The sequence below is a fragment of the Gigantopelta aegis genome, chromosome 4 (assembly GCF_016097555.1).
Source record: "Gigantopelta aegis isolate Gae_Host chromosome 4, Gae_host_genome, whole genome shotgun sequence".
In the NCBI taxonomy this organism is placed as follows: Eukaryota; Metazoa; Mollusca; class Gastropoda; order Neomphalida; family Peltospiridae; genus Gigantopelta; species Gigantopelta aegis.
Genome location: NC_054702.1, coordinates 66,534,850 through 66,602,349, shown reverse-complemented (window position 1 = coordinate 66,602,349; position 67,500 = coordinate 66,534,850). Strand labels below are relative to the sequence as shown.

General features: G+C 37.2%; 2 protein-coding genes and 1 long non-coding RNA gene across 4 annotated transcripts in view; 1 reads left to right on the top strand and 2 right to left on the bottom strand.

Moving 5' to 3' along the window:
- The window catches only part of LOC121370964, a 13,575-nt gene extending 7,368 nt beyond the window's left edge, over nucleotides 1–6,207 (bottom strand). For both annotated transcript variants that reach the window (XM_041496523.1, XM_041496522.1), the window contains exons 1-3: nucleotides 6,005–6,207; nucleotides 3,049–3,357; nucleotides 496–885 (exon numbers count right to left, since the gene is read on the bottom strand). In XM_041496523.1, coding sequence (XP_041352457.1) covers nucleotides 496–885; nucleotides 3,049–3,357; nucleotides 6,005–6,071 — 766 coding nt within the window. In that variant the 5' untranslated portion in view covers nucleotides 6,072–6,207. The remainder of the gene's footprint in view (nucleotides 1–495; nucleotides 886–3,048; nucleotides 3,358–6,004) is intronic.
- Nucleotides 6,208–12,587: 6,380 nt separating this feature from the next.
- Nucleotides 12,588–19,769, bottom strand: LOC121372191. Its single transcript, XM_041498474.1, has 6 exons — nucleotides 19,388–19,769; nucleotides 18,468–18,761; nucleotides 17,521–17,907; nucleotides 15,462–15,827; nucleotides 14,548–14,638; nucleotides 12,588–13,640 (listed from the first exon to the last, which is right to left on the bottom strand). Exons 1-6 carry the CDS (start codon nucleotides 19,476–19,478, stop codon nucleotides 12,794–12,796), a joined length of 2,076 nt encoding a protein of 691 aa, XP_041354408.1. The 5' UTR covers nucleotides 19,479–19,769; the 3' UTR covers nucleotides 12,588–12,793.
- Nucleotides 19,770–23,154: 3,385 nt separating this feature from the next.
- On the top strand, nucleotides 23,155–39,282 carry LOC121370963. The gene is made up of 6 exons (XR_005957760.1): nucleotides 23,155–23,357; nucleotides 26,606–26,630; nucleotides 30,307–30,360; nucleotides 31,429–31,503; nucleotides 35,130–35,245; nucleotides 37,360–39,282. It is a non-coding gene; the product is annotated as an uncharacterized LOC121370963 (long non-coding RNA).
- The last annotated feature ends 28,218 nt before the right edge of the window (nucleotides 39,283–67,500 follow it).

Below are 67,500 nucleotides of genomic sequence, written 5' to 3'. Positions count from 1 at the left end.
GTCGCCATCTTTGTTACGTAACAGAGACGTTGCTATTTACAGCCTTGGCTAATGAGACTGGCTATCTACATGGCGGTCATATTTTTATTATTTTTATTTTTGTATTATTTTTTGTATTATTATTATTTATTATTTATTTATTTATTTATAATTATTATTATTATTATTATTATTATTATTTATTTGTTGTTGTTGGTTTGTTTTTTGTTTGTTTTTTGTTGTGTGGGTTTTTTTTTTTGGTTTTTTTGTTTGTTTTTTGTTGTGTGGGGTTTTTTTTGGGTTTTTTGTGGGTTTTTTGGGGGGAGCCCAGTGTATGGCCCACGACACCCTATTTAAACTTTCCCGTGCGTGCAATGCACGGGTTACGTCTTGTTCATCAAGATTAACCTCGAACGCAAACCCTAACCTTAACACTAACATTGCGCTTGCGTTCGAGATTAATTTTTATGAACTAGAGTTACATCTAGTTTTAATATAACAACAAAGAAACCATACCTACTATCTCCATCCATACATTTTGCCCGGTGTAGTTGTTGTTGTCGTAAGATATTTGAATATAGCTCTGTGACTGAGTTACATTGCGGTTCTGCTGTATAAGAGACGCAAAGAGGCAGGACGAAAACTTGCATGTTCGTTTCTCTTCGTCTGTATCCCACAACGTTGCTGTAGTATTTTTCACAACCAGGCTGCTTTCACCTCTTAAAAAGTCAAAGCTTAAGTGCAGAATGTTGGACTTCATGGAGCGTCGCCGCGTTTTCGCAACACATTTACACCCATGGCTATGGCCGTACGAGTATGGGTAGCCGGGACTCTTCAGATATATGACCGGAGTCGACGAGTTTTGTCTTACACTGATGTCCGTACACATGTCGTAGATGGCAGATTCTGGAGAGAGAGAGATTTAAAAAATTAAAAAATTTAAAAGGTTCAAGCATGCTGTCCTGGACACACACACACACACACATACACTCTCTCTCTCTCTCTCTCTCTCTCTCTCTCTCTCTCTCTCTCTCTCTCTCTCTCTCTCTCTCTCTCTCTCTCTCTCTCTCTCTCTCTCTCTCTCTCTCTCTCTCTCTCTCTCTCTCTCTCTCTCTCTCTCTCTCTCACACACACACACACACTCACACAATTCATTGATCTAAGCTGGCATAACTGTGTTGATGACCAGTGGTAAACAAGAAAGATGGGTATACACCTTGCACCTCCCAGTAGTTTATTTTGTTTAACGACACCACTAGAGCACATTGATTTACTAAGCATCGGCTATTGGATCTCCTCCCAATAGAGATGTGTATTTATACTTACCGACTGGGTACTTCAAAGACCGCGGTATGTGCTATCCTGTCTATGAGTTGGTGCATATAAAAGATTCCTCCCTCAATATCTGTGACGCCATATAACCGTAAATAAAATGTGTTGAGTGCGTCGTTAAATAAAACATTTCCTTCCTTCCTTCCTTATACTTACCATACACACGTAGATATTATGTCCACATAAGAATGACATTTCATGTTACTGCAACCACTTGTACTTAACGTATAACAGTTTCGTGAAATGCGCCTTCAGATAGTGGTGCTTAGAGGAGTGCCCTCCTGGATCAAGGGGGATGGGTGGGGGTGGGGGTAAGGGAAGGACATCAAAGTAACTAATTATTCGACCAGGATCAGTAAAAAAACACCTACAATAAGATAATGACATACAGTGCCATATATACATTAATGTTAAAAGGACATTCCTGAGTTTGCTGCATTATAAAATATATTTTAGGAAATAAAATCAAATTTAACCTAGTACAAATATTAGAACGATCAAAAACACGTTTAACGTACAGACACTAATATTTTATGCAGAAGAATATATTTGATATGTAATTATAATCGTTAAAAAGTCTGTTAGTCGATAACATCTTAAAAAGTGCAGCAAACTCAGGAATGTCCCTTTAAGTGTACTAAAGTTAAAGATGCATTACCATAGTTGTAAATATCATATTTCGTGATCTTTACATTTAACTGTGATTAAAAATAACATTAATAAAAAGAAAACACATTCAAATTGATCGATATTTTAAATAATATTTACGTAATTAAATAACTCGATAATATAAAAATTGTAGACGCCAATGTGCTGGCACTCATTTCGCCAAGAATCCTTAGCTAGTTTAAGCAGAATTGACACATCATTTAAAATAACATTACACAAACAGTTATACTGATAGGTGTAGGAAGCACTCCTCTCTTCCCTTTCCTCGACTACGAAACTGGGGTGGCTACAATACAAGTATGCATTGCCCCATCTCAATTAAAAGTCGAATTAATAACAGCCCCTCTGATATTGAAACATCTTTTGCTTATGACTAAGGTTGTCATGAACCGATAATTATGTATTCCGTTGGTAGCCTACCTTGCACCTTTTGTCTTTTTTATAATGTTATGTTCGGAGTTTTTTTCAACTTTTTAATTTAGGTTCTGGGCCTAATTTCAGATAAAACAACAACAACAATAGCAACAACAGCAACAACATCAACAACAACACCGACAACAGTTACACACTACTTACTAGCGACACAATAACAACAACAGCAACAACAACAACAACATCAACAGTTACACACTACTTACTAACGGCACAACAACAACAACAACAACAGCAACAGCAACAGTTACACACAACTTACTAACGACACAACAACAATATCAACAACATCAACAGCAACAGTTACACACTACTTACTAACGACACAACATCAACAGTTACACACTACAACAACAACAACAATAACATCAACTACTTACTAACGACACTTGCACACTACTTACTAACGACATAACATCAACAGTTATATACTACGACAACAACAGCAATAACATCAACTACTTACTAACAACACTTGCACACTACTTACTAACAACACAACATCAACAGTTACGACACGACAACAACAGCAATAACATCAACACCAACAGTTACACACTACTTACTAACGACATAACAACAATAACAACAACATCAATAACATCAACAACAACAACAACGTCAACAATAACTTACTAGAGACACAGTCGTACATGACTTGAACTGATGCAACGTTACATTTCGTGAACGACTTTCTAGCCACTGTCTGTCGACAGTGCGTCCGTCCGTTACACGGCGACAGCACGACGGTGTCCATCCGGACTGGACCTATCACCTCTCGACACAGCGGCACTGACGTCGTCTTCGTACAGTTGTCATGCCCGGACTGGGAGCCAACAATTTCTACGAAGTGTATCACTCTTGCAAGTTTACACTGGAGTTTTACGTTGACATGTACGTCATAAGTATTGCCGAAACATACTGTCGACGAAAATTTCGCTTCACCTGTGTATATATGGAAAAGATGGTACAAAAACATACATTGAAGAAAAGTAATAATATAAAAACTAGAAGATAGTACATTAAAGGCTACTAAATACTGTAGTGTTTTTAAAACCCCCCACCCCAAAACCAAAAAAAAAAAATTAAAGAGAGAGAGAGAGAGAGAGAGAGAGAGAGAGAGAGAGAGAGAGAGAGAGAGAGAGAGAGAGAGAGAGAGAGAGAGAGAGAGAGAGAGAGAGAGAGAGAGAGAGAGAGAGCACACACACACCCCGAAAAAAAATCAAAAAAAATCAGCAATATTTAACATCACGAAGTGCAGGCACGGCGGACCGGGGGGGGGGGGGGCTGGTCTCTATAGAAACTTTGCTTTGCAACCTGGATCTCATCCCCCTCAGCCCCACCCCCAATCTCAGTTAGCCCCCTCAGTGTATACTTGCTCCCGCTGTGCCTGAAATGTAATTTTAAAAATGTACCTATTCTCCTACATTACGCCCCCACTCTCTGAAAATATAATTATCTATGCGGATGCCCATGTATTAATATGAAAAACGTTGTATCAAACGTAAATATTTTTACACAGCTTGGACGAGCAAACGTTTGAAACGCTTTTTTTTTTTTGTTCTTTTTGGAGTCGACAATCGGTAGAGCGCTCGCCTAAGGTGATAGCGTCAAAGGATCGAATCCCCTCAGCGCACTTGTGTTCCTGCCCAACTAATGACCCGCGACTGGAAAATCAAAGCCTGTGAAATATGCTTCCCTGTCTGTCGTAAAGTGCATACTAAAGATTCCTCGCTGCTAAGGAAACAAAATGTAGTGGGTTCCCACTAAATACTATGTGTCAGAATTATCTAATAATTGACATAAAAGAAAGATGTTTGACATATAAATAAAACAGCTTTATTCTCTGTGTAAATATGAACTTTAAAACAATATATATATTATATTTTTACAAATCCCACATAGAAACCTTTTTTCCCCAAAACAACACTTGTCTCTATTGTTTTATGTGCAGCCAAACCTAAATTATTAACAAAAGAAGAAAAAAAAGACACCCCCCCCCCCCCCCCCCCTCCTCAAAAAACCACAACCCCAAACAAACAAAGAAAACCTTTTAATGAAGATTGGAGCGGGGTATAGCGCGCGGTCTGTGCGACTTTGCCTTAAAGAGATTGACTTCATTTCATCTTTAATTTAATTTTGTTCTTATATCTACTCAGGGCCCACGAAGTGTGTTTGAAAATTGGGGGGGGAGGGGGGATATGTCAGCGCAATGGCCTGAAGGATGAAAATGTGAGGGCTTGAAGGGTCCAAGTCTATTGGAGTGGAGGGCTATCTGGGCTGTCAGTTCAGGACCGTGGGTTAGTGTTTAGTTGTTAGTGGTTAGTGGTTAGTGAGAGAGAAGAGGTGTAGTGGGCTTACACCTACCCATTAAGTCGTTAAAATTCGTTATGGGTGGGAACCGATATCGGGCTGCGAACCCAGTATCTACCAGCCTTATTCCGATGGTAGATACTTCCTCAATAAAATTTTGAAATTAAGGTGTTCAAATATGGCATTGTCAGCCTTCGATTCTGAGCACGATAAGTGGGAAACGTGTGTGTGTGTGTGTGTGTGTGTGTGTGTGTGTGTGTGTTGTGTTGTGTGTGTGTTGTGTGTGTATGTGTGTGTGTTGTGTGTGTGTCCGTGATTGTGTCTGCGTGTGTGTGCGTGTATGTGTGTGTGTGTGTCTCTCTCTCTCTCTCTCTCTCTCTCTCTCTCTCTGTGTGTGTGTGCGTGTGTGTGTGTGTGTGTGTGTGTGTGTGTGTGTGTGTGTGTCTGTCTGTATGTCTGTCTGTGCTCCCCGCAGTGCCCCCTCTGCCGCGGCCCCTGCCACTTATTGTTCAAATAGTCCGTAGTCAACACACACCTATAGTCCTTCCAACAGGAAACCTTTTTTCATACTATGGAATGTACAACAAGTTATTTATTTCAGAGACAATTGTTTTCTAAACTGCAAAAAAAAATAGTAAAAAAAAAATGTTAATTCCAAAACACTTTTACTTTTCTTCTTATGTCAAACCAAACTGAAATTATTTACAAAAAAAAAAAAATGTGTAGGATGGACGGTCTATAGATCAGCTATATCTGGCCACAGGTATCCCCAAACAGAAACCCCTATTACAAATACTACAGTTACTTATAGATAAAGAGTATTATAACGTTACTGCAACATATCTGACGTTATTGTTTGGGGATACTTGTGATCTGGGCTGTCTATCCAGTTGCCAAGCTATATTTGGTCGGTATTGTTAGTAATTGCTACTGGGCCATTTAAACATGTTCTGGGTTGATTACATCCTCCAACGTTTTAACTCGACTTCGCTTCCAGCGTTTTGTAAGTAAATAGATGTAACATCTAATGGGTCTCCAGCTACACTCTCATCCTGTTAGGCCTACACCTGGCAACTTGGGAATATTTCTCCACCCTACCTTACTTCCTATAGTAAAATTATAGGTAGCCTAAATTAATTTTAAAAGTAAAAGAGGGAAAATGTGTCTACATAATGCCTGAAAGTACTAAGATTGAAAAGCACTATCAATAATTGTTTGTTTTGTTATTGTTTTTGTTTATTTTTTAAAAGTCGATTGATTTATTCCATCATCTACTTACAAGAAATCGGTAAAACCACCTCCATAAGCCAAAGGAACACTACACAGAATCCACTACCGTAGTCCATCGTGAACTGGCTGTGAAATCTTCAATTACCAAACCCTGTTGCATATGCACAGATTCAGCGACATATTTATTTTAAACTACAATGACGTAATCAAGAGCGCCATCTTTGGCGCCATGACGTCAATAGACTGGCAAGGGATGTTCGATGCTATAGAGCGCTACTAAATTGTAAAACCATCGTAGGCTATGACGTCATTACATTTAGGATGCCATGGGCTGGTATGCATAAATCTCAACTAAAGATTCACAAATAATTGAGGTCTTCTACCAATAGGTAGCAGAATACAGGTAGCTCTTTTGTGTACCCGCAAAATGAGTTAGCTTGATGTTTTTGCATAGATTCACGGTGATTGGCTAATTAATAGAGATTATTGTCAGAGCTTGTGTGTCGTACTGATTTTACGAAACAAGTGTCAGGATTTTGGTATTCCCGAGCGAGAGCGAGTTTCGTAAAATCAGTACGACACACACACGAGTGTTATAATTTCTTTATTATCCATATTATTATTGTATTTTTATTTATTTTTTATGAATAAGAAGGCCCAAGGGTGGTTTCAAAATGTTTCAACCACAACTAGAAGGAGACGACGAAATGAGGTCATATTTCACGCGCACAGTCTGGGCTAGGATTGATGAAGCAACGTCATGTTATGACGTCGCTTCCCAAAATTACGTCATTACACTTGTTATTACATATGTGTGCTTCGTATGATTATTATTAACCCGGTTATATTGAACCATGTGAATAATAATTAGCAATATAAAATACATTCTTAACCTTAGTGGTGTAGCCTACAAGGAGTTATTAAAAAATATATAATTTGCTTTTTCACCAGGAAGTGCAGGATGTGGCCCTGTGGTAAAGAGTTAGCCTGATATGATGTAGGTCTAGGATCTATATCCGTCGGTGGGCTCATTTTGGGTTATTTCTATCTACAGCCAGTGTACAACGATTGGTTTATGAAATACCGTGGTACGTGCTATCTTGTTTTTGGGATGGTGCATATAAAAGATCCCTTGCTACTAATATAAACATATAGCGAGTTTCCTCCCTAAGTTTGTTAAAATTACCAAATGTTTGACATGCAATAGCCGATAATTAATAAATCAATGTGGTCTTATGGTATCGTTAAACAAAACAAAATTTAACTTTAACCTTCTGTCACTAACCACTAGCAACTATCCATTAAACCGGCCTCGGTGGCGTCGTGGCAGGCCATCGGTCTACAGGCTGGTAGGTACTGGGTTCGGATCCCAGTCGAGGCATGGGATTTTTAATCCAGATACCGACTCCAAACCCTGAGTGAGTGCTCCGCAAGGCTCAATGGGTAGGTGTAAACCACTTGCACCGACCAGTGATCCATAACTGGTTCAACAAAGGCCATGGTTTGTGCTATCCTGCCTGTGGGAAACGCAAATAAAAGATCCCTCGCTGCCTGTCGTAAAAAGAGTAGCCTATGTGGCGACAGCGGGTTTCCTCTAAAAACAGTGTCAGAATGACCATATGTTTGACGTCCAATAGCCGATGATAAGATAAAAAAATCAATGTGCTCTAGCGGCGTCGTTAAATAAAACAAACTTTACTTTTACTTTACTATCCATTAACTTCTATCCTGGATAAACAGCCGAAATGGTGGACGTGTATGCCCAGGACAACGTACTTGAACCGTACGAGAACATAACACGATAACGGGCCAGACGTATTCCAGTGGTAAAGCGCTCGCTTGATGCGCTGACGGTTTGGGATCGATCCCCGTCGGTGGGTCCATTGGGCTATTTCTCGTTCCAGCCAGTGCACCATGGTATATTAGTGGCTGTGGTTTGTGCTACCCTGTCTATGGGATGGTGCATATAAAAGATCCCTTGCTACTAATGGAAAAATGTAGCGGGTTTTCTCTCTAAGACTATATGTCAAAAATTACCAAATGTTTGACATCTAACAGCCGATGATGAATAAATCAATGTGCTCTAGTGGTGTCGGTTTACAAAACAAACGTTATCTTTAACTGTCTATCACTAACCACTAGCAACGATCCATTAATTTCTGTCCTGGATAGACAATCGAGATAGCGTACATGTGTGCCCAGGACAACGTACTTGAACCGTACGAGAACATAACACGATAACGGGCCAGACGTATTCCAGTGGTAAAGCGCTCGCTTGATGCGCTGACGGTTTGGGATCGATCCCCGTCGGTGGGTCCATTGGGCTATTTCTCGTTCCAGCCAGTGCACCATGGTATATTAGTGGCTGTGGTTTGTGCTATCCTGTCTATGGGATGGTGCATATAAAAGATCCCTTGCTACTAATGGAAAAATGTAGCGGGTTTTCTCTCTAAGACTATATGTCAAAAATTACCAAATGTTTGACATCTAACAGCCGATGATGAATAAATCAATGTGCTCTAGTGGTGTCGGTTTACAAAACAAACGTTATCTTTAACTGTCTATCACTAACCACTAGCAACGATCCATTAATTTCTGTCCTGGATAGACAATCGAGATAGCGTACATGTGTGCCCAGGACAACGTACTTGAACCGTACGAGGATAAAACACGTTAACATATTTTTTTTCAAAGCAGGTATTCACTACAATCGCTTGGTGAAACAGGATCCTTGTCTACACGGAAGATTAACGTCTGCTTTTGAAAGCAGCCAGCTTTATGTACAAGGATGTGAATTGAAACGAAATCTGTCAAGCAAGATAAATGGGTCTGTGCTTTTGTTTGCGAACTCAAAAGTATTGCATAGAAGTGAAAAGGGTATATGAAACTGATCTCCGTTTAGTGCGTGAGAAATTACTAACAAATCTCTCGTAAGCAGTCACCCATAACAAAATGGAGTAAAGTTTTTTTTATTTAACGACGCCACTAGAGCACATTGATTTTTGTATCTTATCATCGGCTATTGGACGTCAAACATATGGTCATTCTGACATTGTTTTTTTTTAGAGCAAACTCGCTGTCGCCACATAGGCTACTCTTTTACGACAGGCAGCAAGGGATCTTTTATTTGCGCTTCCCACAGGCAGGATAACACAAACCATGGCCTTTGTTGAACCAGTTATGGATCACTGGTCAGTGCAAGTGATTTACACCTACCCATTGAACCTTGCGGAGCACTTACGCAGGGTTTGGAGTCGGTATCTGGATTAAAAATCCCATGCCTCGACTTGGATCCGAACCCAGTACCTACCAGCCTGTAGACCGATGGCTTAACCACGACGCCACCGAGGCCGGTCCATAACAAAATGAAACCACCCCGGTTGTGATTCCACTGCATCCGTACAGACAGGGGCCCATTGGGCTATTTCTCGTTCCTGCCAGTGCACCGCGACTGGTATGCACTACCCTGTCTGTGGGATGGTGCATATAAAATATCCCTTGCTGCTAATCGAAAAAAAGTAGCCCATATTGCTACATTACAGACTGCTTTGTATATTTATTTTAGACAAACAATAAAATCAGTTTTCACTTGGTCTCGTTGGTGTTAGGATGTGTGGGAGTTTTCAGAGTTGTCCTCAACAACCCATGGTTTTACGAACGTGATTTTGCATACATGTCACAGTTTATCGGACCATTTTAGCGCATGGGTTAACTGGATCCGATGAACGGGTAACTTTACGGACATGTGTTGCAAGCTGAACGCTAGATTGGCTGTAGCTTTTATATTTTTTTTTTTTTTAATAACACCCCTGTATATTTTAAACTACGGCAGAAAATACTATAAAAATTAACAAACATGACAATAAGAAAATATTTACATTCCATATTTACATTTACAATGAAGGTGTCAAACGTCTTAATATAATGTAAATGCCAAACCTCATATTATGTGCACTTTCCTATAATGTGGTTGCGAAACATTATATTATGTCAACCTTCTGATAAGGTGGGTGCCAAACCTTATATTATGAACACTTTCTTATAATCTGGTTGCCAAACCTCATATTATGAGCACTTTCTTATAATCTGGTTGCCAAACCTCATATTATGTGCACTTACCTACAATGTGGTTTGCCAAACCTCATATTATGTCAACCTTCTGATAAGGTGGGTGCCAAACCTCATATTATGAGCACTTTCTTACAAATGGGTGGGGAATCTCATATTATATAATTATATGTCAATTTTTTGGTATAATTTGGGTGCCAAATCTCACAATATGTGCACTTTCTTATAATATGGGTGTCAAACTTCATATTATGTCCACCGTCTTATAATGTGAGTGCCAAACCTCATATTTGGTCCGTTTTCTTAAAAGTAGGTGCCAAATCTCATAGTATGTCCACTTTTACCACTCGGTTTAAATAATGTTTACAATAAACGCGGTACACCCTACCTGATTTAGAAATCATTTGTAGGTGTGTCACTTGGTTGTCTGTTGAAGTGCGATGGGTTCTCGGATCGATCGCTCTCGACGGAGGAGTTAAATTACCCCCCCCCCCCCCCCCCCCCCCCCCCCATCCAAACCAGTGCCCAACGACTGGTAATCACAAGCAATAGTATATGCGTTAATGTCAAGGAAAGTGCATGTAAACAATTCGGTGGGAAAGGAAATATTTTATTTAACGACGCACTCAACACATTTTATTTACGGTTATATGGCGTCAGACATATGGTTAAGGACCACCCAGATATTGAGAGAGGAAACCTGCTGTCGCCACTTCATGGGCTACTCTTTTCGATTAGCAGCAAGGGATCTTTTATATACACCATCCCACAAACAGGGTAGTACATACTACGGCCTTTGATATAAGTAACATATGTGGCGACAGTGAATTTCCTTTTTCACCATCTAGCTTGAAGGAAAACAAAAAGTTTTGGCTTGTTTAACGACACCATTAGAGCACATTGATCATTAATCATCGGCTACTGGATGTCAAACATTTGGTAATTTTGACATGTAGTCATCAGAGGAAACCCGCAGCAAGGTATCTTTTATATGCACTTTCCCTCAGACAGGATAGCCTTTGATATACCAGTCGTGGTGCACTGACCGGAACAAGAAATAGCCCAATGGGCCCAACGACGGGGATCGATCCCAAACCGACCGCACACCAAGCGAGCGCTTTACCACTGGGCTAGGTCCCGCCCCTATACTAGCTTGAAGGAAGAAAGAAATGTTTTATGTAACGACACACTCAACACATTTTTATTTACAGTTATGTAGATTCGGACATGTAATTAAGAACCAGGCAGACAATGAGAGAGGAAACCCGCTGCCGAAACTCCATGGGCTACTCTCTTCGTTTAGCAACAAGAGATCATTTATATGCACCATCTCGCAGAGAGAATAGTACATACACCTTTGTTACACCAGTTGTTGATAATTGGTTGAAACGAGAAATAGCCCAATGGGTCCACCGATGGGGATCGATCCTAGACCGACAGCGCATCAAGCGAACGCTTTACCACTGGACTACATTCTTCCCCCATCCCACAGAGAGAATAGTACATACCACGGGCTTTGTTACACCAGTTGTGGACCACTGGCTGAAACGAGAAACAGCACAAAATTCCGACGGGAATCCATCCAAGATCGATCATGCATCACAGAAACACTTTACCACTGGGGTATTCCCCAATGCTAATCTAGACTGTGTCATAATGTATTAAACACCAAACATCCGTAGTTTTAAAACGTGCCGAGTTGTCCATAAACATTCCATTCACGAACTGTCAAAACATTAACCAATTAAAAACAAATTTAATATGTAATCGATTTAGTAAAAAATACATACATACATGTATATTTAATACAAGAAAAATAATCTGTATTGTTGTTTATACATACTTATTTTCGTGCTTATATCCAAATCCAATTAAAGTTCAAGCACGGTGTCTTGGGCATACACCTCAGCTATCTGAGCTGTCTGTCCAGGACAAAGGGTTAGCGGTTAGTTTGTTAGTGGTTAGCGAGAGAGAAGTCGCTGGAGTAGCTTTACACCTACCCACCGAGTCGTTATAACTCGCTCTGGGTGGGAGCCGGTACCGGCCCTTAAGTCCAATGGTTTAACCACTACACCACCAAGGCCGAAATCTATATTGTGGTACATGTATAAATATATTAATCTGCATTTTATTTACACGTTTGTATGGTATTAAAGCTTTGCATAAATATTCCATTGACTTTGTCTTTTATAGTTATCCATACGAACAATCAAACAAAATAAACCAACGTTTCCCTCATTTTGGATTTACATTTCGCCAAGCCCCTAATCCAAGCATCTGTACAAAAATGAAACTTTTTTTGTGTAATATTATTCTAACACATATGATCTAGTCGTTCGTCTTTGTTGCAGTGAACTGGCCTAAGTCCAGTCAACCGCTTGTCGGTAACGTTCACGAGATTGTGTTTTATGTTACACAGTAAACCGAATTACCACTTCGAGGACCGATCAAATAGTTCGCAAAACGTTTGCTGGCTGAACACGAGGCTGGAGTGTCATTTAAAATGTAGGTGGTTTTGTTTGGGGTTTTTTTTTTTTTCTTTTCTTTTTTTTTCTTTTTTTTTGGGGGGGTGGGGGGTTATTGTTTGTTTTTTTTACTATTATTATATACAGAAATATTTCAGGAGTGACGCTGGGGCCTTACTATAGAATATACGATCAAACATATATCCTTGGGAGTTTTTGTTTTAATAGAAGGGTATTTATAGCTTCTAACCCTGGTCTATTTTTTAATGTTTTGTTTTTTTAGATGTCTCAAAGCCCATAGTTTATTAAATGTTATAAATCTCATTAACTTTCATCTGTTCATCTGGAACGCCTTTAATTTCCTTTCTGGTGGACATATTATAAAGTGCATTGTCTTCCATAAGTTCCTCTGGGACGCATTTAGGTTCATCTCTGGTTGGCGTAGTATAAAGCTCGTTGACTTTCATTTGCTCATCGGGAACGCAGTTAGGATATGTCTTCCTAGCTGAATTCTGGATAGCGTCGGCCGGTAAGGTGTATGGGTCGTCGTCAGTAGCGTGATGTCTTAAGGACTGGGCAGCTGTTTGTGAACTGGGCAGTTTGATACTGTCTGCCGGCGTGCTGTATGGGACGCTGTCTCTAACATCTGGTTCTGCTGTTTGTTTCAGGAACTTGTTACCAAGCGGTTTGCGTATTATTTCACCCACGTTTCGATCTCCCGTCCTTTTTTTAGGACCATCTTTTCTGTGTTCATTTGGAACAACTGTAGCATAGTCATTAGTTGTATCCAATTTGTTAATGGGATTTGCTGAATGCGCAGAAGTAGCATCTGGTCCTCCGGGCGAATGATCACTTGTTGCATCATTGGCATCTGCTGTTGGTAAAAATGACCGCAAGATACTGCTTTTAACGACTTGTTCTGTGGCCTCTTTCGGACAAGGAGAATAATTGTTATTTTCTGTCAGAGACGATTCCTTGTTCAGATCTGGTATGCCATCATCATTGTCCAGATTTACTTCAGCAGAATCGCCAACTTCAAATCCATTGTTATTACAGTTATTTGGAGTGTCATCCATTCCGAAGTAATTGCTATCGTGCTTCAGTGAAGATGTTTTATCTTCAAGGTTGTGCTTCTTCGTGGCTCTCTTCCTCCTGTAAAACAGTTCAGAATGAAAGTAATTAATTTAACACCAGCTTAATTAAAGGTACATATTCCTCTAAAATAAGTGTATGATATTTCTGGTTGATACTTGCAGGCTTTTACTTAAACAATAAATTCTTACATAGTTGTGATCTTGGTTGTCGTAATAGAAGCCCAACACAATGAACTGATGTAACCGAATGACGTGCGCCAGAATTTAGATGATAGTGAATTTATGTAAGTGCCTTATACCATTACATCCTACTGAACCCACGGGATGTGTCAAAATCCTGAACACTTTCACTGATCAAGACCATAAGCGTTTAGTTCACTACAGTAAGATCATTTGAACGTTGTGGGTTGCAGAGTGTCAGAAAAATGTATGCATTCAGATATATTGTTTAACTATTTTAAGCAAGAAACTATATTTCGGGTATAAATGAATTCAGTGTTGCAGGAAGACTAAGTATTTTAATACAGTTTATAAAAATAGAAGAAACAGAAATATTTATTATTATCGTATTAATTGTTATATTTTTATTTTATGTTTACATATTTTATTCAAACGACTAGAATTTTAACACACACCCCAAAAAAAAAAACCAAAAAAAAAAAAAAAAAAAAAAAAAACCCACAACAACAAAAAACAACAACAAAAAAACCCAAAACAACATAACAAACAAAACCAATCCAAAACAAAACAATATAGTAGAAGGAAATGTTTAGGACTTTTAATCATGATAACAAAATGAAGATTGCATATTTTGTCCACTACATCTGTATTACTATTAATCACACCGTGTTTTACTTATATTAGGAGATAACCATATGGAGTTTTTAGATTTGCGGGTGTTATTGTCTATTTGAGAGTTACACATTTACAATACTGTTTCAGTATGATATCGAGAATTCTCTCACCTGAAAATAATAACACCAACAATTAGAGCGCTGATTACGACCAGGCCGACCACCATCACCACCACTATTATTACGGTCGTGTCCATCTTGTCTGAAATAAATAAAACAAATTATAAAGTATTCACCATCATAATAATGTCAGTATTAGCTTTTTGTTGTTATTGTTATTGTGATTGTTGTTGTTATTGATGATGTTGTTTCTATTGTTGCTGCTGCTACTGTTACTGCTATTGTCGTTGTGTGTTATGTATTGTTGTTGCTGTTGTTGTTGTTGTTATTGGTAACTGGTATACAGTTTATGTTTAATATTAATAACATAATAACACGAAGAAGCTGCACATATCACATCTGACGAAACGAATAAATAAATGATGTAACGACACCCCAGCACATCAGAGCCGGTTTATCCTAGTAGCACATGTAGCACGTGCTACGGGCCCCGCCCTTCAGGGAGACCCGCGATGATGTGTACATTTATTTTCCCCAGAGGGTTGCAAAATATATATCCTATATACCTATACCCAATTTTTTGGGGGGACGCGTCCCCCTGGTCCCCCCCCCCCCTTGGATCCGCCCATGACACTTCGGAGCTACTCCATGTTTCAGCCTCGGTCCATGAAACGTAATTGCTAAATTTAATGACATCAGAATTACTAACATTAACGAAAGTCACCCACTGTGCTCCTTTGTTATTTAAAAAAAATGGCCCTTTAACTTTGTTGCCATTATACAACATTTATAAGGACAATATTAAAAGAAGCCATTTGGAAAGAATAAACATTTTCTCAATCATTACTTGTAAATATTAATATTAATAACACTCTGTTTATTTAAATTTAAATGTTGTAAAATTAAAATGGCTGCCATTGTTTGTGTGTTGTTTTTTCTTGGTGTGTTTGCTTGTTTGTACAAACCTGTTTCCTTCATGTTCGAACTTGACGACGGACTATCCGTTACAGCTGATCCTTCTACTGTTGATGACACTTCTGTTGCCTGTGTTCTTGATGATGATGATGATGATGATGATGTTGTTGTTGTTGTTGATGATGATGATGATGGTGGTGATGATGATGATGATGATGTTGATGATGATGATGGTGGTGGTGATGATGATGATGATGATGTTGTTGTTGATAATGGTGATGGTGATGATGATGATGATGATGATGATGATGATGATGATATCGATGTTTGTGTTGTGCTTGTTTGTGGAAGTGGTATTCTGTTCTTTTCGGATATGTTGGCATTACATTCAAGTGTCATTAACTTAAACGGGTGTCCTGGAAAATAAAACAAAACGTTTGTGTCTATACTTTTATGACCAGATTGCATACATGCAGGTATTTTATATATGCGTTGAGAAACAGGACACAAATTTTGATGTTCAATAAGGATTTCTGATTTCATAAAACACTGTTGGTTTAAACAATATTTATTAACCATTAAATATGCGGTTTTGGGATCGACCAACAGGCATGAACCTATATTAAGGCTTCTCCTTACATTTTTCCAATACAAAGACATACAGCCAACACTGTAAAAAAAAAAACAAAAAAAAAACAACCCATAGATGGATTAATATTTTATGGTTGATGGAACTGCAGAGAACATATTTGTGACAATAATTTGAAATTACATGCATGTCATTTTATTTTATGAGTGTTCGGCTAATTTCTAGAAGAACATTCATAATCTGAATTAATAATAAGAAACCACTTTGTAACTTATTTTGTTTATATTTTCTCCATACTGCACTCGGTGCAGTTTATGAGAATACAATTTATGTCTTGTCGTGAAACTGAACAAAATAATTAAAAGTTTTAGGACACTGTTACTACAATTTTAAATTGCTAGTATAAGACTAATATATATGAGGTTTAACATGACTGAATTTCCATTTTCTGTAATCAAGCGTTGTCTGGAAAGACGCAAGTGATAACAATTTACATCTTCCTTGTTTACGGTAAGCTTACAGCTGCTTGTCAAAACCAGATTCAAATATCAGTGGACTGAACTACCGTCAATATTTTGCGCCAAACACACTGGGCATATTGTACTGCAAAGATATAATTTAATTAATCTGAATTGATTTCTCTCTTACCAAGCCTGTACAGCATGGAAAGAATCGCACAAACGTAATCTTTTAATACTTGGTTATTTTTACAATAACTTCTTTTTTTATTACTCTCCAACTCCGCTAATGAATGTTTGTAGCATACCTGCTGTTCCTAACCAATACAATTCGTACAGAGTCGAAAATCGACCGTAACTGGAAGTATTGTGATTTCATAAAACGTTTTCATACTATTTATTCTTAGACTATTATGCAAGTCATGACGAGTGAAGACATGCGTTGAATAATCGTTATAAATATCCACTGAAATGAGTTGGCACAAAATTCGTTTTGTCAACTGTCGGGTTTTGTTCAGTATAATTGACCAGGGGCCCTATTTTCGAAGCCATCTTAGCGCTACGAAATCGTAAAACCGTCGTAGGTTGTGACGTCACTACAGCGCATGCCATAGTGACGTCATAGCTTACGATGATTTCACGATTTCGTAGGCTAAGATAGCTTCGAAAATATGGGCCCAGGGCCCTTATTTTCGTTACAACCTACGACGGTTTTACGATTTCGTAGCGCTAAGATGGTTTCGAAAATAGGGCCCCAGTATTATACATTCGTGAAATGTGATATTCACACGCTGTGTCAACGATATGTTAACAGAAATTAATATAAAATGTCTAGTTTGTGTAATATGCAAATGGTGATGTATGGGATGGTGCTGGTGGGTAGATGGAGGCATAAATAATTGTATTTACATTACGAATGGTAGATAATATCAAAAGTTAAATACATGTATAGTAGATTATACCTGATACTGTTTAGTAAAAAGTACATACTTATTTCCTTCTGCTACATAAAACGTTAGCTAAAAATAATTATTTTACTAAAACAGTAAATGTTAGACATACCTGTTATCTCTATCCACAGATTTTGTTGAGATTGGTTTTGGTTGTTATAAACTACTTGAACATGGTGACCTTGGCTGATGTTAAGATTTTGTTTTTTGAAAAAGTCACAAGATGGACAAGATATATTTTTTTCTTTTTCTGTGTCCCACAAAGTCATGTCAGCATTATATGCTATGAAACGTGGATATTCTCTTTTAGAATCATTGTACAAAAAACTTAAATCCAGAATTTGAAATTTCTTGAAATTTCCTTCTGTTTTCACAATACACGTACATTCTTTTTCAGCTGCAAGTGAGTTTGGAAATCCGGGGCTTTTCAGGTATATAACCGAACTAGATGTATTTCGTTCCAGAGATATATCAGTACATATGTCCAGCGTCGAGTTGTCTGAAAAACAAATTACGTAGCAAATTAAAGTTTAACTTATTCTCCAAAACAAGAAATAAGTAGGAGTAAAACATATGCCATCAGTAGCCTGACAAATAACGATTACCATTAACATGCATATATTTCCCCTGTCCGTGCTCTACAACTGGTAAACCAAAACCCGTTATAAGTACTACCATATTTGTGGAAAGGTGCATAGAAGAGATCCATCGCTCTTTATTGTTAGGAGTACTCTGTGTGGCGACAGCGGGTTCCTTTTATCTTTCTCTCGACCGAGTGCCGATGTAACCAAATATCAGACACAAAATGGCTGTAGTTTAAAATGCGCCGAGGTGTCGTTAAACAAACACTCCTTTCCTTATGTATATATGTTCTTGTTTGTTTTGATTGTTTGGTTGTTGTTTGCGTTTTTTGTTGTTTTTTGTTTTTTGTTTACTTTGCTCTGTGCTCCTATCTCACTTTCTTACTCAGAAAACCCCCATCATACATTAATTGCCTATTGCCTATTCTGGAAAGGATGTACATGTAATTCAGTGTAATATAATCAAAATCACACTTACCATTCACACAGTTGTACTTCATTTGCACTGCTGTTGCGTTCTTACACTTCCGAAAGTGCTGAGGAAGTACCTCATGTCCACACTGCATTTTTCCGTTACACTGAGTAGCCCAAAATTGGTTGTTTGAATTTATAACTTCGTTACATATTGAAGTGTTTACTGACACTGTACAGCTGTTATCTGTGTGATGTCCTCCTAAAATTTGTAGAACGCGTATCATTGTTCCCGACTCACAGGTGAGATTCAGTGTTACAAAATTATTGCTGTAGAAACATTTTGATATCTTCGTAAGACCTGAAAATTTAATGAAGAGAATTAACCTTAACATAAAGCTTTTAATATAATATAACTGCAACAGTTAAAATTGTATTTGTTGACACAATATTCAACTTTAATATTTTTGGTTCAATATATGTCGATTAATGATCAGATACACACACACACACGCACGCACGCGCGCGCGCACACACACACACACACACACACACACACCAAGCCCATCAATAGTGCAACATAGATATTTTTGTTTTGATGTTTGTAAATTGTCTTTTGTTGTTGGGTTTATAGCTGTTGGGATAAGTACCCCAAACACAGATACATTTTTCGTACAAGATTCGTGTTGCAGTGAAATAATACAGTTCGTCGGTGGTTGTAAATTAAAAAATGCTGTCAGTTATGTACAAAATGCCATAATTCCTAGACCAAACCTAATACAAATCATTGAATCCATCCACGTAGTTCAGGCAGAACAGTAGATAGTCGGGGGTGGGGGTGGGGGGGGGGGGGGGTGGAAACGTAAATAATTGTTGAAACATGTTCGTGCTTGATTTATGAGTACTATTATATTAATATAACAGAACATGACACAGGACAATAAGTAAAAGTCTGTTTATAAAATATACTCGACGTTACATACTTACCACAACTTGGTAATACTGTACACATAAAACAGAGAAACACTAAAAATAAACCCAGATTGGTTTTCTGTCGGTAGCCTCTAACGTATTCCATCGTTTGTTGGTTTAACGTTATCAAGTGTGGCTACCAGAACATGGCAAAACTGTTCCCTTGTCTACAAAGGTGTATTTTCTTCAACATGGCGAAACAACCCGGAACTAAAATATGGTCCTCTTTCGTAACTGTCGAGTTCAAATAGCCGATATACCCGTGTCAACCACGACAGTTTCATAACGTAAACAAAGGTATTCCATAACGAAAGCAGTGTTCCGCACAGTACACTGACCGTGGAGGTCACACACAAAACGTCAGAGATTCTTTAGAAATAAAATAATGACTCGCTGAAGGAAGGACCACATACACAACAGAGTACCTCGTGTCAAGAAGATAGGCTATAAATATACGTTAACAAAAGGTGATCTCCTTGGTGATACAGCAAAGGGGTTAAATACTTCCTTGGTCACAAAATAATGTCTGTAAAAATATGCATATGCCCCCCCCCCCCCCCCGCCCCCGAAAAAAATCCGGAAAGCATTGTAGAAACTTAAAGAAAATTATTTTCTTAACTGTTTAAGGAGTTTTAGACTATTACCTACTCAGTTGCCCTACCCCCCCCCCCCTAAACAAAAATCCTAGCTATGGCCCTGTATATGTAGTCAAATACAGCTATACATTCACACTTATAAACACATACAATTATACACACATATTTTAATTCCGAAACGTTGTAATAGTCTTCTTTAAAAACTGTCCGCAATCAAGAGCGACCCCTGCGCGTGTTGTAACCTCACCGTGGTGTAGGGGTGTAACATTCTCTTTCAGAATGGCCAATACAGCACAAATACCCTTGTTTTCTTCGGGATACAATTAAAATTTTGAATAAAAGTCAATATCTATCTGTGATATTTGTATTTTTGCGCGGTTCTTTACACTGTTTTTGTTTAAATCTTGAATTTTTATATTGATGTTGATCATCGCTTTATTTGTTTGCATTACCGTGGTTTGATACCCAATAGCCGATGTATTTTTCGTGCTGGGGTGTCGTTAAATATTCATTAATACATTAATTCATGCAATCAAGAGCGAGGTAAATAATATTAAACAAATTATCAAACGCAGACCCGAGTTAGATAATATATTTATTTACTTATTCATTCGCCGCTTAACGTCACAATCATATGCGACATCTTTATGACACGTGCGAAATACGATATTTATAGCATCATTATGAACAACTGGCAATATTTATTATAGAGAGGATAATAACCGAGTTACTGGTCATTTTCAATTGCATGCTAAACTAGTATATAATATATATATATATATATATATATATATATATATATATATATATATATATATATCCTGAGTGAAGTAATGTTCATGAGAGGAAGGAAGGAAGGAAATGTTTTATTTAACGTCACACTCAACACATTTTATTTACGGTTATATGGCGTCGGACATATGGCCACATAGGTACTGAGAGAGGAAACCCGCTGTCGCCACTTCATGGGCTACTCTTTTCGATTAATAGCAAGAGATCTTTTATATGCACCATCTCACAGATAGGATAGTACATATCACGGCCATTGTTACACCAGTTGTGGAGCACTGGCTGGAACGAGAAATAGTCCAATGGGTCCACCGACGGGTATCGATCCCAGACCGACCGCGCATCAAACGAGCTTTACCACTGGGCCACGTCTCGACCCGAGTGACATGTAAATGAATATTAAATATTATTAATTATTTCACGAATGACATAAACTTAATAGTAACTGTTTCCGGGTTCATTAATCTATTTCTGTTTTCTTAATTACCCAACTATTTTTAAATTATCTTTTTAAAAATGTTCTTTATATTTGATGTATATTATTTTTTTAAAAACCCTGTTAGAAACCCAGTTAACCCACTATTCGCAATATTACTATAACATTTTTATTTTGCACTTTTAAGGATCAAAAACAAAATTCTATTATTCAGTTGAAGATGTTGTAAAAGGACGAAGTAAAAACAAAACAAAACGAAACCAACAACAAAACCAACATTTAATATAATAATAATTTAAAGTATTAGAAATAGGCCAACTCAAGTAAACAACCATTTTAAATATTAGGAAATGACGTAGACGATTGCGAAAAATGGTGATATTATATATTTATTTATAGTACCAACATACTGACCATGATTAGTCTAACTGTTGTAATGAGTAAGCCATTGGACTAAAAGCTGGTAGGTGCTGGTTTCGCATCCCGGTACTGACTCCCTCCCAGCCCGGAGTCGGTTTTTAAAGGCTCACAGGGAAGCTGTAAGACCACTACACCATTTTCTCTCTCGTTAACAACTAGCCATTATTAATCACTGTTTTTGAACCTTAATGGGAAAGAAAGAAAGAAATCTTTTATTTAACGACGCACTCAGCACATTTTATTTACGGTTATATGACGTCAGACATGTGGTTAAGGACCACACAGATGTTGAGAGAGGAAACCCGCTGTCGCCACTTCATGGGCTACTCTTTTCGTAGCAGCAAGGGATCTTTTATATGCACCATCCCACAGACAGGATAGTACATACCACGATCTTTGATATTACCAGTCGTGGTGCACTGGCTGGAACGAGAAATAGCTCAATGGGGAACCTTAATGGGATAAATCGAGTTAACATTTATTAAAAAAAGGTAATTATAAGCGCTAACTAATTTAAGAATACGATATGCTAATTAAGTATCTGATACATTAAATAACATTTTTATGTCATCGGATATATAAATGCATATTCATATGTATGTAATTTTCTCAAAACAACAGCAAAACAACCAAAACAACAACAAACACAAAATCAGAAAGCTGGGGATGATGGTGGGATAGTATTAATGAGTTATTCTGTTCCACACAGACACGCACAAACACACTCTAATAATAATAATAATAAAATTTTTTATAATAAAATGTATTCTGTAAATATTATAATTTATATAAATAAATACATACATACATACATACATACATACATACATAAATATATGCATATCACAGTGGAGGATCCAGAAAATCCATTCAGGGGGGCCCCAATGACATGAGGCGGAATGCCAATGAAACTTGGGAGGATGTTTGGAGATGGATGGAAATTAATATATAATAAAATTATAACTGTCGCAAAATTTAGGGGACGCGCGGGCCCCCGGAGCCCCCTAGATCCGCCTATGTACCAGCCAACAAACTACTAAATGGTTACTGCTTATAGGACCTAAACAGTGTAGTTCACCACCATACTTTTAGCAAGGTGTTGGCGTATGCTGGGAGGGGGTTCGGGAGGTTCGAACGGACCCCACGCTGAGGCTAAAACAATTTTATAACAGTGCAATATAGTATTATTCATACAGGTGTCCAGGGAACGTAGACAAAAAGATCATAGGTTCATAACCGACCCTCCAGCCTCCCCTCCCCCCCACTTCCCCCCCCCCCACCCCACCCCCATCCCCACCCCCCACCCCGATTCCGTCCTTCCGTTTGTAAACCATATTGATGGCTGTACTCAGTTGGATTGAAATTATGTAATATTTTCTGTATTTTCCATTAGTATACAAATTGTGCACTGTCATGTTCACTAGACTCGGGTAATTACTACTATTGTTGTACCTGCGTACACCGCACGAATGCATCTTTTCTCCAATCATATTTGACTGGTTCCCTCTGTAATATGCATTTATCTCCAAGCGCAACGACCGATCGAGCGTATCGTCACGGCGCTGAGAACTATTTTTAGCATGTATCATTACTTGCAAGAATTAATGAGTCATTGACAACCTGGTGTTTCAGGGAAGCTGTCGATTAGTAGTCTGTGGTTAATCCGGTCCCCGGTCACAAAAAAACTTACATTTTAAACTCAAATTTCTAACATGGGACAAGTCAAAGTCCACGTTGTTTATTGGTAAGTAACCCATAATTATGAAATATTTAGTTGTCGTAATTTATTAGTTATAAACTCGAATTTTGCGTTCGGAAATATTTCCGCGTTTACCATGACCATGGAAGATAGTACATTCACCGTACTGAAACAGTTACTATACTAGTCACAACAAGTTAAGGGCCAGTATCAATGGTCAATATATATACATGTAGATTATTGACTATATTGCATAAGCGGGAGTTCAATACAGCATTTATGAAACCAGTCGGAGAATTATTTTCGTACACACCGGTTGGTGAGAACACCATGCTTTATTTTTGGTTGTACACATGGTTGTTAACACATGTAGTGTATTAAGCCCCAGTCACGCTTTCCCGGTGTATGACTACGGTGATCCACAGTGCTTGAAATTGGGGGGAACCGTGGGTAACCGAAGTGAGTCCGGCGACAAACCGTAGCAAACAGTACCCAGCTGGGGTGATCCGTGACGAAACGTAGATCGCCACAGTGGTTTTAAGTTGTTTAAAACTTCTGTGACTCAACCTAGCTCGCCGCCGATGAATGCCACCGTAGTGTAACCTTAGTTACTAGTACCACCGTACCTCACCGTAGGACCACCGTAGACCCTTCCTTGGCCATCTGTGGTTCACTGTGAGTGTCTACTCCTACGGTGACTTACATTGACTTATGGCAGCAGTAAGGCATCCCATCATAGTCTTACCGTGAGTAACTGTGACAAACCATAGCACCACCTTCATGGTCCTTGACAACACCATAGTGGTCGCAGGCAGCGCTATGGTGCACTGAAGCCTACCGTGGGTAACCGTAGTGGGGTCCAAGGCAATACTGTGGTCTTCTGTAGTGAAACCATGTGTTACCGTGGCTCACCATATAATAACCTTAGCACCCACTGTGGCAGACTGTCTTTTTGGACAAAATTGGAGCCAGAGCTACGGTGAGCTACGGTTCATAATACCGGGACCTACCGTGGGATACTGTGGTCATCACTGGGTCAGTGTGAATGACACTTTAACAATTTCAAGACATATGACTGGCCCCTCCTGGGTGATGACCAGGTCACCAGTGCCATAAAACCAATGAAAAACTACACAATGGAAATCGATTAGACTGACGTATAGTTAACCCGACATTCATGTGTCTGTGACTCATAAGTCAGCTACAAGTGCAAAGGGTTGTAAATAACGTTTAGTCAAAAAAGATGTTAAAATTTGCTTAAAACTTGGTTTTTGAGGATATGTAAGAAACAACTCGTTTAAAAACGTATCAAACTAATTTTCGCTCGTTAGATACATTTTAAAACAACTGGTTTGGAGATAAATGGTATCTAACGGCCACTGATGTATTATTCTTTATTTATTCCCTGAGCAAGAGCGATGCTTTTAAAACCATTACCAAACAGGTGAAGTCAGAGGTTGTGTCCACGACAGGTGTGCTTAAACAGTTCTCTGATGGAAGCATGCCAAAAATTACCCACTACCATAGTTTAATGAATTTTGTATGGCACTCCTGTGAATATTATAATTTATTTATTATCCACAAACTCTAAAAAAAAATTGAAATGTTAAATATGATTGTAATCACTTCAAAATCAACACAGTATTGTTAATACCCAGCACGGGGGGGGGGGGGGGGGGGGGCGATATTTTGCTTTATAATTGTGTAAAAGTGTGCCCCCCCATTTGGCACCTTCCTACGCCACTGCTCAGTCCATAAAGATAACGTGGGGAAAATATGACATAATTTATTTAACTGTTTATTATATTTATCCTTACCTGTAATATCCATACATGTGCATAATGTTTGGATGAGATTTAGTTGAAGTGTGTGATATCAAACTACATTTGTGCTAATCACTTCAGAACTTTGATTTAGGATATATCAAATTGAAATGTTATTTTACAATAGAATTTGTTACTCATGTTTTTTAATATGTAAAATATCAACCTCATCTAGTTAATGGTAGGGATTAAGTGTGTTGTAAAAGCATTTATAAGCAAAATCCAAAATTATTTGACCTTTTAAAACTGTTTTTGCTGACTAAGCAGGATACCTACCTGAGAACTGCATTGGTACAATATCAAACATCTTTTTTATATAACTCTTTTTATGTTTAAATGGGGTTGGGTGGTATAAATATTGTATTTTGCTTTGGATAACCATGTCACTAGGGTCAGGACGTAGTCCAGTGGTAAAGCGCTCGCTTGATGCACATTCGGTTTGGGATCGATCCCCATCGGTGGGCCCATTGGGATATTTCTCGTTCCAGCCAGTGCACCATGACTGGTATATCAAAGGCCGTGGTATGTGCTATCCTGTCTGTGGGATGGTGCATATAAAAGATCCCTCTCTCAGTATCTACACACACACACACACACACACAAACTCACACACGTACACACATGCACTCACAAACACACACTCTCATTCACAGGTACACTCTTGCTTGCATGGCCCTGGGGCATTCAGATCGTACTTGGAGTGAGTTATAAATAGTACTGGATGGAAAAAGCTGAATGCGTTATGCATCACTACACACAGTTAATACAGAATAATACATTTGACTTGTTCCATTCAGTATGTATTATTAATGAACTAACTGAACACCCAGAATCTCCAATAAGACCTTAATGTCTGTAGTTTGGTCCAATGCACACTCCACCCAACTCAGTTTTATAAATTGTGTAGCAATTTATTCAAACTAAGAAGACGTGTACCCATTTTTTACTTTAAACATTTTAAAACAAGAACTTTCCGAGTTAATTGGGTTATGGGCGGGACATAGCCCAGTGGTAAAGTGCTCGGCTGATGCAAGGTCAGTCTAGGATTGATCCCCATTAGTGGGCCCATTGGGTTATTTCTTGTTCAAATGTTTGACATCCAATAGCCAATGATTAATTAATCAATGTGCTCTAGTGGTATCATTAAACAAAACAAACTTGATTGTGTTACAGAAATAAATATATGTTTTAATATTAGAAGTACATCAATGAATTTTAAACGTACATGTAACTATTCAGGAAACATTAAAAAAAAATCGTGATTAGTGTATGAATTTAGTCAATTGAAAATTGATTAGCAAATAAATTATTTAAAGTTTTAAAATTGTGTAGCAATCTCTGAAATTTGCATAGCGAATCACGATGCGATACTGAACAAAATGTTCCCTGCTATTTTACAGTTGTTACATTGAATGATACAGGTACAAGGATACATAACAAGTTAATGAAAGTTGTTTCTTTATTTTTCAGTGGCGGATGAGGTTACGCCCCCAGGGTAAATATAAATTGTTTTTTATCATTATTATTCACCTTCTACTCGTAAGTACACCACATTGGAGACTGCCAGTGCATAATGACTGGTATATCAAAGGCTGTGGTATGTGCCGTCCTGTCTATGGGATGGTGCATATGAAATATCCCTTGTTGCTAATCGGAAAGAGTGTTGACAGCGGGTTTCCTCTCTATATATCTGTGTGGTCCTTCACCATATGTCTGACGCCATATATCGCCAATTATCGAAAACTGTATTATTTTACTTCCTGGTATTTTGTAATGTCTGTGCATGTTCGATCATTGACACGACAACAACTTCTTGTTAAGGAAGTACACTTAAAACAAATTTCCTTAAAAATGCGAGAGAAAAAGTAAGAATAAGTTTTATGCACAATAAAACTTATTATTACAGTTAATGTGTGCCCTGGAATCTTACTGAATGCAATGCAAATGCATGCCTAAACAGCAACAGGTGCACAAAGGAATCCACACAACCAAACACGTCTGCTAGCACTGCCAATTGAGTAATGACTGGTCACTTCTGAATAGCCGCTTTCAGGTCACGTGACTGTTTTTGCGGGGAAACACCAATTTTGTTTTGTTGCCATTATGTTGATATCGTCATAGTACGGTTTTCAATGATGCATTTAAAATGATCTTTTCTTACCACCTGGTGCAATTCTTGATGAAACGGAGATAACATATGAGTATGTACTTTTTATACATTTTATTTCTAAATTGAACAAGGTAAACTTTAAATTGATAGCCTGACATGACTGAGCATGCACACCAGCCATTTCCTCTTAGTCGTACGGCTTTCGATTAAACGAGGATAACCGTAAATAAAATATGTTGAGTGCATCGTTAAACAAAACATTTCCTTACTTCCTTCCTGTGTTATATTTAAGCCAGTCCAGAATTTCTTTTTATACATTAACCTGATCCATGACCTATAGCACTGCACACAGATAAAACTGATTAAAAACATTATATATGTACTTGCAGTGCTCTACAAAGCAAGCCAGTAAAGTAAAATATTTCAGTCGCCAGCCACTTTATTTAGTAGCCAGTTAATATATACTTGTCATTAAATTGATTCATCTGCCATTTTACGGCACATTACTAATGCTGTAATTGTTATTAGGACCGCATTCGAATGAACTCGTGAAGGGGTAATTCCTAGTTGTTAAATAGTTATTACAAGTTACTGTTTGTGTCCGGTTCCACTAAAACAGTGAACGACTATTAACTATCATTATCAAATTTCGTACCCAATAATTGTATTAAACGAATTTAAGCGAATTACTATTTTAATGGCACTGCTAAAATATGCATTTAAATTGCCGTACTCATTAAAAGTTAAATAAAAGCATTGTGATAATATCTACCAGGCTTCAACGTGTTACTAGTAGTTACCAATCGGCTACCTTACTTTTGGTTTAAATAATATTTATTTTCATCACATACTGCCTTGTAAATCCATAAATACTGTTTTGTAAATAGTTGTGTCTTTAAAGTCGTCTAAAGTCGAGTCATGAAAATAGAAACATGTTTTCATCCTCCACTGGTGAAAATGACTTCCGACGTGATTAAAACAACATTCACGACTGGAGACGTCGTCATCGAGGAGGGCCCCGTTATCACGATAAGCACGAGATGATTGGAGCGCAGAATAACACATATACAAGACGACATTTAAAATAATTAACGTTTGATTTTCAAACAGACACGTAAAGACATACAGTAGCTCAACAATGTCATTTTAATACATAAATAAAACCTGGCTCTAAATGGGACAGGACCGACTTGGTCCAAAACTGAACTCTGGCTGAATTATTTCCAAGCGCTTGATATTCAAGTTAAGGGAGATAACATCATAACGAAGTATTACAAATGTACCTCCCACTTAATGTCACCATGTTTATTCTTCAGTACTGGATAATCGTTATTCATAGTCTGATTAACACGTCTCAAACTTTTATTTTTCAAACAAATTACCGATAGAAAACACGTTTTATGGAAAATAAATTGCTACTGGTCCACAGTTTTGTTTACAGATTAAAGTAAAATTATTGGACAGTCGCCAACTGGCGAATGTGATTTTATTTTTAGACGCCAGGGAATGTTTTTACTCCACTGACTTGTCCTATTTATTATATGGTCAGACTTTGATATAACTCGATGTTGAAGTCCGTGAAATAGGTTTGAGGTTCAGGGAATTCAGATCTTCAAAATCACTGCCTATACAGTTCAATTTAAAATTGAAGCATCATGCGGTGTCTTTGGATAAGTTCATTTTGTGAATAATATATGTAGATTCCTTTTGTGTATATTAATTGTAATACAAAGTATACATAGAGGATTCGTCGTGAGTATTTTTTAATATGGAAAATATCAACCGAGTCTATGTTAATCGGTATTTGTCGAGGCTTTGCTGAGACAAATACCGATTAACTAGACGAGGTTGATATTTTACATATTAAAAAACATGAGTAGCGAATCCTGTTTATCCTATAACACTTCTAAAATAACATTTTAATTAATTTTTAGTAAATCACAGTACTAAAGTCGCCGCCATCGATAATATGACATCATCACGATTAGCATAGATTAGTTTGACGTCACGCATTTTAAACAAATCTTTGAAAACGTTACGCTCAGGTACACGGGTCTTATTAGCTTGTTAGAAAATGACCTATCCACAGTAACACATTACCTAGAGACCTTGCAGATTTGCATACCATTATTAACCGGGTTAATAAAGTAAATTATCACATGGGTTTATGACATGGATATCGTGGGTAAGTTATAGGATAAAACAAAATAAAATATGTAACCTAAGTGAATTTGACATACATATATATCGGGTACATGGTACACTTAATTGTATATATTTATTAACAGAAAATAATTTAGGATTGAGAAGTAAATGATCAAACATCAATCCCATGGAAACTTCAATCTCTCAAAATTCATTCCTGGTCCTGTCTGTGGGAAAGTGCATATAAAAGATCCCTTGCTGCATTAGGAAAAATGTAGCGGGTTTCCTCTGATGACTACATGTCACAGTTACCAAATGTTTGACATCCAATAGCCTATGATTAAGTAATCAATGTGCTCTAGTGGTGTTGTTAAACAAAATAAATGTTACTTCATTCCTGGCCATTCGTGGCTGCTTTTTCACACAAACTAGTAGCAATATGCTTAGGAAACTTGAAACCCTACAGCACTTAAAGTGATTTATTGTTACAGTAGGCCTAACCAAGTAATGCTCTAATAGATACTCGATCTGTAGAGTGACCAACATATTGTATCCGACACTAATTACACAACAGGGCAGGACCTGGCTCAGTGGTACAGCGCTCGCCTGATGCGCAATCGATCTAGGATCGATTCCCGTTGGTGGGCCCATTGGGCTATTTCTCATTCCAACCAGTGCACCACAACTGGTGTAACAAAGGCCATGGTATGTACTGTCCAATCTGTGGAATGATGCATATAAAAGATTCCTTGCTGCTAATCAAAAAGAGTAGGCCATGAAGTGACGACAGCAGGTAGTTGCATGTGTGTACGTGAAAAACCCAGGTTTTGTAAATCTGGCCCAATGTGCCTACTGGTACTTAATACATCAACTGTATTGAATTTATAATTATTGTTTCGTTTTCTTTTGTTTTCAGTTTCGTATGATGGCACAACGTCTTACGGAAAGGTTTGGGGGCGAAATTGAGATTGTAAGTGTGTATGGCCGAGTTATTATATTTTATGCTTAAAAAATTGCTTTCGAAACAATGTAGAACTGTGGCTAGAAAATTCAAATAGAACAATAAATTAAATGTTGCAGGAACGGGATCTAGTTTAGTCTAATAACTTGCATATAAAAGATCCCTTGCTGCTAATGGAAAATATAACGGGTTTCCTCTGAAGACTACATATCTGAATTTCCATATGTTTGATAGCCAATAGCTAATGATTAATTAATCAGTGTCCTCTAGTGTTGTCATGAAACAAAATAAAACTTTAACTTAATTCTTGCAGAAACTGCCCTACTTTTTATAGAGATATTAAAGGATGTACCATTTGAAAAAAAACTTGTATATAGCTAGAACCTAGAAAAAATAATAGAAGGATTATAAGGATTGAATTAAATATAATGAATTTTATTAGATAATTGGACAGATAACAGACTAGTCTTATCGTTTAAATATTTGGTATTAACTTGCAGTGTTCTCCCTGGGTGTATAGTTACCTAAATCTCGCTAAAGATTAGAATGCATGTACCATTACAACTGTATCTTGCAGCGAACTTGAACAATAAAAACAAATAAACGGTCAACAAAACCCATTCATGCGAGATGGATTACCGTATGTGAGCTTTTGCTGGACCATTGGACAAATAATCTGTCTTGCCTATTATGAATTGTGCTCCAGTTGTTTTTATAAATGCATTGGAATTTTAATCTTTGTTTTAATAGCGTGTGAAACATAGCTTGCTGGACAAAACAGAAATAAATGCGTCATATTATTAATGCAGATAACACAAACTCAAATTTTTTGCATTAATATTATGATCGCCTTAATTTCAGGATCTACAGTATTCGGCCCATTAAGTTTTCGTGAATAAAAGTGCATAAAACCAGTTTTTAAAATGATTAGCATGGAAATCAAAACAGAAATTAGAGAAACATAATTGTAATGACATTAGAAATGATGTAGTTATAACACATTGTAAGATTATTAATACATGACAGTTAACTACTTACGGACCAGATAGATTAATATAATTTTAACTTTTCCATTAGACAGCGGAAAGGAATCCTTCACTCACTAACAAGTTTGAAGTCACGGTCAATGGCAAGCTGGTGCATTCTAAACTGGTGAGAAAATATATGTGTGTGGATTGATGAATGGATGGGTGGATGGATGGTTATGTATAAATGGATAGTTGGATGGGTATGTATAAATGGATGGATGGATGGGTATGTATAAATGGATGGATGGATGGGTATGTATAAATGGATGGATGGATGGGTATGTATAAATGGATGGATGGATGGATGGATGGGTATGTATAAATGGATGGATGGATGGGTATGTATAAATGGATGGATGGATGGGTATGTATAAATGGATGGATGGATGGATGGGTGGATGGATGGGTATGTATAAATGGATGGATATGTATGTTTAAATGGATGGATAGAGATGAATCAATGGTTATGTATGTATACATGGATGGATGGGTATGTATAAATGGATGGATGGATGGGTATGTATAAATGGATGGATGGATGGATGGATGGGTATGTATAAATGGATGGATGGATGGGTATGTATAAATGGATGGATGGATGGGTATGTATAAATGGATGGATGGATGGGTATGTATAAATGGATGGATGGATGGGTATGTATAAATGGATGGATATGTATGTTTAAATGGATGGATAGAGATGAATCAATGGTTATGTATGTATACATGGATGGATAGGTATGTATAAATGGATGGATAGAGATGAATCAATGGTTATGTATGTATACATGGATGGATAGGTATGTATAAATGGATGGATAGAGATGAATCAATGGTTATGTATGTATACATGGATGGATAGGTATGTATAAATGGATGTATAAATGTATAGGTGGAGATGAATCAATGGTTATGTATGTATACATGGATGGATAGGTATGTATAAATGGATGTATAAATGGATAGGTGGAGATGAATCAATGGTTATGTATGTATACATGGATGGATGGGTATGTAAGTATAAATGGATAAATGGATGGATGGATGGGTGGGTATGTATAAATGGATGAATATGTATGTTTAAATGGATGGATAGAGATGAATCAATGGTTATTTATGTATACATGGATGGATGGGTATGTATAAATGGATGGATGGATGGGTATGTATAAATGGATGGATGGATGGATGGATGGGTATGTATAAATGGATGGATATGTATGTTTAAATGGATGGATAGAGATGAATCAATGGTTATGTATGTATACATGGATGGATAGGTATGTATAAATGGATGGATAGAGATGAATCAATGGTTATGTATGTATACATGGATGGATAGGTATGTATAAATGGATGTATAAATGGATAGGTGGAGATGAATCAATGGTTATGTATGTATACATGGATGGATAGGTATGTATAAATGGATGTATAAATGGATAGGTGGAGATGAATCAATGGTTATGTATGTATACATGGATGGATGGGTATGTAAGTATAAATTAATGGGTATGGATGGGTATGTATGTATAAATGGATGGATAGATGGGTATGTATGAATGGATGGATGGGTATGTATATGTATAAATGGATAAATGGATGCATGGATGGATGAGTATGTATAAATGGATGCATGGATGGATGTATGGATGGATGTTTTATACCCATCTCTTACTGGATTCCATCCATTCTTTGCCATCAGCAAGCATTACAGTTCAGATTCAGATACTTTTTAAAATTGCATAATTATACAGTAATATGTGTGTGGTTTACTTAAAGGTAAAATTAAAAATGTTTGGATGTATTTTTCTTTCTTTGGATTTCAAAGACATTTATACCTGTGCAGTTGGTATTATACTCTGTCAAAAAAGAAACGCATAGGCAAAATATTCATGGAATTATCCCTTTAATACAAAGTGGCATAATTTTGTTATTTATGATCATATCACAGTAAAATTTGACATGAGTATGTGACAATGTTCTTGCTATGGACTGACGTCACCAAACAGCATCACATGAGGGCACTGAAATCAGTACCTTGTGTGACCACCAGCAGCAGCAATCACTGTGCGACATCTCCTTGGTATAGACTGAATGAGTCTCTGAATCCGGGCATGTGGAATCCTAGCCCATTCTTTCTGCAGTGCATGTGACAGTTGCGGAAGCGTCTGAGGCACCGGGTCATGCTGGCGTACACATCTGTCCAGTTCGTCTCATAGATGTTCAATGGGGTTGAGATCTGGCGATCTTGATGGCCATGGCAGCAAATTAATGTTCTCATTCTGTAAGAAATCCATTGTTACATGTGCCGTATGTGGCCTAGCATTGTCCTGCTGAAAGAGTTCTTTCAGTCGATCCAAAATGGGAAGCATGTGACGGCGAAGAATTTCATCCCGGTAGCGTTCAGCTGTCAGGTTGCCTTGTACGAATATAAGTTCACTTCTGCCGGTGTATGAGATGGCTTCCCACATCATGACGCTCTTTCCACTGAATCTGTCAACTTTGGTGACGCTGTTTTTGGCAAAACGTTCATTGCGGCATCTGTAAACACGTTGTCATCCATCACGTGACTGTAGAAGGAAACGTGATTCGTCGTTGAACCGATGAACCATACTCGCCGCCAGTTTCCCAAGTTCCACCCCTGTACATTCCCGCACCAGCAAACATGTAAATGTCTATGTTGACGTCACAGCACTGGGCCAACATACGGTCTCCTAGCCCATAAAACAGCTTCTAGAAGTCGATTCCGAATGGTTTGTGCAGACACCCTTCTCAAACCAGGTATGCGTCCAGCAATGTTCGTTGCTGTGGCAGTTCGGTGACGCAAGTGCAGGACCCAGATTTAGTGATCTTGTGCTGCAGTTGTTATGCAAGGTCTTCCACTTCTGGGTCGGTCTTCAGTTGATTGAAACTGCTGGTACCTGTCCCAGAGACGTGAAATGGTGCTCTGATGGACATTCATGTGGTGTGAGACTGCTGACTGTGATTCACCTAACTGGAGGCGGCCTATTGCAGTGTTTCGATTCAGCAGGCTTAGTCTTGGCATCTTGTAACTCGTCTGCATCGAAATGGAAATGAGGCATCATTGCAAGCATTGCAGCTTTAAATACCCATCACTACCCCAATCTTTTCCCCAAGTTTCACATGCATTCTCCAAAATCTGACCAATTCACACCAATTTCCTGTGTTAAATTTGTTTTAGGGTGCATTTGGGCATGCTGTCCCATTCCAGGAACATTAACAAACATGGTCATTCAGCAACATTGTACAAAAAACCCCGATATTTTGTAAAATCAAACACACTTCTTCTTTCCCTATCACCTTTTTGACAGAGTATATTTTACCTCAACAGGTCTTAATCTAACTGGTGAAATGGAAGTTGTTTTTCACCCAAAAGTCTGCTACGTTAATAGCAATTCTAGATTAAAATGATAGAAGACTGGACCAGGTTGTGTGGGGGAGATGGATTTTATTTAGCACTAATCACATGAAAGCTTGCTTTTCTGTTGTTAGGTAAAATAGACATACGTCTTTTATTTGCAACACATGACTTTTGTATTGTTTTTCAATTACTGTTTAGTTGGGGGGGTTTAAAACAAGAGATTTACAACTTTTACTGTTTTACAGTAATTGCAGACTGTTTTATAACCTAGCCTTAGTTCTTGTTTGTTTTTAAACTGTTTATGTTTTGTGTGTATTTAATCCTCCAGAATGTGCTAATTGCTGAAGACTTTATATTTTATTTAGAAAGGAAGTGGCTTTGTTGACACTGAAGAGAAGCTGCAAGTGATCATAAAGGCCATTGAAGAGGCTATGCAATAATGCTACTGGTGTGATTTGAAACTCATCTTGTTAAAAAGAAGGTAATACCCCATCCCTACCTACAATGTATTTTCTGGCTAGGAGATACAGTGAAACCCGTCTAAACTGGACACCCTTAGAACCGAGAAAAATGCCCGGTTTAGAGAGGTTAAGTTCTGTCCTGGTTTTTAAAAAGGGACTCTGTAAAATGTCCGGTTTTTGAGGGCATTCCAGTTTACAGAGGGTCCGGTCTTGAGAGGTTTCACTGTATATGGTTTGATTAATGTTGGATACAAGGTGTTGAGTCAGTATTGTTTGAAGTGAAACCTTCATGTTTATCAACCCCGTCGGTGGGCTCATTGGCCTATTTCTGATTCCAGCCAGTGCACCGCGACTGGTATATCAAAGGCTGTGGGATGGTGTATACAAAAGATCCCTTGCTACTAATAAAAAAATGTACTGTGTTTTTTCTAAGACTATATGTCAAAATTACCAAATGTTTGACATGCAATAGCTGATGATTAATAAATTAATGTGCTCTAGTGGTGTACTTAAACAAAACAAACTGTGACATTACCATTGAAACTTAAAACATCTCTTATCATAATTACTCATTCATGATTCCAGTTGTCACATTTATCTTTGGGACCAAAATATGTTGGCATCATACTCGTGTGACCACTGGCTTTCGAAAAATTCCAAAATAATATTTTACCATTTTTCCTCACCTGTATACCCTTTTTCATAGACTGGCACATATAACAGGCACTTCATTCGTATCGCAATTATTTGATCTTTGTGTAACATGTTTATAATGCCAGAAGCCTATTACAAAGGTTTTACACAAACTGCATTGGGTAGCAGAAAAATGTTAGAAAGGTACAGGGCTCGAAACGGCAGCCTGCGAAAAGCCAAAAACTTTCCATTTTTTTAGACCTAGCATGTGAAATAGAAATTCACCTGAGAAAACCTCAAAGAAATCGTACATTTTGTGAAGAGAAAGATGTATGTACAATTATCTCATCTGCTGGTTAGCTCGTGATTCTGTTAAATTTTAATTTCATATTGCTTCTAATCGTTCACACATTATTCCAAACCCTCCCGTCTGCTGTCATATTTCCAGCAGACCATATTTTTGTCTTAAAGGCATACTGTCACGGATTTAAGGACCTTATTTCTGTAAAAATGGATAATAAATAAAAATTACATTAATTGTTGGAAACCCAATCTAGCTATCGCATCACATTAACTGAACCATGATGGAGTGAAATCCATGTCAACCCTGTCGGCAATTTTAGTTTTTGAATTATGGACCATTGCCATAATTCAATTATTTTTACAAAATATCATTAATAAATGGAGTATGGTGGTTATGAAGATGGTTGAATAAAGTACATTTAGGGACAAATCAAATAATTTTTGTTTAGGTAATACTTTGTTAGACCATTAAATAGATCAGTGGTCTGTGACAATATGCCTTTAACAGGACGGGTTTTTGGGGGGTTTTTCACCTGCTATTTAAAAGAAAACCCAGCAGGGAAAATTTTACTTTGTATTTCGAGCCCTGATACATCTTAGTACCGCTTGATTTAACTGAAACCTAAAAAGTTAATATTATGCATAATTTGTATTAAACTTTTTATGACACCCAGTAGCCAATGTGTATTTTTGTGCTGGGGTGTGTCGTTAAACATTCATTCATTCATTCATTCATAATTAGCAGCAGCAGTAATATTAGCAGGAATTGTGTGAGAGATGGGTCACCATGCCCAGCACTGGCTGGCTTTGGTTCAGTTGTAAATTTTTGTTCCACTTAATTATTAAAAAAACCCGACATTTGTTCTGTTAAGGACGGGATTTAGTTCAGTCAGTAGAGTGGTCACTTGAGATGCTTGCATCGCAGGATCGAACCACCTCAGTGGATCCATTAAGCTGATTGGTCTTTTCTCGTTTCAACCAGTGCACCACAATTGGTCAAAGGTTGTGGTATGTGCTGTCCTGTCTGTGGGGAAAGTCCATATAAAAGATCCCTAGCTGTATTAGGTTTCCTCTCATAACTATGTCAGAATTACCAAATGTTTGGCATACAATAGCCACTGATTCATTAATCGATGTTCTCTAGTGTTGTCATTAGAACCAAACAAACTTTAACAAACTTTTTGTTCTGTTATTTCAGCCAGGTCTTGGAGCATTAATCACCTTGGGTGTCCTGAGTGTGACGAAACTGGATGAAAGTCAGCCGACATATCCACTTTCTGATGGTTGCTGGCAGCCCAACCTGATTACTTGTTCCATTCTGGATTCTTTTTAATTCATGACATTAGTGTGTTAGTCTTGCCAAGTATTTTGTTTCTGTTGATATTTTTATATTTTACATAGTTTTGCATGGTGTATTTGTATGCCTTTATTTTGAACTGATTTTTAAGATAATGCTATATAATTCTATATTTTAAAAAGCCTTTCTGTTATATACATTTGTACATGTATATTGGTCTTTCTTGTATTACGCCAACATGTCTCAATGAATTAATGATTTATGAAGTGGAGTCTTCCCAAAGCTAAGTTTAAATATTTATCATAATTTTTACTGAGGTGTATGCTCACGAGTCATCTACAAAATATAACCAGTTTATTTATATTTAATAATTTTAAAATATATGAAGAATTCAGGCACAAAACGCAATATAAACCATTTTCTTTCTGGTTTTTAGTTAAAGCCATTATTGTAAGTCTGTAAGGGCTAATCGTAGGCCCGCTGATTTGCCGCAAAACAAGATTGATCCTTACGAATTTGTATTGGGTAAATCCCGGTTTTTTGTATAAAAATGTGATATACGCCAATTAAAAACATCACTTTTACTGAAAATGAAAAATGGATATATCGCGTTTTGCACCTGAACTCTTCATATATTGTATGAATATAAGCCTATCAAGACTGTAACACTTTGGTACATCATTAAGAATACTTGCTGGCAGTAGTGTTTTTGATGATTGATTTATTATAAAACTTTTAATAGATGGGTTCTAGTGATTTGATGATTAATTTGATGAAATCCATAATTGATTGTCATGGAAAATGTTAAAAGTATCACTCTAAATGGTGAAATTCATGTAAAGTTTGCTGGGAATTTGGTTGTTTTACCTGTGTAAGTAAGGAACATGAATACTGAATAGGTATTAAAACTAAATTAAGCAAAATACATGTATGTAGGACCTATATTTGTGAAAATGATGGAAAAGGTAAATTCAAATAAATCATTGCTACGTTCATACAAAACCTGACCAAGTAATGTGAGTAATAATAATAATAATAATAATAATAATAATAATAATAATCTTTATAATCTTTATACTCAAATTCTCAAAAGTTGATCTGTTAAATCAAATTGATTATATTGTATACCTGATGATCAACAATTAAATTCCAACCAAGCATTTTCTCTCATCAAGAAAGACAACTCTGTTTAAGATACTTGCATTCAGTTTTGATAATGACAGAAGACTGGACAAATAAACAAATGAAACACTATACAAATTAAACCTTGAGATGTGTATGCTATTTTCTGGAGAGAAAAAAAAGATTTTTTTTTTTATCAGGGGTGCAACTGCCCCCCTGCCCCTCCCCCAGAGGGTACGGCTGTGAACAAGCAATATCAGTCAAAACCTCAGGGAATTTCTTTGTGATCATTAGCTGACAATTCTTAGATAGAAAAGAAAAGGAAAACCTTGTTCCATTAACTGTTTGCAAAGTAAGTACATGTAATTTGTGTGCAAATATTTAACCAATGGTAACTGATGTTGTTCCAAGGTAATAGTCATCTACGCATTTAAAATTACTTAATAATATTATATTGTTCAGCCTGTTAAAAGTCTTGTAAACAATTAAAAAATTGCTACAAGACTATTTATATTTAACTTAATAGTGAATATTTCAAACTCAAATAATGCAAATACTAGACCTCAACTTAGGTTTTCGCTTTTCATATTATATGTAGAATGCTTACGATAGTTTGGTCATCTGCTAGTCACAAATATATAGATATATAATAACCTGTGTATCATATATGTACTTGTTTATTAAAAAGAAATGGAACTTGCACTTTTCTCTTTATTTGTATTTGTGTGTAATAGAAATATCCTATAGTTAAAGGGAGTATCCGGAGTTTTCAGTGATTGTTAAGACCATGTCAACCAACAGAGACTTTTTAACGACTGTAATTACATTATTATTAAATATATTTTTTTAAATAAAATATTAGTGGCTGTATATTAAATGTGTTTTTGATCACCCTAGTATTTGTACTAAGTCAACTGTCTTTTTATTTCCTAATATATATATATATATATATATATATATATATATATACAGTGGACTCTTGTCTAAATCGGATTCACTTGGGACTGACAAAATATGCCGGTTTAAACAGAGTGCCTGGTGTAGACAGATTTATAATACATTAGCGTACAGTAGCAGAGTGCCTGGTGTAGACAGATTTATAATACATTAGCGTACAGTAGCAGAGTGCCTGGTGTAGACAGATTTATAATACATTGGCGTACAGTAGCAGAGTGCCTGGTGTAGACAGATTTATAATACATTGGCGTACAGTAGCAGAGTGCCTGGTGTAGACAGATTTATAATACATTAGCGTACAGTAGCAGGGCCCATGCTTATAAAACTGTTGAGTCCAGACTCAATCTCTAATGACGTCACATGCATACTATTTGTATGGCGTTGTCATGACGTTAGTCTCAGACTCTTATTAGAGTCTTGAGTCTAGACTCAAAAAGTTTTATAAGCACCAGGCGTGGACGGGACTTTAGAACTTTACACAGAAATCCAGTTTAGACAGATGCTGGTTTTAGACAGTCCACTGTATATATTTTTTATTGAAATACATTTCATAACAGTCGACTACTATTAAATATATTTTCTTATTTAGAATATCAATTATCAGTGTATTCATTGTTTTTCTAATCGTCCTAATATTTATAAGTAGAGCAAACTGTATTTGGTGATTAGTCGAAAATGACTTGAGGCACATGTGCAGGGGGAGGGTTTTGATGGTTGATATTCCAACTTGAAGCACATGTGCAGGGGGAGGGTTTTGATGGTTGATATTCCAACTTGAAGCACATGTGCAGGGGAAGGGTTTTAATGGTTGATATTCCAACTTGAGGCACATGCAGGGGGGGTTTTGAGGGTTTTGATGGTTGATATTCCAACTTGAGGCACATGCAGGGGGAGGGTTTTGAGGGTTGATATCCCAACTTGAGGTGCAGGGGGAGGGTTTTGATGGTTGATATCCCAACTTGAGGCACATGTGCAGGGGGAGGGTTTTGATGGTTGATATCCCAACTTGAGGCACATGTGCAGGGGGAGGGTTTTGAGGGTTGATATTCCAACTTGAGGCACATGTGCAGGGGGAGGGTTTTGAGGTTTGATATTCCAACTTGAGGCACATGCAGAGGAGGGGGAGTTTTGAGGGTTGATACCTCTCCCTGCTCAAGCAAATTTCTTTTTTTAAATATATTTTTCGGATATGGATGAATCGACTCATCTATAAACTCCAGTCATCACAGCCTAGACCCACTCCCCATCCCCTGCTAAACTTGCTGGGCATACGCCTGGTTTTACAATGCACTAACTCAGGATCATCCTTTTAATTACTCTTCGTTTATTTTGTACATTTCCTCTGGATTTATGTTTGAAAATTAGTTACATTCATTTCATTTCAACTTGTCTTCGTGCTTATATCCAATTAAGGTTCTAGCACGCTGTCCTAGGCATACACCTCTGCTATCTGGGCTGTCTATCCAGGACAGTGGGTTAGTTGTTAGTTGGCTAGTGGTTAGTGAGAGAGAAGAGGATGTAGTGGCCTTACACCTACTCACTGAGCCTTTAAGAACTCGCTCTGGGTTGGAGCCAGTACCGGGGTTCAAACCCTGTACCTACCAGCTAGTAGTCCGATGGCTTAACCACTACGCCACCGAGGCCGGTAGTTACATTCAGCTCCTATTGAAATCACATATACAGATGTGTGATGGTTATATTATGAAAAAGGTATAAGCGGTTATCCAGCTTGAACATTTCTCACATTATAAAATTGGTAATTACATATTATCATTAATACCATATATATCATGGTGCCTGATGTTGCTTCAGCAAGGGTGGTTGTCAGGGTTTTAGTGTGAGTTTTTGTTTTGTTTTGGGGGTTTTTATACAACAGTACCCGGTATTGTTTTGATGTAGCTTCCAAAAATATTGTTGCATGCAGTGAATATCAATATACATGTATCAACAATTTAGTTTTTATTATTAGGTGAAAGAAGGCCATGAAAAGAACTTAATACTGTAGGGCCTTGCTGTTTAAGGGAAGCTATCGCCCTGAATCCTTATCACTCACTGCAACCCTTATAAAGTATATAATTAGTAGTTATCCCCCTTACACTATCCCAGTTTAGTCTTTTGAAGAGATAAACTAAATTGGTTTAGTTCCTCCCGCCGCCGATTCTTAAGAAATCATATAAATTATTACATAGAAAAATGATAGGTTTACTGTAATGTTTTGTTGTTGTTGTGTTTGTTTTTTGTTGTGGGTTTTTTTTGGGAGGGGGAGGCGGGGGGAGGGGTTTACATTTTTTAAAATTGTAACTTATTACAGTGGCGGATCTAGAAAATAATAAAGGGGGTGGCTGGATTGGGATGGAGTGAACCGGCATTGTGGACATTTTAGAGCCTTATTTCACTGATTTCTGAGGATCTAATTCCTAATTTAATAATTTCATAAAGTTGATAAATTTGTTGCCCTTTTCCTGATTCACAACAAAATATTATATCGAAAACGATTTAATGGTGTTCTTATCGATGTAAGCCATACTCTGTTCAGTTGTACACCCAGATGCATATTATTTTCGCTAACGGAATGGTTTTATTTGCATCTTCCTGAAAAAAACTTTGAACGGTATATGTTTGGAATAAACATAAAAAAAACAAAAATTGCCCAGGAAGGGAGGGGTGGTTAGCCACCCTATTCACCCCCCCCCCCCCCCACCCCCTCCGGATCCGCCACTGTATTATGTTTGTATGCGTGAAATCGCCAGTTTAAGATAAAGCGGAAGGTAACTCGCTTATAGAGTATATAACTCTGTTTTTGTAGTTATCCCCCTTACACTATCACAATTTGTTAGTTACTCCGAGCGTTGATTGTTCCGTTTACCAAACAATCAAACAAAACAAAACGAAAACAAACAAACCCGCCCTCCTCCCGCCCCCCCCCCCCCCCCCAAAAAAAAAAAAAACACCGACAAAAAAACACAACCCCAATTATAAATAAATTAATTAAATTTAAAATAAAATAAAAATTGTATATATATATATATATTTTTTAAAATAGATAAATAATTATTACTCATTACGACTTCATGCTACTCCTACCGATAAGGAGCGGGACGTAGCCCACTGGTAAAGCACTCACTCGTGGTATGTGCTATCCTGTCTGTGATGGTGCATATAAAAGATCTCTTGCTACTAATGGAAAAATGTAGCGGGTTTCCTCTCTAAGACTATATGTTTGACATCCAATAGCCGATGATTAATAAATCAATGTGCTTTAGTGGTGTCGTTATAAAAACTAAAAAAACCTTCCTACCGATAAAGCAGCTAAGGATCTTTTTACATAGAAAGGGCAGTACATTGCACAGCTTGGGACAATAGTTGGGGTGAAAACCCACAGGGAGATCGATTCTGCGATGGGTCACACCTCAGGCGAACGCTCTATTGCATGAGCCAACATTTTAAAAGAGCAAATAGATATGCACGTGTATGTAAAAAAAATAAACGGTGCCATCTTTTTCAAAACTTCAGTCTGTAGCAGAGCCCGCCTATGTTAGTCATTTTATAAGCTGTATTAGTGCAAACTCGAAACAACGCTATTCGAAGTGGGATGGGAGGTGGGGGTAAAACTTTATATTTTTCACCTTTATTTGTGTGGAGTAGGTGAAAAAAAACCCTTACATTTTGGTCTTTAAGTGGGGATAGGGTAGTTGTAGTGCTCATATGCCCTGAATTTTTTTTTTTTTTTTTTTTTTAATTCTTCGATAAATTTTAATGGCTGCTAAAACTTTTATGTATCAGCTGGGCGCGAAATTGTTCAATGAACTCATTCAAAACTATATTTCCGTTTACCGAGCGCGCCAAACCTGACGAGGTCGTCTGAAACAAACAAAACTGTTTACCAGAAAACTGATCGGAACAAACAGCTCAACAAGTGTGGCATTCACGGAACCAGCTGCTTCTTGCGAGTCTGACACGACATGGACTTGTCACTTAAAATCTGAATGGGGAAATTGAGAATTTGTTGTATTTCGCATTACTGTGATACGATGACACATGTCATTTTGTATGTTTGTATGGAATTTACAACGATCAAACCAATCATACCAACGTATTTTGTAAAAAAAAACCGAGTAGAATAAGGATCGTTTTCCTTATGCGCAGGGCTTTTTTTGGTACGGCGAGGGCGCGCAATGTGGAACACGGACGCATGAAAACAAAAATCGATTTTCTGGTTATCAATATCAGCGTTTCAAAAACATGATGCATATTGAAACAGCTCTAAAGTGTAGTGAGCGCGGAAATACGTGTTTTTTTAAAGATAACAAGTGAGTTATTCCCCTCCCACCTCCAATTCTCTTTTAGATCTGTAGAATACATAATAGTACTAATTTGGGTTTACCCCCCCCCCCCCAAAAAAAAAAAAAACCCACAAAAAAACAAACAAACAACAACAAAAAACCCAAAAGAAAACAAAAACAAACAAAAAAACCCAACAACAACAAAAACATGAAAACCAACGTCTGAATCTTATTTGAAATATAAATTGAATTAACTAATAAAACTTATAACAGTATAGTACCATAATTAGGCTATATTTACGAGCAATAAAATATCAATAGCTTAACATTAATTTCAAAATAGGCATTTGTGAGTCGGAATTGTTAAGTAACTATTTTTATAATTATTATTAAATGTGTTTCAGAACTACATTATGCGTGTTATATTTACGAAGTTAAGAATGGTTTCTAAAAAATCTATATCACTCCGCAGACGAAAAACAGTGGCGTGTTCAGGGGGGCGATCGCTCGCGAACTATTTAACTTGTACGATCGTCTTTAAAAATCTAGCTCAGTGGTACAGCGCTCGCTTGATGCACGGTCGGTCTGGGGTCGATCCCCGTCGGTGGGCCCATTGGGCTATTTCTTGTTCTAGCCAATGCACCACGACTGGTATTTCAAAGGCCGTGGTATGTGCTATCCTGTCTGTGGGATGGTGCATATAAAAGATCTCTTGCTGCTAATCGAAAAGAGTAACCCATGAAGTGGTGACAGCGGGTTTCCTCTCTCAATATCTATGTGGATCATAACCATATGTCCGACGCCATATAACCGTAAATAAAATGTATTGAGTGCGTCGTTAAATAAAACATTTCCTTCCTTCCTTGAAAAATCTATCATAACACAGTCGCCTAACGTTCGGAGCAAAAACCAGTCTATCGGGTCAGAACATACAAAACTTTTTACGCTCGGGGATATTGTTCGATGACATCTGAAGAATACGCGTATATATATATATATATATATATATATATATATATATATATATATATATATATACAATGTAACAGTATTAGTATAAACTGTACAAAATGGAAGTCTTAATCCTAATACACTTCAACTTTTCGTTGTTTTTGTCAGCGAAATGAAGTTTTCTACTGGGATGTATGCGGCCATTGGAACTGATTGAACGCTGGAACGCTTCTCGTTTCGACAGTCTGCACCACCAGGTTGGATTCTTTTTCAGCGAGATTCCTTGCCTCCACGTCATTTCTCCGTCTGATTATGTTGACTTGTTTTTTCGTGACTCGTATGACGACCATTCTGCAGAACGCCACGGTTGTTCGCGTTTAGTCTCTACATGTCCGAGCCTGTCTTACCAGCACTGGAAGATTGACCGCCCCACTCTAAGAAGAAATAGGAAGCGGGGTCGGCCCCTACTACTCTTTTTCTAGACTTTACATTGCTTTATAATGATACCATCTCGTATCCTCCGGAGTCGGGCCCGTCCGCACCACTATACCAACCCATGACGACTGGACTATACCCTAGTCTGATACTCTACTCGTTCAGACGGATCCGGCTTCTCAAGATCTGTATTTCAGCACAGCACTACACCTTCAACGTCTATCGACTGTCAATCTAGGGCTTTTCTTGACGGGATGCAACTCATCTCGTCCCTTTAAGCTGTGCACCCAAACGGCCTTAACGAGGCCACTCGCGTGGACATCTTGATCGGACTTTAAACGTTTAAATCTGCGTTCAAAATTTTATGTCGAAATTACTTCTTTTTTGTAATATTATTAAATAGTCCGATCCTCTCTTCTTTCTCTTATTTAATTTTGGACTGTCCTTCTAAAATGCTCCAAATTATATAAATATTCGGCCGAGCAGTCAATTCTGTTTTATTTTTGGCTTGTAACCTTTTTCTTTTATTTATTCTATTAACGTTTTTACTAATTGCTATTTTCAAAATTCTGCCCATTTTCAACCCCCCCCCCCCCCCCCCCCCCCCCTCCATCCCGAGTCAGGCCACCGATCTTATCGGAGGTCGGACTCGGGATGGGCGTGTTCGAAACCCTAGTGGTATATGGGCACGTTAAACTAGTTATCATCATCATCATCATCAACTTTTCTGATGCGTCGCAGATCCGTCAAAAACCGGCTGCGATTATGTTCACATAAAAGTTGTCATTGGTCTGCAGCGATCAACGTCGATCTGCGACATATAACACAAACAGACTTGACCGGTAACGAGTACTTGACAGAATTAGTTTATTTCCTAAACAAACTATATCATATTTTTCTTACACACTTGTTGGTGAAAACATCATGCGTTATTTTTGATAACACATAGTTGTTTACACACGTACGTGTGTTAACAATTTCAAGACATACGTCCAATAAAAATCGGTGGAAATCGATTGCACTGTGACGTATAGTTAACCTGGCAATCATGTGTCTGTAATGTGTAAGTCAGCTACAAGTGCAACGTCTGTAAATAACTTTTAGTCGAAAGAAATAGAATAATACATTCAAGTCCGTTAGATACTCCTTGTTTAAAAACGTATCAAACTCGCTTTCGCTCGTTTTAAAACAACCCGTTGTGAGATAAATGGTATCTAGCGGCCACTCATGTATTATTCTCTATTTATCACATACTGTGGATCTCTTCTTGTCTGACTCTGCATACCTGGTTATCTACATTCAGTATGGTCTACCTAACTGCCTGAATATTTGCATACCTGGTTATCTGTAGGATCGATCTACCTCGGTGGAACCAACAGGTTTTTTTTTTTTTCCCTCGTTTAAAATACGAAACGGCGAATAAGAACCGTTATGTTTAACTAAACCTTACTACCTTAAATTACGACTGTTTGGTTATTTAACATATTATTGTTGTAATGCTTTAGTAGACAATGACGACAGTGTGTGTGTGTGTGTGTGTGTGTGTGTGTGTGTGTGTGTGTGTGTGTGTGTGTGTGTATATAGAGAGGGGGGGGGGGGTAGAGAGATAATTCACTGTTACTACTGTCGAATACAGCAAGGGGTATTTTATATTCAATTTTTCCTAGGCAGGCCAGCACATGCCAGTCGTTGGGGAAAAAAGTTAAAGTTTTTGTTTAACACGTTGATTAAATAATATAATCGGCTATATTACTGGATGTCAAACGTGATAATTCTGACATATAATCATTGGAAACTCGCTATATTTTTCCATTTGTAGCAAAGGATCTTTTATATGAACTTTCCCACGGACATGACAGGTACTAATCCCTTTGATATACCAGTCGTGGGGTACTGGTTGGGACTGTGAAGAGCTAGACCCCGCGTCGCAAGATAAAGAAGAACATTAATAGCTCTCAACAAAATTTAGCTAGTTTTACTGTGTATTGTTTTAACGAAGTCAAAAGTATCTTGGTTTCTTAACAAAGTCAAAAGTGCCTTGGTTTCTTAACGAAGTCAAAAGTACCTTCGTTTCTTAAAGAAGGCATCATTCATACGTCCTTTCTTGGTCTATCCAACATTTTAAAATACAAACGTTTTTCAAAATGGTTAATCAAAGCAATAAAAACGCTACAATTTATACCATTCTCATGCTCAGAATATATTTTTTAATTTTTTTATTATTATTATTGTCCCCAGAAACATAAGCAAAGTCAAGGTTGGGGCCTTGAATCATTGCTGTACATGGTATTATTGTATATACATAAACGATACATAATTAAAGCTATACACTCGTATATAATGCATTTATAAAAGAGAGAGACAGACACAGACAGACACAGACAGACAGACAGACAGACACGGACGTGTGGAGTAACAGGGATGAAGCCGAAGATAAACGAAAGTGAGCACAAAAGGCACGAGACGTATGCACACATGCATAGTATTCAATATTAAGATGAAACAGATAGGCTTAACATGATACTGTAAAACGGGATATTAGCAATGCAAAAGCCTTACATAATATGCTCAGAATATTAATATTTGTATACTCAATGCATTTTACGTCATCCTAATGTTAGTAGTAAACTCAATATTGATTTGTGCCTACTATATGTTCATCAACTTATTGAAATATGATTTAAAATGCGAAGAGGAACGTCGCTCAGCCGGCGACCATAGTGACTCCATGGAAGAAGCCTTGAAAATAAAGCAGCTAGAGATGATTGGAACCAGAGCTGAAAAAATCGATCTCACATTTTGGCTTCAGCGCCGAGGGATCGTTTTTCTATACTACCTGCAAGACCGCCAGGTAATCCCCGCCTTTGCCGGTTCTCCGCCCAATCGTGGGGAACCTATAGACCCCTAACGGCCTTAACGAGGCCACTCACGTGGACATATAGATTGGACTTTAAACAAATGTATGTCGAATTATTAAATAGTCCGATCCTCTCTTCTTTCTCTTATTTATTTTTGGACTGTGTCGGCCGAGCAGTCAACTACGTAATGATTCAATAACCAAGATACCATGGTTTTTGTGTGAGAGTTAATGTCAATAAAAGTTGATTTAATATATTATCTGCACTAAATAGGCAAGACACATTCAAAAGTAACTACGGATTTAAATGTGTTAATGGTTTTGTTGTTCAGGTTTAATGATATAACTTTCGATACGTTGCACTGTGTTTATCTTAGTAGCCTAATGAATATTTATTTTAATAATTTGATCGTAAAATGTGTATAGTCCTTCCATTACTATTTTTAATAGGTTGCGAAGTATACAACCTATAGCGGTGTTGCGTAACTAGAGATATAGGCCCATGTATACGAGCCTATACCTCAATATATGTTTTAGTTTCGTTTGTTATTAAAACTTTAAAAAAAAACAAGAAACCCACCATTCAATGGCTCTTCGATAGTTTCCGTATATTACGGACGTTGTCGAAAGCTTAACTATTACGTCAACAATACGATGACGTTTCAATACGATTATGGACGTCAAAGTTTCTTGATGTACATTTTTCTAAATTTAGCTTAAATTCGGAAATATGTGAACGATATCGCTGTTTGACGTCTATAAGAATATTTATCGTATACAAAAAAAAAAAACAAGCCATATTAAATTGAGTTTATAATATTTGAAACATGGCGAACCTGTCACAACGGTTAGAGCTGCTATTTCAGTGTTCTACAGCATGGCTCTCACCAAGACAGGTCAGTGTATTTATTATATAGCTTAGTATTATATATTTTAAATATTTATTAATGACATAATAGTATTATCACTTAGTAGTGAAGATAATAATATTTATTTCAATGGCGGACACAGGATTTTTCTAGGGGGAGCGTGTAACGTTTAAAACAGGAACCCGCAGTATTCAAGGGGGCGCACATTTTTTAAAGGACGCCTATAGCATCAAAGAAGAAGCACCCCCAACACCCTCCCGTGGATCCGCCCTTGGTTTAAATATTTATTTTCTTATAAAACTTTGTTACAGTGTATTCATTCCTCCTGAAAACTCCGAAACATTCTCATCATATATTTTTAGCACTCGTATATGTTTTTTTAATGGCTGGAGTTAATCAAATAACATTTGTAAGTAAATACATTGTAATTACAACAGTACGTTATAGATACTAATAAAATATTGCTATATTTTAAATTTTGATGAAAACAAATGTTTATATTCAAAGATACAGATATATAAATAAACACGCATTTCGTTATGGTAATACACATGCAAAATAAAATCAAAATGGTTGTCTAAACAGCATGAATATAATTTTATCAAAATTTAGAGTTTTAATAATTATCATATGACGTTAAACTTTTCTTACAAGGGATATTGATTGCTCTGTATCATGTTCGGAACAGGCCGAAAAAAAAAAAGTACTTGTTTCCTATTACATGCTGGAAAAATATAGGGTAGGTAGGTAGGAAAAACATTTTATTTTGGAAAATAATTTTATTTATGGATATTAAATAAAGGTGTTGACTACAGGTATCCAAAATAACCTCTGTATGTATAGAAATGCATTATGCAAACCAACAATACCATTCATAACAGTGTTTTCCCTAGAAATGAAGTAAGGCATGGTAAAGTGACGTTTTGGGGGCATATTTTATGTGCAGTTTTAAATATAAGGGCTTTTTTTTCCATTATACAATTTTCAAAAGGACAAAAACCGTATGGCCATTTTATTTTCTATATCTATTTCATAACTTAATTAAAAAAAGGAAATATGTAGTACTATCCACATAGGTGTGTTTAAAGGCTTCTTTTTACATGGGCAACTTATAAATTTATAAAAGGCAAGGCATTTTGATTTTGAGGGCAACATGGTACTAACCTATCTGTGGGAGAGTACATACAAAAGACCCCTTGCTGTTTAATAATAGGCAGAAGGTTTACTCTCATACTAACACTTAACTTCTGTACTGGTCCAGGACAGACTTGGTTGAACCTTAATTGGATAGAAACCAGTAAATAAGTTATAACAATTTCTTTTAATGAAAACTGAAAAGAAGGGTTTTTAACTTTATCTGTCCAACAATAACATTTTTAAAAAAAATTATGAATATTATCTTTCCTAGTGTATCTAAGACATGGTAGACTTATCAATTTTATAATTTGCAATGTTAGTTTTATTCTGTATGTATCCAGTATTAAAGTACACACTTGGTTTGAAGCAATCAATTGGTCCAATGAATAGAAATGCAGTACAAATGCTCAGGATGCTCAAACGAATGTTGAAAAGTAAGGTTTGTTTTATTTAACGACGCCACTAGAGCACATTGATTTTTATCTTTAATATCATCGGCTATTGGACGTCAAACACATGGTCATTCTGAAGGTCACTAAATTTCTACAAGGCCAGTTTGTCGCTGGAGTAAAACATTAAATATAGTTATTATTATTATTATTATTATTATTATTATTATTATTATTAATCGGAACACCTCGCTACGCTAGATGTAGTGTAAATCGGAAAAGATCGCATATATTCGTGAAAACAATTTTCCGACTCTTCGCCCGATATCTCACGAAAGTTACCGAACTTCAATTTGAAGGGAAGTAACTCCATCAATCAATTGTTAGAAAACATTTCGTGGCTAACGGGTCGCCAATAAAACTAAATTTGCGACAGTAAAACCACCTATATACGTCTGCAAATCGGAAAACACAGTAGGGTTATCCCCTAAATGACACCAAATTAGTGCTTGTGATAGTTTTGGAATGTTTTCGTGGAAATCGTTGTTATATTAAAAAAACATTTTTGGATATACAAAAAAGGTTTTAGGGTCGGCAGGTTCAAATTAGGGTCGGTCGGGTACTCGGAAACAAACAATATGTTATGATACGCCACATTACTAAATATAGTTTCAATGCTCGGCACAAGCGTATTCTCCGTGTAGTGAATATATTTGCAACAGTTATGTGGACAAGTCAGGGCTCTATCGAAATACCTGATGGCATTATCTAGATTTAAGTGCTTACTAATTATGTTAATTAATTTTATTACAGCTGTATTTAAATGAGAGGTAGAGATTTTTGTCTGGTCTGTCCGCTTTACAACATTAAATAATATATAGTATTTGTAGTACTAGATATAAAATAATTTTATAATACATTTGTGAATGCAAAGCAAATCAAGCAAAGTAAAGTTATATAGTCAGGGTTTCTGCCAGAGGGTAAAACGGGTGTGGCGCCATACCCAAATTGTTTTGCAATTATTATTTTTTAAGTTAACCTTTTGACAAAATTAATTACTCTTATCATTACTGTATGATATTCTTAACCCTAAACCTAAACTTAACCCATTTTGTTTTTTGGGAAGCCCCACCCCCTATTGACTGTGGTTGCATTCTATAGCGCCATACCCAAAATTTTCATTCTGGCAGAAACACCGATATTATGTGTGGAACTAGATTTAAAATAATACATTTGTGATTTTAAAATAATACATTTGTGAATTTAAAGCAAAACAAAGCAAAGCAGAGCGAAAAGAAAAAGAAAAAGAAATACAACGATAAAACAAAAACAGCAGCAGCAACAAGAAACAAAACAAACGACGAAAGACTAGGCACATTATTGAAACCACTGACAATAGTTATTAGGCTGTGTGAAGTAATTTCGGCTGAAGCAGAATTTTACCGTTAACTTACAAATAACTTAAACATTTTGCTTTAGTTGTCAATTTTTGCAAATTCAACATTTTTCTAGTCGTCCTGGTATTTCCACCAAGTCAAAATTGATTTTATGAGGGGTAAAAAGGTACATACTTCATAAATTGAGGTTATCGGCTTTTAAGATGGCCGTAAAGTTCAAATATAGGGATCAGTTTCACAAAATATGGTAAACGTAAATCCACGACTAAACCACAATTCATATTACCTCTAACAGTAAAACTAATATAGTTTGAAGTACACATATTTCATTTTCGTTTGTTCTTACACTGCCTCATCTTCTGTAATAATGTAATTTTGTGCCTGAAATAGATGCCAAACACATGCAAATGTTCGACAGATATAACTGCTAGCCGCAAATGCAAACTTAAGAAACTTAACATGTTTTATGAAATTGTCTCCAGATTCTAGTTTAAAAAGAAGAAGAAGAAGAAGAAAAAACACCCCGTCTGGTTGCCCACAGTCATCGTAGAAATTAAGAATACATTTTTATTTCATAGGAACATAAAATTTTAGCAACATCAGTTTGATATAATCTATTTCTTGTTATTGTCAACGCATAATACTTTGTAAACTTTACAAATGTGCTATAGACATTCACTTACCTTATTTTACCATTGTCTGTTAATATTTAAAGTTGACCGCTGTCAATTTCTTTGAGGCGATGGCATAGAAAACAAACTCTCGCGCCAAAAAGAAATGTAGATGCGCGTGTATATATTATTTCAGCAAGAAAAAGCCGCTTCGAGATCCTTCTTAAAACATATAAAGCAAGTTTGTTGTTGCCTGTGAATAGTTGATTATTGACAGCATAATGAGAAAAAGAATGTCTTGCAAACAGGTACAGTTTGATATGTCAAGGGACAGATGAATGGTTCAAATTTATTGTTTCCTTGGACAACAAGTGGATACTCTCGAGGGTTTTTTTTTTCACGGACGCGTTGATAGTGCTGCATACACCGGTATTATCATATCGTTTTGCGTGTTCAAATCTTAGCTTGTTTAGCATGTAAACTGCAATGTGTCTTTTGGTATTTTCGTGTTTATGTTATGTAGGAGTAAGCGCTTGCTTGCAATTATTGATCGTGTGGGGACTTCATCTTTGATTCTTGATAATTTTTGCACTTCGGTGGAATATGTAGTGCACTAGGTTAGATTGAATCATTGTTAGCTATTTACTTCCTTTTTTCACCCCCTTTTACAGCGACCTTCTGTATATATGCCAGATTCACCTAGTGTGTGTACATCGTACCAAGGAGTCAACACCAAACTGTCCTAATGTTTCCACAAAACATTTTATTCCTTTGATTTTTCGTGGATTCTGATTCTTTTTAACACTTGTTTTTCTGAATCGGAACGCACGGGATGTGTTACCAAACATTGACTCGAGCGACAAATACACCGAACAGTTCGATGTTCTATGTACGTGGACAACAAGTATGTACAAACGTACGGAACATACACACACACACACACACACACACATATTCTGGGTTAAGAAGACAAAGCAAGTACTAGGCAGAAAGAGAAAAAATATACAACAATTTAAATAGTATAAAACACGAATAACCATTCATCTTTTATTTTTTTATCATATTCATCACATCTCGCTTATTGTCTCGTTCTTAAACGTTTTACCCGACTGAACAAGCGACTAAATTATTAAAATATGCGTTAATTTGTCTCGGAATAGTTCCTGCTCCGAGGTAACAGTTGACAATTGTTTGAAACATTTTTCCGACGGGGATTTGGTGTGGACGCAACATGGTCACTGTTTATCGTGTCCCGCTCCAACAATATTAGCTTGTTTGTGCGCAGACAAACAGACACGAACCTCCGACTCGGAAATCTGAAAGATTTGTTTCATGGGGGCAGAAAAGATAATTGACATCACGGAGATAGATTCGGAAAGAGGCTGTTTGTTTTTCTCACCTATGAGAATTGTTTTAGCAGCTTGTTCAAAGAAACGCAACAAGACATCGAACCCAGTTCGCAACGTGCCCGCCCATGTAAGCCTACGATGTCCAACTTATGTATTTATAAATCGGAACAAGCCACAAAATAACAATGGTCTCTCTGTAACTCTGGGCTTTATCTATCAAAATTGTGCGCATGTTTCAGCGCACCTTTCTTCTTACCTGGAAAAGTCTATCAGAATACTTCCCCCCCCCCCCCACGGCGGGCCGGCATCTGTGCCAATACCTTTGTGGAACAATAAAACAAGAGAGCGTCCTATCGACTTGTAAACGTATATTTGTCTTAACACATATAGGCGTCAAAGTAGCACTCTACGTGAATCCTTGGATTTGTGGCAAATAAAGTTGGAATTGTTCAGCGTCACCGCTTTGCGTACATGGTAAATCTGTGGTTAAGACAAAAAAGTGCAACCCAGGTCAGTCTAAACTAAATCAAACACAGATCAATGGTTGTTCATACATAACAAACTGCTTGTAACCTTCATGCAGTTGTCACACGGTGTGGTAATACGATTTTCTTCTACATTAGCAATGTGCGAAACAATTTTACTGCGGCGTGGCAGTCATGTCCAGACGTTTATTTAAAATGTTAACTTTAAACACGGCGGTCATTGTTATACTGCATAGATAGCTGTACTTTCAAGTTCGAAAAACGATATTGGCCATTTCAGAAGAATGACAATTATATTGAACAGCTGCACTACAGAATTATATTATTGTTTAACACGATTTGTTGAAACCAATATATTCCACAGCACACCAAGACCATATAATTGTTACGTATTAAATCCATATTTTAAAGGCTACAATAATGGATACATCTAGTCACTAGTAATTATGTTACCATCTTTCCAAGACTTTCTTCTTGGCTTTCAAAACACCCCATCCCTGAGACAATAATAAATCATCATTTTGGTAAACCAGTTCATATCATTCAAAATTCATTAAGAACAATATCATTCAGAGCAGCTTCATATGTACACTTTATAATCTAGAAAGAACAACATAGTCTGATGAAAAACGAAGCTTTACCCAATAGAATAATTGGATTATTTCGTACATTTGTAACAATAACCAGACAAAACAGAAACAAATTATATACAAGTGGATGTGTATACAGTATTTTGTCCCTTTGTGTTGGTAAAAGCCATTATAAAATGGTGCTTTGTGATGTTGAAAGATTGAAGTTGGTCATGAAACTGTTAAAAAATTACCGTTGTAATGGTTACTCTTATAATCCCATTGTTCAATCCACATTTATAAAAATAAAAACCCTGAAAGAATGAACAAAGGGATCTATAGGAATTTGTATTATCTTTTAACTTCTGTCCAGTAAATGTATTGACCTCCTGGAAAATCAAGACATACTAATAAATAATACAGTTCAAATATCATTCAAAATTTATAAAGACAAAACTGTATTATTAGAACTCAAAAATAATATCCACACCTATTATATTCATAGAAAAAAACAACAACACACTGTAGTAATAATAATAAATATTAATAACGTATTGCCAAACACGTAAATTAATGTATACTTTGTTATGTGTACTTTTTTGTACGATTTGTAGACAATTTTGTGATTATATGTGCACGTGAGCTGGCAGTCATTGTAGAAAAATGTGTTCATATTGAGAATGGTTAATAAAACATTAAATAATAATAATTCTACAGACTTTCTTTACACTGTTCAGCAATAGCAGGAGCAGCACAAGTAACATGTTCTTGTATCTCGCTGCACATTAATTAAACAGCCATAATACCTGTAATATAAATTGCTCCTGAATTAAAATGTTTTAAAATTGAATAATTTAACAAACAGTTATGACATTAAAATAGTAGAGTATTTGATTTCCAGCCCAACATGTTATGTGTAAATAGATTCACGCGTTCAACTTTTATGACGATTCAAATATAGAATACTTTAATTGAAACCTAAGACCCAAAACACACCGAACAAGGATCTGGATCTGTTGAGTCTGGCGCCGTTACAATAATTATAACTCATGTTGTATGTCGTCTGCTGTCAGATTTGTAGTTCGCGCCAGCACAGATCGGGTGGGGTTTTTTTTGTCCCATATGATTCTGTGCGTTTTGATTTCGACTGGTACCATACTCTCCAGACCCAGACGAAGACCCAACCCCAGTGTGTTTATGGCCTAAGTAAATTGTCTGACCAGGTTCATATAAACATCGATTACCAGTCTGCTTAGACCAGTTCAAGAATTGATCACATGAAGTTACTATATGTCTCTGAAATCCTGTTATAAACGGGATATTCTTAAAAACTAAAATCAACTCCCAAGTAAATGCACAAAGAATTATTTAAGCAACTCCAAGTATTCTTAAAACAACAACCCCACCCACATAATATTATCGATTTAATATTGTTAATTGCCAAACAATACATATAAATCAAAAGCAAATTAAATGTCAACAACCAACGTTAATTGAATTCCAAAATACTCTGAAAATGTATTAGCATATAGGTAAATATAGTTCCACAATAAATAAACAACAAAACAATCAAATGCGAAGAAAACTGAAATTGTTGGATGAAATTAGTTGCATAGAATATTATGTGTATTTATGTTTTAGAATTAATTATCAGTGAATTATATTACAAAATATATATAATTGAATTATAGATTGATAATATTAATACGTAGGAAACATTTTTTATAACACGTCTTATATGTTTATTTTATCAAGATGTATCAGTTCTATTTTGTATACTTTATATTTTGTGCTGAAAAAAAAAAAAAAATCCCAACAAGTTACGATCTGTCATATTGGAAATAAAACATTCCGACCGATAGTATTATTGTGTCTTCGTCTCAATCAATCTACATCTAGTAATATGAGGTTATTACAAAGTTACGACTCATTGATGGCAACTCTAGGCGGTGACGACAAACCATTGTCTTTTACTGTGAAGAAAGTTTTCAACTCCCAGTACTCATCTACAAAATTATTATATTAATATATGCATTTAAAAACAATTGTAATATACACTAACTTGTTGTGAATAATTGTCTTTCTACAATTTTGCAACAGTTTTATAAACATTTGTTTTTAAAATAATTCCTTTCTTAATATTTAATTAATGTTATTTGATAAAGCATTCACCCTGCACTGCAGTCCACGTATTAACGAAAAGTATTTTGTTTTTTGATGGGAGTTATGGTCAAAACTTTATTTTCAAATGACCAAGAATAAATAAATTAAAACTAAAAATAGTATCGCTGTAAAAGATTGTGGCTAATAGATTGTTTAGCAAAGTTGTAATAGGAATTTTCCAAACTTCGTTCATACGTGTCAATGATATGTCCTATTAAAAATACAAACATAAGTATACGTCAAAATATATGCATTCAAGTATTTGAAAACTGGTTTGCACGCCTCGTAATACTGAAATTCAAGAAGATACTTTATTTGCAATTTAGCTTATAGTAACAATGTTATAAGTTTAGTTTTTATGCAACATTCCTCAAGCAAAACAGATATTGTTCAATTAAATATTAAAATTTAAAAGTATCACAATAAAGAAAATTATAGCCTTGTCTTGGTTTGATTTAAGAATGTGTTTCTGGTGGCAATGTTATTTTCGGATTAATCCTGCATGTGTATAAATATTTTTAGTCCCAAAGTAAGTCATGTTCAAACGACATGTATTACTAAATTTTATTTTTGTACTTTTGTCATGTAGACAAAGACTAGTAATTATGTTTAAAATGGATTTATTTAAAATTATTGATTTAATGATTTTTTTTATTAATTTATTGATTTATGAATGTTTGATTGCATATTTATTTATTCTTGTAGAAAGTAAACCTTCCTTGGATAATAATTCCCTTTTGAAAATATTGTAAAGTTACGTCTTTTAATTAATTTAATTAATTTATTTATTTATTTATTTATTTTTTAATTATTATTATTATTATTATTTTATTATTATTATTATTATTATTCATGTATTTAATTTTTGTAAATATTATTTATGTGTTTATTTTTAATGAAATGTAAACCTTCAATTAATCTCTTTTAAAAATATTTTTTAATTTAACTTAAGTAATACAAGAGTTAGTTCAGTTAAGGTTACTGCTGGGAGGTTTGTCATGGAGTTCGATATGCATACTCGGTTCGACTCAGAGAAACAGATTTTCTTGCTGTCTAGGAAAGGGTTTTATTAAAAACTAGGCTTAATCTGGAATCGGACCTAAAAGCCGATCTGAACATGAGTAGTATTTAAATACATTTTCATGTTAAATGAATGAATGAATGAATGTTTAACGACACCCCAGCGCAAAAATACACATCGGTTATTGGGTGTCACAATAGACAAGTAGCACTTGATTTTTAAAAATTTATAAAATAATGACGTAGAAGCTTCTTTTTTTTTAAATAAAATTTTTTTTTTTTTAAAATCCCCCAAACTACTGTCGATTTTTTTCGGAAGAGTTAACTTGACAGACCCTAGTTTTTAAACACTAAGGCATATCTTTCACTATTAGAACCGATTATGATCACTGAATATTACTTATATTTTATTGTTTAGATAATCCATTTCCGTAGAACCGAAGTGTTTCTGGTCATCCTGGTGTTTCTAATACCATAAAATGTATTTTTCATATTTTTAAAACGCACGTTAACGAGATTTCACCGTTTCAACGTCACAGACTCTTGTTTCACTCTCTTGTAACGTTATCCAAATGCGTTACAGGTTTGTAAGGTAACCAAACTTAGTATCCATTTTTACGGGTTGAAACTAGGGTTTGCGCCTTTAAAGAGGTAATTTTTCTTCTTCTTCTCTGGGTTTTGTTTTCTGTTATGTTTTGTTATGTTTTGTTTTGTTTTGTGCTTTTTACAGATTGTTTTATTCGGGAATTTATTGATCAGTTGTTACTACATGTATTAGATTTAAACACAAGAAAAGCTGTGTTTCTCTGTGCATATGAATCAGAATTTCTTACTAATCTGGTTAAATCAAAACAAAGGAATCTTGCTAAAAGTTTGAACTTTAGTTTCCGCTATATTGATGATCTTATATCATTCAATAATAGCAGGATTACAGATTACCATCCATTGATTTACCCACAATAGTTAGAAATAAAAGAAATATATGAAGGTATTAAATCAGTTTTCTACCTCGATCTATGCATAGAGATACAATGCGACACTGGTCCCCAAACTAAACCGTATGACAAAAAGGGTCACTTCAACTTTCCAATAGTCAATTTTCACTTTATGTCGAGCAATATACCTTCTGCCCTAGATTATGGTATCTACACAGCACAACGTCTTAGACACCTTAGGGCATGCTGATTGTATGCAGATTTGGTACAGCAGTTGTTCAATTAGTGTTATGATGTTCAGGGACTCCTGAAGGCACCCAACAGGTTTTATAGTGGATACAAATACGATGTGTCACTGACCAACACTATGGTGGATACTATTCCATAGTTTGAACTTGTGCATACCTTTTCATCTCATTGGTGAAACTGTTACAGACACCCCCCCCCCCCCCCATAATTCGTTTAGACAAAATGACGTAATTGACAGCTGTGGTGGCAGTACTCACGACGTGTGCCATCGATGGGACAGGATATGCTGACCTTTCCCGAACATCTGATATCAACACTGTTCTGGCAGTGATTCATGAGTGTATATCACCACAGCTGTAATTATTCCAATGCGTTCTGTCCTGTGCTAGTTGCGATTTAGTAAACTAGTCAGGAAGTGGCAGTCCTCTTGTGACGGTCAAAATGATGTATTGTTCAGTAACGGATCTCCTCTGATAGACGAGGCACTAGATACAGATTTATGGGAAAAAACTCTATTTTGTCAAATACCCATTTGTCACGGGGATCCTATAATACCCGTAACTGAATGAAACACGATTGTCCAAATATCTCTCCTAACTATATCTATTAGATCTCTCTGTAACAGGCAGTTATACCCGCTGGCTCGTCTAGGTATGATCAGAGATAAGATCTTATATAAAGTATATGTTATTATAGCACGTTTAGTTCACTAGAAAACACAACAAAAACACAATACACTTTGGAATCTGTATTAACCTACGCTGACAAATGTACTGCCGCAGTAGTTAATTAACAACAACAAATATTAACAACCCAGAACTGATCACTTAATTAGTTAATCTCTAGGTGTCTAGTTTACACAATATGCTAATCACTTCACCGTGACACAACACCCACACGTGTGATAATTGAGAAACGCTTCCAGGGGAACTTAATTAATAAAGGAATTACAACTCTATTCCTAACTGGTTCATTTTTAATTAACCCTTACTACTAATTCAATAACCTTGTAATACAGACTTTAATACTGGTACCTATCACAATAAAGACAATAACCTACAGTTTACCTAGGTCCTTTAGGATGACTGGTTAAGCTTTTTATATATATTAGATCAGTGAGCCTACAGTTTACTGCGTCAGATGACCGGCAGCACCGTCTAAATAATATTGGTATAATACAGTATTAAAATATTTAAAGTCACATCAATCACATCAAGGTTATACAACAGAGCAGAAAATATATAATTACCAGTTCGGACAGCGATCCCTGGAAGCCTTCCTATGTTTCTCTCCGATATGTCTAAAACCCTAGCTATTTATCATAAAAGCCGAATATCGCCTGGGGGTACATCGCGGCACCGAATCCCTACAAGTGCTATTTCCACAGCGACCAAGCGGTATTTTTTTTCTCAGATGGTCAGACTTAATGTCGCCAGTTCGCTAGAAATTCAATGGGTGTGTATTAGAAACTGCACACAGCCGTCGCGCAGAGGTATCACGTAACAAAGTACCCACCTGGGCTTAAGTGCATATTGGAACTGCACACGGCCCTCTAAAACAATTAATATCGCCACAGGCGAAAACAAAATTAAGAGCATGTACCGTCACACACACCCACCTCAAAATGGATATTTCCTCTACTCTAGGAATAGGGAAATATACTACATTAAAACAAAACGTGCGTTAACCGACGCATCCGGGCATTTATAACACATGTAATAATAAGGTGACTACCAGTAATCACATTGAGTCTCTGAGTCCCTGGTATACAAATAAAATATATAAAAACAAAACAGAAATCAAGAATGTCAACACATTATCATAACGTTCAACTTCGGGACAGGGTATCAGCGATTACATTGGATGTGCCCTTGATATGTTCAATGGTAATTGGGTATTCTTGCAGAAGAAGACTCCATCTCAAAACTCTCTGGTTGGTGGCTTTCATTCTGTGAATGAAAGTAAGCAGATTATGATCAGTAAAGACCACCACTTGATGCAATGCCGACTTCACACGTAGATCTGAAAATGCTTCAGAGCTTGTACCATGGCCAAAGCTTCCTTCTCTATAGTGGAATAGTTCACCTGGTGTTTGTCAAACTTTTTGGAGAAGAAAACTTACAGGATGGTCCAGTCCATTTCCGTCTTCCTGGAACAGCACAGCTCCAGCTCCCACGTCACTGGCATCCACAGCTAGTTTGAAAGGCATTCGGTAGTCTGGCGCTGCCATCACGGGAGACGAGGAGAGCATCTGCTTGAGACGGTTGAATGACTTCTCGCATTCATCTGACCACTGGAACTTTGTTTCCTTCTTTAGCAGCGATGTGATGGGGGCCGCTACCGTCGCACATTTAGCACAGAAACGACGATAATAACCGGCCATACCAACGAACCGGCGAACTTCACGACGGTTGGTCGGTGCAGGGTACTGGCTGATGCTTAGTGTCTTGGCCTGCAGTGGGGCGACGCAACCATGTCCGACAGTATGACCTAAGTAGGTCACTGAAGCTTTCACGAATTCACATTTGCCCAGGTCCACAGTCAAGTAGGCGACTTAATATTTGTTGTAACCCGGTTAAATGTTCATCCCAAGTGTCGGTGGCTAACACCACATCGTCCAGATACACACTGACGTTTTCTAGGTCTGATAACACCTGGTTCATCATCCTTTGAAAGGCAGCAGGGGCAGTCTTCAAACCAAACGGCATCACTCGGAATTGGAAGAGGCCGTCAGGTGTGATGATCGCCAGAAGTCCTTAGCTTCCTCCGTTAACGGAATGGATAAACTAAAACCCTTCAGTAGGTCCAATTTGGTGATGTATTGCGCGTGTCCAACTCGGTCGATGCAATCGTCAAGGCGGGAGTAGAGGGTAGGCATCTGACCTTGATGAGTTGATTCACGCGACGTAGTGTCAGCGCACACCCGAGAAAATGTTATCTCCCTTTTTGACTCATCAGAATAAAGGTGATGCCCACTGAATGTTTATGGTTCCAGAATGTCGTGTGCCAACATGTAATCTATCTCCTTTTTTAGTGCCGCACATTTTACAGGATTTATCCGATAGGACATGCTGTCGAATCGGTGTAGCGTTGGGTTCCAAGCGCACATCCTGGATTAAGGTATTGCTAACCGTTGGAAAGTCTTGACAAATGGAAACATTGTCTTGTATCAACGTAGTCAACTTTGCTCGCTGGGTGCTGTCTTGACGTCATCACAGGAAGTTGAGTGACTCTCAATTTGGACAGGCAACACTGGAACTATCGGCAGTCTGTCAAAATAACCTTTTAGCAAATTGATGTGACAATACCTACTTTTCCTAACCCTATCAGGAGTCCTTGAGTTTATCACATACCCTGTCTCATTAAACCGGTTTGTGCACAAACATAGGGCCCGACCGAAATACCTGTTCTGCACAGAAACCCGTGGAATGGAACGTTACAGCCCAGCCACCATCCCATGGTTTAAATTCCCGAATCCTAGCCGTCCTATCAAAACAGTGATTTGATTTTTGATCTGAGCAGGGATCCAGTTGCTTCTCTAGCTAGTTCGGTAGCCGGGCAGCCTCTATCTCAACTCTTTTATTCTCAAACTCTCTCATTTGGTGAAACTGTGGACGACACCCCCCCCCCCCCCCCCAAATTCGTTTTAGACAAAAATGACGTAATTGACGCTGGGGGCAGTACTCAGACCGGGTTGCCCTCGATGGGAACAGGATTTCTGACCTTTTCCCGAACCTCCTGATAACCACCTGTTCCTGGCGGATTATGAGTGTTACTCACCACGGCTTTATTATTTCCAACCGTTCTTCCTGTGCTAGTTTGCGATTTGTAAATAGTTCGGGAAGTGGCAGTCCTCTTGTGACGGTCAAATGATGTTTTGTTCCGTAACCGGAATCTCCTCTGATAGACGGGCACTAATCAGATTTTGGGAAAAAACTCTATTTTGTCAAATACCCTTTGTCCACGGAGATCCTATAATCCCAACTGAATGAAACACGTTGTCCCAAAATATCTCTCCTAACATATCTATTGAATCTCCTGTAAACAGGCAGTTATACCCGCTGCTCGTCTAGGTATGACCGAGATAAGGACTTATATAAATATAGTTTATTATAGCACTTTTAAGTTCACTAAAAACAAACAAAACACAATAAACTTTGGAATCTGTATTAACCTACGCTACAAATTACTTGGGCCGCAGTATTTAATTAACAACAACCAAATATTAACCCCCGAACTGATCCCTTAAAGTTAATCTCTAGGTGTCTATTTTACCCAATATGCTATCCTTCAACCCCCGTCCACAACACCCCACTTTGTAATTGAGAAACGCTTCCGGGGAACTTAATTAATAAGGAATTACCAACCTTTCCTAAACTGGTTCATTTTTAATTAACCCTTACTAACTCATTCAATAACCCTTGTAATACAGACTTTAAACTGGTACCTATCACAATAAAGACAATAACCTACAGTTTTACCTAGGCCTTTAGGATACTGGTTTTAAGCTTTTAATTATTAAAGATCATTGTCCTACAGTTTCTTTGCGTCCGATGCCGGGCGCAAGCCAGCAACCGTCTAAATAAATTGGTAATAATACAGATTAAAAATTTAAAGCACATCACTCACATCAAGGTTTTACAACAAGCAGAAATATATAATTACCAGTTTCGGACAGCGATCCCTGGAACCTTTCCTATGTTTCTCTCCGATTTTCCTAAACCCTAGCTTTTATCATAAAACCGAATATCGCCTGGGGGTACATCGCCAAACCGAATCCTACAAGTGCTTTTCCACAGCGACCAAGCGGGTTATTTTTTTTTTTCTCAATGGTCGGACTTAATGTCGCCAGTTCGCTAAAGATTCCCTGGTCGCGCGGAGGTATTACGTAACTATGGCCCACACGGTCCTCCGCCTTCCGGGCTGGGTTTGTATTAAAACTGCACCCCGTCGCGCAGAGGTATCATTAAAATTACCCCCTGGGCTTTAGTGGCCATATTTGGAACTGCCAACACGGCCCCTCCAAACCAATTAATTCGCCACAGGCCGAAAACCAAATTAAGAGCTGTACCGTCACACACACCCACCTCAAAATGGTTATTTTCCTCTAACTCTAGGAATAGGGAAATATACCTACCTTAAAACAAAAGGCGTTAACCGCCGCCTCCGGGCAAATTTAATAACACATTTAATTAAAGGTGACTACCCGTAATCACTTGAGTCTCTGAGTTCCCCCTGGTATACAAATAAATATAATAAAAACCAAACGAAATCAAGAATGTCAACACAATTAATCATAACCGTTCCAACTTCCGGGACAAGGGTTATCAGCGATTACAATTGGTGTGGCCCTTGATATGTTCAATGGTAATTGGGGTATTCTTGCAGAAGAAGACTCCATCTCAAAACTCTCTGGTTGGTTGGCTTTCATTCTGTTAATTAAATTAAGCAGATTATGATCGTAAAGACCACCACTTGATGCAATTCCCGACTTCACACGAATCTGAAAATGGCTTCAGAGCTTGTACCATGGCCAAAGCTTCCTTCTCTATAGTGGAATAGTTTCACCTTGGTGTTTGTCCAAACTTTTTTGGAGAAGAAAATTACAGGATGGTCCAGTTCCATTCCGGGGTTTTCCCTTGGAACAGCACGCTCCAGCTCCCACGTCCTGGCATCCACAAGCTAGTTTTGAAAGGCATTCGGTATTCCTGGCCGCCATCCAACGGGAGACGAGGAAGGCATCGCCTTGAGACGGTTGAATTGCTTCCTCGCATTCAATCTGGACCACTGGAAACTTTGTTTCCTTCTTTAACAGCGAATGTAATGGGGGCCGCAACCGGTCCGCACATTTGCACAGAAACGACGATAATAACCCGGGCCCATACCAACGAAAAACCGGCGAACTTCAACGACGGTTGGGGCGGTGCAGGGTTACTGGCTGATTCTTAGTGTCTTTGGCCTGCAGTTGGGGGACGCAACCCTGCCGACAGTATACCTAAGTAGGCCTACCAGCTTTCACGAATTCACATTTGCCCAGGTCCCAGTCAATTAGCTTTCTGTAGGCGACTGAATATTTGTTGTAAACCCGGTTAAAATGTTTCATTCCCCAATGTCGGTGGGCTAACACCAATCGTCCCAGATACACACTGACGTTTTCTTAGGTCTGATAACCAACCTGGTTCATCATCCTTTGAAAGGGCAGCAGGGGCAGTCCTTTCAAAACCAACGGCAATCACTCGGAATTGGAAGGGCCGTCCCGGTGTGATGGAATCCCAGAATGTCCTTAAGGGTCCCACAACAGATTCTCGGCCATTTGAAACCCATTTAAAACTGGCCCAACTTCAAGTGAAGATTGCCCTAGAACGGGTTTCCGTTGGCACTAACAACCATACAACCATTGCAACATACATTATAAAGCTTTTTTTCACCTTCCCCAAATTGAGAACATTTCCGTCTCAGTTTTTTGGCTAATGACCGCATCTGGCTGTAGTACCGGTCCCGAATAGGTGGTTTCATTAACCGTTTACTCCGGCTTTCACTTGCCGCATATACCCTTGTCCCCAAAAAAGGTCGATGCCCAATATTACAAAATAATGGGCAAAATACAGGCCAAACTTACCATTAAACCTACTTTGTTTTAAATTCTTCACCATTTGTAGAAGTGAATATGGACCCATAACCATGTGTCCCAGTTAGGAAACTTAGTGGACCGGATGTGAACTGCCCACCCGGAAGTGATCGTGTGTGGACCTTAAAGTTGTGACCGTTTTGTCCAAACTTGGTTTGAAAGTCCGTTTGATAATTTGGGTCATTTAAACAACCATGGAAAGCTAACTAGACCATGGTAACTTAAAACCTAACCCAATACCCCAAAAGATGATGCCCCAACCATGCAATAAAATTCATTCCCATTGTTCCTCCTTGGTCATCCCCCACCAATAATGGTCTCAACCAACGCCATATTGGTAATGGTTGACCTTGTTGGAGTTCTGATATGGGGAAACAACCAAGAAAGCCTTTATTTATCTAGTTAGTTTCTTAAATATTATTTTCCATCAATTGTTTGCATGGGCAACAATGTTTTCATATAAGTTTTTGAAATCCTGTTTTTTTCTGTATATTTCACATGAAATCCAATTTATTAAGGCAATACAAATTTATTCTGTAGAAACTATGTTATTATTACAATACCATCAAAAGGTGTCTTATACTGACATTCAAAAAATGCATTATGCCAAATCACGAAATTAGGGTGAATTTGGATATTGCCTTGTGATTGAATTTTTGACCTTTACAAGAAAACCCAGTGTTAACACCAGATCAATTTATTTATTCATTAAGTATACTAAATATCATTTTGACAACCACCCCTAAAAAATAAAAGAAAAAGAAAAAAAAAAATAAAAAATAGATAAAATTGACGTTTGCAATATTTACCCAAATAGGGCCCCCCATACACTTGGCTAAACCACATCGATTAAATTTACCTTTTATAAGGGATCTACACTAGTACATTTTCATTTGGTTGCAAACTTAATATTTTGGGTAGACCGTATTTATGTTTTAATTTGGCTCATACCGATGTCATCTCCTTGAAAACCCATTTAAAATGCCCAACTTCCAAAGTGAAGATTGGCCCATAGAAACGGGTTCCGTTGGCACTAACAACATCACCATTGCAAACAACATTATATAGCATTTATTTTCACTCCAAAATTGGGGAACATTTCCTTCAGTTTTTTTGCTATAAACCGCATCTGGCTGAGTACCGGTCCAAAGGGGTTCTTCCCGATTCATCCGGCTGTCACTTGCGCTATTCCCCTGTCCCAAAAGGCGAGCAATATCAAAATAACTGGGCAAAATACAGCCAGAGGCTTACCCTTAAAATACAATTGTTTTTTAATTTACCTTTGCTAGAGTGAATATGGACCCATAAAATGTTCCCAGTTAGGAACTATAGTGGACCGTGGAATTTGAACTGTCACCCGGAATGTCTGTGTTGGAGACCTTAGCTTCCTCCGTTAACGGAATGGCATAAAAACCTTCATTGGCCAATTTGGTTTGATGTTTGCGCGTGTCCAATCGGTCGATGCAATCTAAAGGCGGAGTAAGGGTAGGCATCTGCCTTGATGATTTGATTCCGCGACGTAGGTCAGGCCCCCGGAAATGTTATCTCCCTTTTGAATCAGAAAACGGTGATGCCCACTGACTGTTTGATGGTTCCAGAATTGTGTTTCCAAAGGTATCTTCTCCTTTTTTAGTGC

What these genes read in the sequence shown, in the direction of transcription:
- LOC121372191 (XM_041498474.1), bottom strand. Translation starts at nt 19,478, where the DNA reads ATGGAATACGTTAGAGGCTACCGACAGAAAACCAATCTGGGTTTATTT. An exon ending in TACAGTATTACCAAGTTGTG is followed by an intron (nt 18,762 to 19,387) that starts GTAAGTATGTAA and finishes TTAAATTTTCAG; the next exon opens with GTCTTACGAAGATATCAAAA. An exon ending in TTCGAACATGAAGGAAACAG is followed by an intron (nt 14,639 to 15,461) that starts GTTTGTACAAAC and finishes TATTTATTTCAG; the next exon opens with ACAAGATGGACACGACCGTA.